This window comes from Onthophagus taurus, chromosome 2 (genome assembly GCF_036711975.1).
Source record: "Onthophagus taurus isolate NC chromosome 2, IU_Otau_3.0, whole genome shotgun sequence".
NCBI classification, from domain to species: Eukaryota; Metazoa; Arthropoda; class Insecta; order Coleoptera; family Scarabaeidae; genus Onthophagus; species Onthophagus taurus.
In genome coordinates, this window is record NC_091967.1 from 29,566,228 (window position 1) to 29,620,777 (window position 54,550).

Sequence of the window (54,550 nt, forward strand, 5' to 3'; positions counted from 1 at the left end):
AAACGAGCTATGAGAGGCGCAGGGCATGGAGGCCAAGCAAAAACTTTGTCATTAATGAAAGACCGATTCTATTGGCCTAATATGAATCGAGATATCAAAAATTATTGTACTAATTGTGAATTATGTAATAGAAGAAAGAATACTCCCCATTTACAAAAAGGTCCTTTACAGAAATTTCATCAGTTATCTCGACCATTTGAACGAACATCTATGGACATTGTAGGGCCGTTAGTGACAACAGATAACGAGAATCGATACATACTAACTTTTCAGGATCATTTTACTAAATACTTAGAAGTAATACCGCTGAAGGATCAAAAAGCAGCAACGGTGGCAAAGGCATTTGTGACAAAGATTGTATGTCGACATGAGGCTCCTAAACAACTTCTAACAGATCAAGGGACAAATTTTCTGTCTAGAGTGATGCAAGAATCATGTAAGCTATTAGGTATTGAGAAAATTCAAACAACACCGTATCATCCTGAATGTAATGGATTAATTGAGAGAAGTCATCGAGTGATAAAAGATATTTTATCGCATTACATCGAGAAAAGTCAGAGAGATTGGGACGAATGGTTACCTTTTGTATCCTTGGCATATTGTTCATCGTATCATAGTAGTACTGGATACACCCCTTATTTTCTGTTGTACGGACGTGATATCGAATTGCCAATTGATGAATTTATAAAACCAATACCGATAAAATACGACTATGATGAGAATTATGTTTCTGAATTTTTAGCGAGAATGCACAACGTGTTCAACGACGTCAGAGAACGTCTAAAAACGGTATCTGATAAACAGGCGAGTTATTTTAATCGTAAGAGTAAGAAAAGATTATTTGAATTAGGAGATTTAGTACTTCTTAAAGATGTTAGTATCAAGCCTGGATTGTCACGAAAATTATCTAGAACATGGACAGGACCGTATCGAATCGTAGAGATACTAAATGAAGTAAATTACAAAATTAAAGTTCAAAACGGGTCGCAAACAACTGTTGTTCACGTAAATCGATTAAAACCGTTCAAAACCAATTGGAATAAAACTCCTTCAAATCATAACTACTCGGATTATTTACGGAAAAATTATGTGAATAAAGGTGATAACGAAATTTTGCCAATTAAGGAAACTGATCCAATATATAAGCCTATGACCCTACCGATGCCAATCTTTAGAACAATTCCTGGGCCATGGAAAATGAGATCTCCAAGAGTACAAGAAAACAGACCATCCTTAACTCCTACTCGAAACGTGAAGGTCGTTCCAACGAGATTGTTTAAATCTCCAGAGTTTGCCGAAGCACTAGAAGAAGATCTGAATAACGAAGATAACATTGAAACGACCGAGAGCAATGAGCTGGTGGCCGATACAAAATCTGATAGTAATGTTCCGATTGATAATGATACTAGTTTACCGTTAGCTTTGCGAAGGGGTCGTAGAGATATCAAACCCCCGGAAAAACTAACTTATGGCGTCGATCCTTGAATTACACATCCCTCCTAGGGTATCGAGAGGCTAAAGAAAAGGAGGCCGTGCCATTGGGGCATAGTTCATAAAAGTTTCTTTTCATTGCAGACACTCGCGAGGCATCACTCAACTACGGGGTGGAATTATTTGATAATCCCCCGTAGCAAAATTTTTTTTACGTATTGAGCCTATGGGTGATGCCGTACTACCAGCTCTAGTCAGGCTGTCGACTCTTGAGTAGAGCTACGGCCACCGCTGGTATTTTAAGTGGTTTAACACCAGTGCAGTTTAAGTACCAGTGTGGGAGGGTTAGCGAAGGAACAGATGTTTAGTCCTTCGCTAATCGGGGAAAAGAAAAATCCTTTCCTATTTTCCTTTCTTACTTTATTGTTTTGTAACGTTCGTAATAGTTGTATTATTCAGTATAACCGTTTTGTTTCGTCTCATGAATTTAAATATTAATGTCATTTAGAGTAATTTTATTTATAAGATAACGACGTTACGTTTAGAAGAATAGATTGTCGAATGACAATGTTCATTGTAATTCAAAATATGTGCAGGAAAATGGATCGTGGTCTTCATGGTGGTGGGTGGTAACTGAGGTTGCAGAAATATAGCATACGATTGTAGTGCTCCGACGACCAATATTACAGGTTCCCTTAGATTTTCATGGCATGCTTGATAAAGAAGGTAAATGCAAGGGTGAAACCTTTATTGAAAACGGCGAAACCTGGACGGATGTGGTTGTACAGGGTTCCGTTACCATTAAAGTAAGCGATTACAACGCTGTATTGAGTTTGGAACAAAATATGGTCAAATTAAGTGGTGGAACAAGTTGCCCCTACCTGGATGGATATTGTATAGATACATTATTTGGGGAAGTGGCGTGGAATATACTCCCGACCGTTGAGTGTACGTCAAAGTATACTACTTTATACCATGGACCTGCAACACAGGTGACCATAAAAGATACCAACGATAAATACGTGGTCGTAGAACATCAAGATCGTATTTTTGCTCTCAGCATTTTAAAAAGAAGTTACGCTTGTTACTCAGAAATATATTTAACTGAACACCCGAGATTGGTTCTGTACTTCGTCGAGAACCAGCAATTGATACCAACATCTCATGTTATCAATCCGAGGGATGTCGATTTAACGGCTTATATCAATAGTAAATTTTTGTATGTCGAACATTCATACAAGAAGTCCTTAAACAATTTGTACCGAGACACCGTTCAAAGGCGCTGTTTGATGAAGAGAGAGATATTGCAGAACAGATTGCTAATGGCTCCTCTTGCGCCTGATGCCGTAAGAACCCTATTGAATAATCATCCCGGATATGTTGGTCGAGTAATAGGGGAAGTATTATACGTGTTGCAATGTATTCCTAAAGTGGTACAAATTCGCCGGGTTATTAAATGTTATAACGAATTATCAGTGACGGATAGCTCAAACGAAACCTATTTTATGGCTCCGTTGACGCACATTCTATTTAAGATGGGCGAAGAAGTAGATTGTAACGTGGCGACTCTACCAATGTTTCAATTAGAAGACAAATGGGTATCTATGGGTCTACATCCAATCTTACAAAGTCCACCGGAGAAGCTAGAAGTAAAAGAAGAAGTGATGTTTAAATTCACGCCCTTATATACCTTTGGGGCCGCTGGGTTGTACACACAAGAAGATTTGGTTCAAGCGCTAGATGCGATCCGATTTGGAATCGAGCGAAATGCGATTCAAAGCATTTTAATTAGACGGTTACAAGGAAAAGATACTCATGGGAGTAATATAGACGTGGTAAATCTATTCAACCTCAGTGAGCTACGAAAATTTGCGAAAAGTACCCTATCATATCTATGGGGTTGGTTTACGGAAGTGGGTATGGCTATCAGTGATTTCATTGGAATTATAGTTCTATTCCGTTTCTTAAAAGGGTTGGCTAGCGTAATACTAAATGGTTACGCTCTATATCGAACAATGGGTTGTGGACTGATTATTCTGGCCAGTCTTTGGAATAACTTAACCATGTGGTTATTAAACAAACATAGACCACAGGCGAACAACCCTGATCCAGAAGTACCTTTAATACCTATTCCTGAGGACGCGACTCCCACTATACCGAAACAACGACCACAAACGATAGCTCCAAAGAAAACCTTTTATCCATCTGTAACCGAAATACCAACATGGATGAGACCATCAACATCTACCGAGTAGAGGGTTCTAGCCCAGCTGATCTACAAAACAAGGAGAGTGTTGTGATGAGTCTCGCGAAGTGTTCGAGTGTGCGATAGAGTCATTTTCCGAAGTGATAATATTCACCTTTAGTGATGCTAGTTAAGAACTATAAGTAAATATAGAATTGATTATTGTATCCATTAATTTTGTTGTCAGACAAGATCAAGCAACCACCTATGTTGCCCTTGCTAAATATACGAATAGGTGATTGCATGATAAGAATTGAAAAAGAAACGCGACTATAGTAGCGTTCTTTTTTCAAGGGGGAAGTGATGTAGCGATCCGCAGATCTGTTCAAATTTTGTTAATTAATTATTGATATTTTTATTCATTCTAGAATAGAGGGGATCGTTGCTCGACTCATCCTTCCCTTCCTTTTCTTTTGTCTAATTGTTATAGTTGTAATTGTTTGATTGGTTAAACCACGAGTTGACCAATAAGATTATTCTTCTGAGTTAAGAGCGTTCAGGGGGAAAACGTTTTCCTTTGGTTTTCCTTCCCTCTCTTTTGTTTAATTGCTGATGTTGCAATTTCTAATTGGTTGAGCCATGTGTTGACCAATAAGAACTTTCCTAGAGGAAAGAGCTTCCAGAGGGTAAAGGTTTAAGTATTGAGGAGGAGCGCCTTTTGAAGAAGTTCAGTTGAGTGAAGTTCAGTTCGGTTTGGAATTTAACATTAATTCCTTCGGCGAAGCACCCTATTCGGTTTCGGTTAAGAGTCTTAGTGTAAAGTCCGAGTAAGACTCCGGTAATTCTTAAGTTTGATGTAAGTTATTTAATTAATAATTATTAATTAACTTTTATTCGATCGGATTAAAATTAAAGTGTTACACTTTTTGACGAGTCACTCCTCTCAATATGATCGCTTTAATCCTTGGTAAGTCGTCAATGTTTTATTTCACATATTAACTTGTAAAGGTAGTAACTAATTGCTTTAGCTTTTTCTGATTTGGTGTGAACATACATAATATTCGATATTCTTTTGAATTATTTTTTTTATTAAATTGATCATTGTAAGTTTTGTTGAACTTAGATTTTGGCTTAATGTTTTATTTGGTTATAAAGATTTTCAAGTAAAGTCAGGAAAATTACTAGATTAAAATTTCTTTTGTTGTTAATCAATATAAAGTTTTCGAGTTATTTTTGTAGCTAAACTTTGTTTGATTCAATTTATTTTAACTTTCATTCTGTTTATTAATTTTAGTTTGTATTTTATTTTTTTTTTGCTGTTGTTTTTGTTTGATTTTAATTCATTAAATTTAGTATTTAAATTTGACTTGATTTCTTTTATTAAATTTCATTTAACTTTGCTCCCTAAATCCAAGCCGGCGTGACAAGGTTCTGCTTGTCGCATACGCCTTTAGCACGCCCACACAACAAAGTAAGAGCCGCTCCTTACAGTATTGATTGACTATTATTCGAAATGGATCGAGTTAGTTAAATTAAAGCAAAAGAATTCAGAAGAATTAATCACTGTATTGAAAACTATATATGCAATACACGGAGTTCCACAAATAATGATAGCCGACAATATGCCTTTCAATTCTAAAACATTTAAAGATTTTAGTATTAAATGGAATTTTATAATTAAAACTTCCAGACCATATTATCCTAAAAGTAATGGACTAGCAGAAAAGGCAGTTGGTATATGTAAAACAATGGAAGGAGATTTACACACCCGTTTTAGGTACAGAATTGTCACCTGCTGAACTTTTATTTAGTAGAAGAATAAAAACTAAATTACCTATAAGAAATGAACTATTAAAACCAAAAATTATAATGAATTTTACAAAAACTTTAAACGAAAAAGCACAAATAAATAAAAGCTACTATGACTGAAATACTCAACCTAACAAAACAAACTTCAAAAAGGGAGATAATATAGTATACAGATATAAAAATAAGTGGGAACCAGCAAAGATTATCAAATCGAATAATACTCCTAGATCAATATTTATAAAAAATGAAAACAATAAAATAAAAAGAAGAAACACGATAGATATAAGTCCTTCGGAAAATATTCCAACATTTAGAACACGTGACAATGACATAGAAATTAAAAAAGAACAGGTACGTTTAGAATTAAACGATAAAGAGATTAATGTTGAAAATCAATATAGAACAAGGTATGGTAGAATAGTAAAACCACCTCAACGTTTACAGGTTTAAGTTACTTTTAAGTTTAAAATAAAAATTTAAGAACGTATTTTATTTTTAATTTTTAGGGGAAATGTAATATGAAAATATGTCAAGTTTTAGTTTTATAAATGTACTTATAAACCAGTTTATATTCCAAATAAAGTCAGTATCAAAGTATAAGTTGTTTGAGTAAGACGTAGAGTTAGTTAACACACCTGGGTTGAAAAAATGGGCATAGATGAGATTATTAATTTTAGCTTGATGAATGCGGAAAAAAAACATCATTAAAGACAACAACACTCACACGAGCTGTGACCGCAGGAAGATCACTAATTTAAAAAAGAAGATCAATGATAATGATCTTGTGGTGACACTTGGAGACAAAAACGCCGGTATAGTTATCCTTAATAAAAATTCATATCTTCAAAAAACATTCTCTTTCTTTCAACAGAATTATATTACATTAATTAACAAAAACCCAACTCAATCTTACAATAACCTTCTCAAAAAACTTATTAATTCCAACAAAGATATTCTTGCTAAATATAACTTTAATACTTACTCACTCATTCAAATGAATCCCCTCCCACCTGTTCTTAAATGTCTCACCTATTATCAGCAATGTTAATACTCCTTCAGAGAAGATCGCCAAACAGATTCAAAAATTTCTATACAACAATTTGAATAGTGATATAAAATATAGTGTTAAAACTCAAAACAATTAATTAATTCTCTTCAAGATATTCAAATCAATAATAACTCCATTCTCATCTGTTTCGATATTAAAAACTTATATTCTAATATTCCTATAAAAGATTCATTAAAAATAATCGAAGCCCACCTTTGTAATAACATGTACAGTCGTGATCGTGATTGGGAAATGCACACTCAAGGTCAAGCGCTGTTGTGAAATTCGACATGCCGCTGGCTAAACGGGCTGAGCCGAGCGCACACGAATCTCGAGGAGAAGGGACTTGTGGCGGTCCCGGCGATTTATGACCTTATTTTTAAAAGTTCCGTAAATATAAAGAAACGAGAAGTAATAATAATAGTAATGATTATTTTGTATTGATCGAATCTTTAGAAAACAAATTCAAGGGTTAATATAGTTACATGCAAAATACAAAAAAATTATAATATTAACAAAGACAACAAATGGAAATAAACGATAATATTAACAAAAATGGTTATTCATTTAATAAAAGATAAATTATTATTATTATTTATATTTATTTATTATTTTTACTGAAATTTTTTAGATAAATAAATTTTTATCAATGAATAAGTATGTAAATTTAATGAAAATACCTATAAAATAGGTAACTAATGCAAAAATTTGCGTTAAATAAAACAAAAATAAACTATGTAAATACAATATAATATATTTTTAGTGTAATTTTCCACACAGCACTAATATTTAATTTTATTTATTTATTATTTATTTTATTTATTTGTTTATCAATGGAAATTTAAACGGCGAAGTGTACTTGGATATGTTAGAAAATACTATCAATCCACTAATTACGGAAGCTCTCAGTTGGATAGAGAAGAAAATGCCTTACTTGAATGAATTACATTTTCAACAAGACGGAGCTCCTCCTCACTATGTTCTCCCAGTACGACAGTGGTTAGATAATACGTTTCCAAACAGATGGATAGGACAAAGAGGTCCTATAGAATGGCCAGCCAGATCACCAGATTTGACGCCATTAAACTTTTTTTTATGGGGTCATTTAAAGTCTGTTGTATTTACCCCGCAACCTCAAAATTTAGAAGAACTTCGTCAGAGAATTACTGCCGCTTGCCGTGGAATTCAAAGGGAAGTTTTTGAAAATGTGCGCCATAGTTTTGAACAACGGTTGTACCATTGTTTAGCTAATAACGGACAACACTTTGAACAATTATTAAGTTGATTTTCTCTGCAAAAAGTTTTTGTACATAATTAAATAACTGAAAATAAAATAGAACGTTTCAAGCAGTTAAAAGTTGTTTAAGTAATAACCAAATAAACCTAAAAGAAAAGAAAAATGAAACAGAAATCGTTTTTTCTAAATATCTCTGACAGACGCCAGGCAATCTAGCCAACGTAGGTATATCATTGTCAAAATAACCTAAATATCAAAGATTTCGGATTGCTCCGAAATAATAAAGGTTAATAATAAGGACTTTCCTAGAGGAAAGAGCGTCCAGGGGGTAAAGGTTTAAATATTGAGGAGGAGCGCATTTTGAGTCAGTTTTCGGTTTGGATTAAAATTAATTTCTCTCTTCTTCGGTGAGTCAACCTAGTTCAGTTTCAGTTAAGAGTCTCAGTGTAAAGTTCGAGTGAGACTCGGGTATTTATTTAGTTTAAATTAATTTAATTTAAACTAAATAATAATAATTTAATAGTGTTTAATTAATTAGTTTAATTAATAATTATTAACTAATTAGTCGATCGATAAATTCACATTCAGTTCTACATTTGATAAATTTAAAGTGTTACACTTTATAACGGATTACTCCTCTCAATATGAACGTTTTAACCCTTGGTAAGTCATCACCATTGGTAATGTTTTATTCTTCAAATTAATACGTAAAGATTGCTTTAGCATTTTCTGATTTGGTATGAATCTACGTATTATTCGATATTGTTTTTGTATTGTTCTTGTTATAAAATTGATCATTTTGTAATTGTTGAACTTGGTTTTTTTTTTTGATGTTTTTAATTAAATTTGGCTGTAAAGATTTTCAACTAAAGTCAGGAAAATCACTAGATTAAAATTTCTTTTGTTGTTAATCAATATAAAATTTTATAGCTATTTTTGTAGCTAAACTTTGTTTGTTCCAAATTATTTCAACTGTAATTCTGTTTATTAATTTTAGTTTGTATATTAATTTTTTTGCTATAGTTTTCGTTTGATTTTAGTTCATTAAATTTGTTATTTAAATTTAACTTGATTTCTTTTATTTTTCTTAATTGCATTTAACTTTGCTCCCTAATTCCAAGCCAGCGTGACAAGGTTCTGCTTGCTGCACACGCCTTTAGCACGCCCACACAACAAACTAAGAGCCGCTCGTTACAAATTGGTGTCAGGTGTGGGGTAAGCTAAAATTTTTGGTTTAGGTAAGATAGAGTTTTGTTGAAGGAAAATTAAAAAAAGGTAAAAAAAGGTAAGTTAAATTTTTTGGATATTGAAGTGGGATATTGTAGTTTTTGTTTAATTCGCGAATCTTTAATTTCATACCAATCAGAATATTTACTAACCCTTATTAACATGGCACAGGAAACAAAGTCGTCTTTAAACTTGATAGTCCCCGCGGATACGGCTTTCGCCGCGGGAAGGTCAACAAATCGGTGGAGTTAACGAAAGTAAATGATAGCGATTGTTCTAGAATTTCAGTACCAATGATCAATGATGCAATGGGGGAAAAACCTTTGTATATTATTTTAAAAATTAATAATATTGAACGAACATTGCTAATCGATACCGGCTCAACAATTTCATTAATAAAATTTAATTGCGTATACAATGTGTCCGTGAAGTTACGCATATAGGCGATAAAATCATTATAAACGGTTTATGGAAAAATCCCTGAAACGGATCTAAAGATTTAAATATTTTGCAATTGTTTGGTGTAGATTTTAAATTTCTTCCGCCATTTTTAAGCGAGTTATGACGACATCGGTATTTTTTTCAAATGGCAATCCCCCATTTTTATTACGGAATATGAAAGAAGATTTTTTTCTGAATCTAATACAGTCAATATTAATATTGCTTACTGTGGCTATGGGGTATTAGCCAACATAATAATACAATAATTATAAAATTAACTTTTGGCAGACTTTTATTTTGCGTCTGTTGTGTTTTGCATCAAAAACAATTGTGTGGCAAATATAAAAATAATAACAAATGAAAATACAATTTTATGTTTTTAAATGGAGCTGCTGCCACAGCACGCTACACTTACATAAGAAAATTTTCGAGAAAAATTACTTTAAAGTGTAACTACTTCAGATTTGTTGACATGATGAAAATAGCAGTAGCCATGAGTAACTATGGTAACCAATTATTTTAAACAATTTCCTAAGTGTCCAAAATTGATTTAGTAAGTAGTTGACGTCTTTAATACAACATATCCTAGGCAACTTCATTAGCCAAAGTTTAATGAATATTGTGATTATCCATGTTGCAAGGTAATTAAATTTAATGAAAAACAAAATAAGTAACCTCTTACTTGCAAATTTATTAGATTTACTTCGATACTAGTTTCGAGGTGTTACCTCATCTTCAGTCGAAAACTACAAAATTTTTTAAGATTAGAAAAATGAAATTTGTTAAAAAATAGAACTTACAGTCAAAAATTTAAAGATGTACACAAGCGAAAAGAAAAAATTCTTCATATAAAATTTTTATAATCTTGAACATGTTGAAAAAATTTTTTAAATGAAATATACGTTAAAATAATTTGAAGATCAGTGTGTCCCAGGATAGATGTTACAAGAGGTATAATGACTTAAAAAATTTTGAATTTTATTTTAAGGCTGAGGAATTAAGCCCTGCTTAGTGTGGAGAGAATTTTAAGTATATTATCATATTTTGAAAATCAACTCGGCCTTGATAATGAAGCGAAAAGTATTTTTAGTTCAGGTAAAGTAAGCTTTTTGTTCCTGATACGGCAAAATATCATTGAGAAAAGTTGTTCAGAATGAGAAATTATGGCAATGCTCTGCAATTTCTACAGCACGTGTAGCTGAATGGTTAAATTTAATATTTCGAGAAAAGATTATATCTAGAAATGGTCCAATTGCGTGACCTCGAAGGTCTCCCGACCTTACAATATTAGATTTCTTTCATGGGGTCGCCTTAAACAACTAGTTTTCGCTCTACCAATACTGAACAATCGAAAAATATTGAAAGAACGGATTTAGAGAACGTAGGCATCGTATAGAAAAGTGTGCAACAAAAGGTGGATGTTATGTTGAATAAACGACAGTTAAGTTTACGTTCGATTTTCTATAAATAAAATAAAATTATACAATATTTATGTTATTTAAACTAAAATGTGATGGTTCAACCAAAGTAGATAGATCCTCCTGAAATTTTGCATAGGACCGTATCATATTTCACATTTTGAACAACTTTTCTTAATAACATTTTTCAGTATCATGAACAAAAAGGTTACTTTACCTGAACTAAAAATAGTTTTCGCTTCACTATTGTTTAGATTAATTAGAATTATTGTTACCTGCAACTTGGGTTGCCTATTTCATATTTTTGATAAATTTTTTAATGTTAGTATGCTTTGAAAATTTAGTGTTCGTCGATACAAACAAATAAAAAAAAATGAGTTAGTAGCAAAAAATTCGTTTCGCTGGCATCACGCCGTATTCATCGTCTAAGATAAATAATTAATAAACATCGAATAAATCAAAAACTAAAAGAATTCGTGTTAACTAGCGCGAACCAGATAAAATCAAAAACAACTATCAATGCCGAGTTGATATTCAATACATGAAAATATACTTAAAATTCTCTCCACACCAAGCAGGGCTTAATTCCTCAGCCTTAAAATAAAATTCAAAAATTTTTAAGTCATTATACGTCTTGTAACATCTATCCTGGGACACACTGTATAATAAGAGGTTAATCTAAAAATAAATAATTACTAACAGAAAAACAATATATAAGAATAACTTACGAAATAACGAAGACGAAAAGACGTAGCATAGGCTGCGAGACTCCCAACGCAGAAAAGGCCGAAAAAACGTTAAGGAAAATTTAGATAATGCGTTAGAAGTCACGCAGCGATGCGGTGGAGGAATCAGAAGAGAAGAGACTAAACATCTAACGGAAAAAGGAGCGTGGGTCGGAAAACGTGTTCGCAAGAGTGGGGGAACAAAAACAAATCAGCATTTAAGTTCAAAATCTTTTAAAAATCAAAAAATAGGTTTTTGAGTTAATTGAAGTTGATCGTTAAGAAGGACAAATTCATCATTATTTTTATGTTTAATAATTTCTAGAATTTCAAGAAAATCAAGTTTTTGACTTTTATTACATTTGTGTAAAAGTTTTATATGTTTGTAATTGATGTTATGTCCTGTTTCAATATGATGTTTGTATATGTTGGAATTCGATTTATTTTTATGCTCGCGAACACGTGGCCCAAGCGCACGTCCTGTCTGGCCAACATATATGGCATTACAATTAGAGCATCCAATCGAGTACACACCGCTCTCTTTTAATATATCAACATTTTTAGGTTTATGATTAGAAAGAAGTTTCATGATAGTATTATTATTAGAGTATGCAAGGGAAATATTGTATTTTGAAAAAATATGTCGGGCCCGGGAAGTGATGTGATTGTATGTTATAGGTTTATAAATTGTGTTAACTTTAGTAGTAGTGTGTAGGGGGTCTCTTTGTTGCGCGACCCAAGCACACGAGGATCGCACTTTTGTGCTCAGCGCTTTAGCGTCGTGTGCGTCCTCCTCAAGGCAACTTGGAGCTGTTTGGCCACCGGCAGGGGAAGGCGCACTCACTACGCGAATTGTATGGCGGCGTTTTGGTAGATAGTGGACTGCGCGCGCGTCGTGAGATACAGCGGATTCCAGTAACACCCGAGCACCGCAGCATACGTCACGAGTGGGTCGACGCTAGGCATTAGTAGGTTGCCGAGTAGAGGAACATTTTGTTTTCCGACGAATCAAGATTCGAATTGAGCACCGGTAATGCGCGAATTTGAGTTCGTCGGAGACGTGGTGATCGTCTACTCGAGCAGTGCGTGCAAGAATGCCCTATCCACCGACAACCGAGCATTATGGTATGGGGTACTATTACATATGGTGGACGTACACGTCTGCTGCATGTATAGCAGACCATGACGGGTCAACGATACGTAGATGAGGTGCTACGGTCCGTTGTGCTTCGCTACGTTCGGCGGCGCCCAGGTCTGCTATACATGCACGACAACGTTCGAACGCACATCGGGCGTATTGTACAGACCTTTGTGGAAGAGCACCGTATACGAATGCTTCCTAGGCCAGCTCGTTTTCCGGATCTGAATCCACTCGAACATGTTTGGGACATGACTGGTCGGAGACTTCTACGTTATCCGGCTTCCTCGGCTAACGTTGAGGAGCTATGGAGGCGAGTTGAGGTGGCATGGTTGGCCATCCCTCTTGCTACAATACAGCGACTTATAGACTCCATGCCACGTCGTGTAGCGATGGTACGCGAAGCTCACGGGGGATACTCTCGCTATTGATGTTTCTCCTCCCAGCAGAGTTGTGCCGCTCTCCTTGTGAGAGTAAGTTACACTACTTTAGTACTACTTCCATACCAAATTTTATTGCGCTAGACACACGCGTTCAGATTATATAGGTGTGCTCGTGAATTATTTCCAACAGTTTCGGAAATGGGATAATTAAAAACTCTATTAAAAAGAAAACGGAAGTTAGCAAGCTTATGGGATAAGGGGTGTTCAGAGTCATAGGGTATAGTGGTAGGTATTGCTGAAGGCTTTCTGTAAATATTAAAATCTATGGAGTTGCTATTATTTCTATTTAAATTTAAATCCAAAAAGTTTAATTGTTTATTTTTCTCGATCTCCAGGGTAAAATTTAAGTTGTTATGTAAATTATTAAGATATTCATGAAAACATATTAAATCTTCATCACTTCCCGTCCACACACAGAAGATATCGTCGACGTAACGTAACCACTTGGTAACATATTTAAAATAAGGGTTAATGTTATTTATGATAAAAGTCTTTTCAATGTGCTCCTGACAATGGCATACCCACAGGCAGTCCTTCAGAAACAAAGTAAAGTAAAAATCTTCATTAAAAGAACAATAGTTTTGAGTGACAATGTGTCTTAAGATTTTATTTAGATGATCAATAGTTATATTTTTATTTTTGAAAAAGTTTTTAAAAAGTTTTGATGTTATATCCAAGGTAAGGTCTATAGGGACATTAGAATAAAGATTAGTTACGTCGAACGAAATCATAATACCATCCTGTATTTTGACATCTTTGATAGAATTAATAAATTGATTGGAATTACGTACGGTAAATTCAGGGGTGAAATTAATATTCTGAAAAATTCTTAGCATAAAACTAGCAAGTTTCTGAGTAGGGGAATTACTGAAAGCTGTTATGGGCCTGATGGGCATGTCATCCTTATGCATTTTAGAGAGTGAGTAAAGCAATGGAATATTAAGCAATGGAAATTATTTTAACGTATATTTCATTTAAAAAATTTGTTCAACATGTTCAAGATTATAAAAATTTTATATGAAGAATTTTTTCTTCTCGCTTGTGTACATCTTTAAATTTTTGACTGTAAGTTCTATTTTTTAACAAATTTCATTTTTCTAATCTTAAAAAATTTTGTAGTTTTCGACTGAAGATAAGGTAACACCTCGAAACTAGTATCGAAGTAAATCTAATAAATTTGCAAGTAAGAGGTTACTTATTTTGTTTTTCATTAAAAGTATAATGAGCCTAGTTGTGACTAAATTTGTTCAACAAATCGTGGTTTTGGCTGGGCAAGAAAACCTTCATGTTACTGTAAGGAGTATTGGGTCTAATTTCGACATTAGTAAGTCAACGGTTCATAAAATTTTAAAACCCGCAAAATATCATTCCCATAAAATAAACCTGATTCACGAGCAATTAATCGTAGTTTTTGCAACAACAATTTTGCAACGATGACGAAGACTTTGTCAAAAACATAATTTTTTCGACGAAGGGACATTTACATTGAGTGGACAAGTAAATAGACAAAGTTGTCGGTATTGCGCTACCCAAAATCCAAATTAGCTAAGAAAGTCGCACACCCTATATCTGCAAAAGATTTGAGGAAACCTTAAGTGGAAAGAGATGTTTAAATTTTTTCAAAGCGATGCTATTCCTTCCATCACCATAATGTTGACACAACTCAATTTCAACGGCAGTTATTCCAACAAGATGGCGCGCCACCACACTTCAAGAAGCTTTACTAAATCAGTTTTTGACACTCAGGGAATTGTTTAGAATAATTGGTTACCATAGTTACTCATGGCTACTGCTATTTTTATCATTATACAAATTTGAAGTAATTAAATTTTAAAGTAATTTTTCTCGAAAATTTTCTTATGTAACCAATTTTAATATTAACTGTACTAAATTCAGAAAAAAATCCTCTTTCATATTCCGCAATAAAAATGGGGGATTGCCATTTAAAAACAATATCGATGACGCCATAACTCGTTTAAAAATAGCGGAAAAAGTTTGAAATCTACACCAAAAATTGCAAAAAATTTAAATCTTTAGACCCCTTTCATTTTAATCAAACTAAAGACCAGATTAAACTAAAATTAGAACTAAAACCAGAACTAACACTAGAAACTTTCGGGTTTTGCCGTGTGTCTGAGCGAGACTATGTGAAGGAGAGAACTTGAAGAAGGAGCAACACTTTCTACGAGGCGTGCTGCAGAAGAATGGATACACTTCGAGGGACATCAACCAGGCCATCAAGCAGCGAAAGCAGAAAGAGGACACGGTAAGTACAAAACCACTTGGATTTATCTGTCTTCCCTATGTTTCAGGTGTAATGGAACGAATTGCTAGGCACCTCAAGAAGAACGACATCGTAGTGCGGTACGGCACGGTCAGCAAAATTCGGAACACACTCCCGATAGCCAAGGACAAACTAACTCCATTAAAAGGAGTGGGAGTCTATCGACTAGCGTGTAGTTGTGGGAAGGTTTATGTTGGCCAAACTGGACGCAACGTCGAGTGCCGCATCAAGGAGCATGAGAGGGATGTAAGGCTAAAGAAGATCCAGCAGTCGGCGGTTGCGGAACATTGCCATGCAGAGGGGCACCGAATAGACTTCGAACAAACAAAGGTGCTGGCTAGGGACAACAGATACTACCAAATACTGACAAGAGAAGCCATAGAGATCCACCGACATAAAAATAACGTCAACAGAGAGGATGGCTGGGAGCTTAGCAGAACATGGAAGATGGTGGTGAACACGAAGACCTCTTCCCGCCTCACACCGGACGCGACGCAATTAGATATTAATTAGTTTGTAATTAGCGTTAACTGATTATTAATTAGTTTTTCCGACTTATATATAGTTACCGATTTTTGATCTCGTCACTTCGAATCAGTTTCTGAAGAAGGTTGCAACATGGCATCCGAAACGTCAAACCTTTTATTAAAAGACGCACGGCAAAACCCTAAAGTTTCTAGTGTTAGTTCTAATTTTAGTTTAATTCACACCGGCCGTGAAAGCCATCGTACTTATAGAGACCAGATAAGAGTAACAGGGATAACGGGACATCCAATGAGTATAGTAGAGAGTATAATAGGTGTAATTGATGTTCCATTTCGTTACGAAAAACAAAAATTTTTAGGAAGTATAGAATGCTACATGTAGTGTACCATGAAAAGTTGTTTTTAATAAAATGATTTGTTATATAATTTACAAAAAAACAGATTAAAAAAATAAATTATCCATTAACAACCTAAAATGTGGTAGAATGAAGATAATTTTTGGAATTCAATAAAAATATTGTACATCATCGTACACTACATTTGCGAACAAAATTTACCTTTAAGGGCTGACGGATTACTAGGTCGAGAATTTTTAGAAAAATTTGATGAGTAGTATAGCTATGTGCGTTCTGGACCAAAATCCCATAAAATTTAACATTGGGGTCGAAAAGTCTTTTTATCCCCACCACTACCACCTTTCGAGGGTGTGGCCACGCCCACATGTTAAATTCAACGTAGGATCGGTCGACGGTGGCGTCACCTAGCGGTGGGTGGCGGAACCGGGTGGGGGGTTGTTACCTGATGAGCGATAGATGGCATCCATCAGGCAAAAAAAAAACACATTTCATTAACATTTTCCAAAGTCGATAAGACCATTTACATTTATTTACTTTCTAACGTTTTTACGCAGTCGATGAGATGCGCCGGATTCCCTTTTCCAACATCTTTTGTGCTGAAGATGCGTCTATGCGTTCTCAAAGTCAAGTAGGTTACCAGAGACGTATTCAAATCAAATTTGAGATAATAATTTTTATTATTTTTTTTCTAAGTACGCGTCCTTTAAAAAGTTATATAAAATGGTTACATTATATGGAGTACAGGCTGTCCCAATTTCGATGTCCGCATAGGCTATCTCCGAAACTAAAAGAGATAGAAAAAAAGTAGCTTACATGTCATGATCTCGTTTTTCGAGATAATGCTAATGCCGAAAACTCCGAACAGCTATCGTCTTTTGTTTTCGCCCTATCGGCAAAAACTAAAAATTTTGCGAAAACGACAATCGCGAATATCTCACTTATTATCAAAGATGGAGTATTATAAATAAAACATTATATGGGCAACTTTTTACGAAGAATTCATTAGCGTAGATAGAATTTTTTTCCCATCTTTTATTTTCGAGATTATAGACGTAACTTTATTTTTTTAAATGGAAACCATAGTTGGCTATAACCTAAAATAATTTGTTATTTTCTTCTGATAACAAATATATACAGGGTGTCCAATTAGTGCGATATCGGACGATATCTCCTTACAGGGTGTCGCTAGAAGAAAATGTTTATATATAAAGTTGTTTGGTGCTCGAAGGTACATAACCTAAAAATATTTTTGTTTATACAGGGTATTGCAAAAACAAAGTACAAGGTACAACTTCGTAAATTTAAATGGAACACCCCATATTTTATTACATTTTTGAATTACCTTTAAAATTCGACATACTTTTTGTTAAGCAGTACCTATACCAAAATTTTACCGTTTTTGAAATATTCAACATTTTGTGGAAAAATCTCCGTCTGCACGTGTCTATAAAAGAAAGCATACCCAATTTATTTAAGACCCTAGAAAGCAAATCTTTTGTAGATTATTAATGCATAGTTACAGTAACTTCATGCCCCTATAAAAATCTGGTAACCTTCTACAGGGTGTTCGTAATATTGTACTCAATACCAGAAACTTGAAATAGCTATATCTCATTTTTTTTTTAAATGGAATGCCTCATATTTTTTTATCTTACATTATTCGCCAAGTAATAAGGTTTCTTTTTTATAAAGCATGTCCTATACCTATTTACAATAGTTATCAAGTTATTTACGCTTTTTACAAATTTCTACTTTAATATCCATTTGATTTCAAAAAATGTTTGTTGGTTGGCTATGAAAATAATAATTGATGACACCAAAGCAAAAGAATGCTTTGAATTTGATAGTCTGCTAAATTTGTACAAACTAATAATATTCAATATGAATTTTTCAAGAGATGAATTAATAAAAATGGTTTACTGTTTGGGTGCAAGTGATGAAAATTGTTTATTAGCAAGTAGAATTTATGCACAAAGGTTTCCAGAAGCTGAACGCCATCCAAATTGTTTAGCATTCGAAAGACTGCCGGTTCTTTCGAATCTTTCCTTAATTCGAAAGAACCGGCAATGTAAATTATGAGTCAAAATTACAAAGTGAGAAAACAGCAGCAAGTACAGAAAACGAAATGTTAGTCATACAAGCCGTAGTAGAGAATCCGCTTATTTCCTGCAGACAAATTGAGCAACAGTTAGGCATTAAGAGATCCACTACCAACAAAATTATTAAACAATATAAATTCCATCCTTACCATATACTACTTGTTCAAGAGTTATCTAATGAAGATTGTGTAAATCGGAGGAATTTTTGCCTTTGGGCGTTAGAAAAAAATCAACAATAACCTGACTTTTTTGATTATGTATTGATGACAGACAAAGCTACCTTCCATAAAAATGGATTTGTAAACCGTCACAATTTTCATTACTACTCTGATGAAAATCCAAGATATCTGAGAGCATTAGACCATCAACACAGGTGGTTACTTAATGTATGGGGCGGCATCATGGGAACAAAGGTATTCGGGCCATATTTTTTTAATGAAGCTGTAAATGGTCAGAACTTTCTAAATTTCTTGCGGACTAATTTGGAGAATGCTTTCGAGGATTTACCACTTCAAATGGTGAGGCGAATGTGGCTACAGTTAGATGGAGCGCCTCCCCATTTCAGTCGTCGTGTGAGGGCGTTTCTGACCGGTTTCTTGGCCGCCCAGATCTCCAGATCTATCAAAACTTGATTTTTTCTTATGGGGTTTTGTGAAAAATCGAGTTTATCAAGTGCCTGTTACTACCATAGAAGATATGAAGGAAAGAATTAAAAACGCTTTTAACGAAGTAAGCTGCGAAATGCTGCAGTGAGTAAGCAATTCCTTTGTTAGAAGAATTCGTTTGTGTGAAGAACGTTAAGGCAGACACATTGAAAATTATGTATAGTGTTACTTTCTTTTGTTTTTTTATGGTATTTGTTCAGAAACTTTGCCGTTTGTTGACTTTAATAAAATATTTCCTTGTTATTTTATGTTGCCAATTCCATATTTTTCGTTGTCTTTTGAAAATTTTTATATTAGTTTTTATGTACATAAGCATTAGTCGATTGGACTAGTCCACAAATTCTGAAATTCATCTCTTGAAAAGTTTATATTGAATATTATTAGTTTTAATTTCTTTTTGCATTTTTTTGCTTTGTTGTTATCAATTATTATTTTCATAGCTAACCAACAAAAAATTTTTGAAATCAAATAGGTATTAAAGTAGAAATTTGTAAAAAGCGTAAATAACTTGATAACTATTGCAAATAGGTATAGGACATGCTTTATAAAAAAGAAACCTTATTACTTGGCTAATAATTTAAGATAAAAAAATATGAGGCATGCCATTAAAAAAAATGAGATATAGCTATTTCAAGTTTCTGGTATTGAGTATTGGTATTGAGAAACTCCCTGTAGAAGGTTACCAGATTTTTATAGGGGCATAAAGTTACTGTAACTATGCATTAATAATCTACAAAAGATTTGCTTTCTAGGGTCTTAAATAAATTGTGTATGCTTTATTTTATAGACACGTGCAGACGGAGATTTTACACAAAATGTTGAATATTTCAAAAACGGTAAAATTTTGGTATAGGTAATGCTTAACAAAAAGTATGTCGAATTTTAACGGTAATTCAAAAATGTAATAAAATATGGGGTGTTCCATTTAAATTTACAACACCCTGTATAAACAAAAATATTTTTAGGTTATGCACCTTCGAGCACCAAACAACTTTATATATAAACATTTTCTTCTAGCGACACCCTGTAAGGAGATATCGTCCGATATCGCACTAATTGGACACCCTGTATAGTTTGTGGGGTATATTTCTTATAGTTATTGAATAATTAATAAAAATTCATTTTGTTCCATCTCAAACTAATGTATGTATTTAAAAGTTAATGTTGCTATATGATGGGGAAAGAAATGAATTTTTAAGAAAAACAAAATACTATATATATAACTATATATAACTATATATATATACTTACTATATAAAGAATGTTTTTAGGATCTTAATAATGAAAAAAAACTTTGGCATTCCATTTAAAAAAAAAAGTTGACAGTCGCCATTCTGAAATAATTCGTCCAATTGAAAATGTGATATCACCATCATGTAGAGAATGTCCTAAAACATATTACTGCCAAATATTTTGAAAGTAGTACCCATAGTATGGCTAAAAAAAAATAAGGCGCTTACTCTGAATCAGGCTGTATATGGAATTATTAGGACGCTAATAACACAGGCCGACAAAATTTAAATGTTTTCTAAACCAACAACTGGACTAAGGTTTTACTCCCGAAGGTTTTTTACGTTCTAAATCCAAATTTAATCTCAAAAATGCTTCATCACGTAAGGTTTTTAAAATATCTTAGCCAAAATATGTTAAAAATACGGTTTCTGGTCGTATTTGTGGTTATAGTTCACATGAGGGAATTAAAAAAAAATTTTTTTTATAAATTTTGAAATTATTACCCTTCCCCTTTAAAACTCTTTTTCAGTTATTTATTATTTAGAATGTTTTTTCTTCTTCGAGATATCATCTGTTGAAATTAATAAGTACATCGGTTTGCTCTGTCCTTAATAAACTGATGTTGAGTTACATCAAGTTAGCAATGCTGACGCACAGTAAAACAAATATGCGAAAATGTGATCAAATATCTAAAAATGAAGCTTTAAAGTTGAAATTTTTAACCATGCATTTATCTATTAACCAGGAGGTATTCAATTGAGAAACTGAACATTCAAAATACAGTATATTATGTATATTATGTAGTATATTATGGTTATTAGTTCTATTATTTTTTATGGTTTGTTAACAAAGTTGTAGTTTTAATGGGAAAACTCTAGCAGTATTTACAAAAATAAAATGATTTTTTACGAGATTTATTCATTCAAAAAGAGACAATTGTTTAAAAGTTAATAGTTTCTGTTATTTTTGTTAATTATAATTTAATTAGTCGGCCTTATAAAGTATATAGGCTTTATAAAGTTCTTATAAAGGACGAACGTTTTCCTCCGTCCAAGTGGGCACTTGGTCGAATTACGTATCTCCACCCCGGACCGGACGGATTTGCGCGAGTGGCAACGGTGAAGACACCAACAACGACTTTAACGCGACCCGTCACTAAACTTTGTGTCTTACCGAGTGCCGATAATTGAGTGTTAATTTCGTTTTCATTATTTGTTTCGGATTTTCTTAACGTTGTCCGTCGTTCTTTTATTTTGTTGTGTTTGATTATGTTTCAATATTAGATTATGCTTTCTTTTCACATGTTTTATTGTTATTTCGGTTGCCTTCCGTTCGGCAAGGCGGGCGGTAATGTTTAAAAGTTAATAGTTTCTGTTATTTTTGTTAATTATAATTTAATTAGTCGGCCGTTTCGTATTTTTTAAGTTTTGTTATTCAGTTGTTTTTTCTATAAGAGTGACGTTCACGTGCAAGAGACCACGCGTCAATTTTCTGTGCTTAAAGTATTTCCGTGTTATTTCAAATAGATGTTCGTTAAAAGTGTTTCGACTTTTATTTTCTGTTTGAACAACCACTAAAAGATTCTACAAGAACTATAAGACGTTTATATTTCATTTTCTTTATTTGACAGTTTTTCACCCGAACTTTAATTGACATTTATAAGTGTTTCAAATTTTCCCGTTTGCGTTTCTAATATTTTCTTAACATTTTTTTTGTGTATTTTCTTAACATTTTTTGGTCCTTCGAGCCGGATCTATAACCGGAAGTGCGGAGAGAAAGAACGTTTTGTGTGTTTTTCGATTTTTCGTTTTCGTGTTTATTTGTGTTACGTTACCATGGCAACCGCTAGTGAAATTGACTTAAACCCGATTTTTGAACGGCAAAATGACATTCACGGGTTAATTTCTCGCACAATAGACAATATTAAAAAACTCGCTATCGCGAAACGTACTCGCGGAAACATTCAAAGTCGTCTTGAGCGACTTGAAGCGAATTGGAGTGAATTCAACGAGTCGCATAAATACTTGTCAAAATATCGGCATTTATTCACAGAAACAATATATTTCACAGATGATTTATTTTCGGTTTGTGAGGAGGCGTATATGGAGGCCAAGGGCGAAATTCTCGATCTGATGGAATCATTTCTAATTCCTCAGCCTTCTCAAGCCCCCGCTGGAAGCGTAACGGAGATGGTTCGTCCATCGGCGCCTTCGCGACATTTGCCGCAAATCAAACTTCCCAATTTCGACGGAAAGTACGCTAATTGGGCTCAGTTTCGGGATTTGTTCGTCGCAATGGTTACTGATAATCGGGAATTATCAGACGTTGAACGATTGCAGTACCTGAAAATGACATTAATCGGTGAGCCAGCTCAATTGCTCAAAAACATCGCGATAACGAATGAAAATTTCGAAAAGGCGTGGCAGACGTTAGTTGAACGATACGAAAATCGCCGGTTACTAATCGAATCTCAATTAGCAATACTATTTTCCGCGCGCGCTATGAAGAACGAATCTTCGAGTGAATTAAAACGACTCGTCGGGGAAGTGAAAGAAGGAATCGGTGCGCTTGAAGTTTTGAAATGTCCCGTCCAACATTGGGATTATTTTCTAGTTTTTCTGATTATCAGAAAATTAGATATGGACGTGATGAAAGAATGGGAAAAGTCCATCGGTGACCATCGAGATCCCTCAACGTATGAAGAACTCGAGAACTTCTTAATCGGGCGTATTCATACATTGGAGGCAATCGAGAACTTGCAAGCAAACCGAAAGCCTAACCAAACTTCACATTCCACGAAGATCCCAGTTGTAAAAGTTCACAACGCATCTTCCGGAACGTCCAACTGTTTCATATGCACTTCGAATCATTATATCTCTTCATGTCCAACGTACCTTGCGAAGAGTCCGTCTGCAAGAATCGAATTCGTGAAAAGTAATAAACGATGCTTTAACTGCCTTGGACCTCACCTTGTTAAGGATTGTCGCGTTTCGAAGCGCTGCCGCGTATGCAACAAGAATCACCATAGCACGTTGCATGATGCCCCTTCAGATTCCCGTTCACGCTCTACCAGCACACAGCATGCGAACCCCGAAAGAAACGTTCAGCAACTTTCATCTCGAACAAATAATAATCAAGCGCCACTTTCCTCAAATTCTCACGTTATAAATTCACACCACGTTCATACCCCCGTGATTCTGGCGACAGCGCTAGTGTTAACAGTTTCTAGTCGCGGTGAAACCATTCTAGTTCGAGCTCTCATCGACCAAGGATCAGAAGTATCCTTTATCTCCGAGTCCCTGGTGCAACAGTTGCAGATTTCGCGTCATTCAGCCAGTATCCCAATTTTTGGCATTGGGTCGCAGCACACCAGTGTCTCACGCGGTACTGTGAACATTAAACTAGCATCAAAAGTGAACCCTTTCATTTCATACGAAGAAGAAGCTCTAATTCTCCCGAAACTTACCGCATATCTTCCTCAAAAAAGAACAGCGCATATTCCCTTCGAGTTAGCAGACCTTCCGCCAGATGATCCTGATTTTACATCATCTAGAAATATTGATTTGATTCTTGGGGTTACTTTCTACTCAAAAATAATTCAAGATGGAATTCGAAGAAGCGAGGATGGATCGCTCGTGGCTCAACAAACCTCCCTCGGGTGGATTCTTTCCGGTATCATGGCCGATCAACCGTCTTCAAACTCAAACCCGTTCGCGTTTCAATGTTCGATTGATCGGGAACTCCTTAAAATTATTCAACGTTTTTGGCAACAGGAAGACGATACGGTTTCGGTTCCCTGTATTTCGCCGGACGAAAAAGAGTGCGAAGATCACTTTGTGAGTAACTATTCGCGTGATTTAAACGGTCGTTTCGTGGTTCGTCTTCCTTTCCGTCGGTCTCCCACTGAATTGGGCGCTTCTTATCCGATTGCCATACAGACTTTCACAAGACTTGAACTGAGATTCGCCAAAAATTTGAATTTTAAACAGAAGTACAATCAATTTATGTGTGAATACCTTGAATTGGATCACATGCGTCAAGTATCGGCCCCGCTTCGTGAACTTCCTCAATTCTATTTGCCTCATCATGGAGTTATTCGGGAGAGCAGTTCGACCACAAAATTGCGCGTCGTGTTTAATGGGTCCCAGAAAACATCTTCGGGCATGTCGTTAAATGAATGTCTCCATACCGGGCCTAAACTTCAAACCGAGTTGGTCGACGTTCTTCTCCGGTGGAGACGCCATCCGGTGGTATTCGCGTGTGATTTAGAAAAAATGTACAGACAGATTAATGTACATCCAGACGATTGGCGGTATCAACAAATCGTTTGGCGTGAAAACTGTACGGATCCTATTCAAACCTATCAGCTAAGTACCGTTACTTACGGGTTATCGTGCGCGCCATACTTAGCGATTCGGTGCCTTCGGCAGCTAGCGGACGAACACTTAAGCTCACAGCCTCTGGGAGCTTCTGTTATTCGACTGGACACCTATGTGGACGACATCCTCTCGGGCGCGAACGATCTAGACAAGGTTCAGGAGGTTATCTTTCAAGTGAACCTTATCCTGACGGCGGGCGGTTTTACTGCGCGAAAATGGACGTCGAATCATCCTGAAGTGCTTCGTTCTTTAGCTCCTGAATTTCTTTCAGGTTCAAGTACTGTTAATTTAGACGAATCAAACTCGCCGCGTGCGTTGGGATTGCTCTGGAACAATTCAGAGGATAATTTTTTGTTCAGTTTCAAGTCATATACTGATAAACCATTCGAACTTACCAAACGCGTCATCTTATCCTTTATCGCGCGGTTGTTTGACCCGCTCGGCTGGCTAGCTCCTATCGTTGTTACAGCCAAAATCTTTATGCAAGAGCTGTGGACTCGAAATCTTGAGTGGGACGATTCTTTACCAAGCGATTTGGTGACGCGGTGGAGTTTTTTCCTTGATAATTTTAAAGAGGTTCCAACTATTCGGGTACCGAGGTGGCTTGGGTTGTCGGACTGTGCACAATCGGTCGAGGTTCATGGATTCGCTGACGCCTCGAACAGCGCTTATGGTGCGGTGGTTTACCTTCGGGTTGTTTCGGGCGATGAAGTGCGTGTTTCAATCCTTATCGCTAAAACAAAAGTGTCACCAATTAAGCGCGTTACGATACCGCGACTCGAGTTGTGCGCCGCGGTTATTCTTACGCGTTTGATCCGATGAGTTCGCGTGACTTTGGATCTTATTAATCATCCAGTGCACCTGTGGAGCGATTCGACCGTTGCTCTATTCTGGATCTGCAGCCATCCATCACGTTGGAAGGACTATGTTCGCAACAGGGTGACCGAGATCCAGGAATTGACCGAGGCGAAGTGGCATCATCTCCCAAGCGAGGATAATCCAGCAGATCTACTATCTCGTGGCGTTCCATTGAGGAGACTGCAGCAAGAGGATTTTTGGTGGTCCGGACCTTCCTGGCTCCGTTCATCATCGTCACAGTGGCCTTTGTTCCGGGCAACGTTGAGTACCGAAGCTGACGTGGAGCAACGAGCTATTTCAACTTCAAACACAGCATCCATGGTGAAAAAAGGCTGGGACCTTAAAGAAAAATATTCGTCCTTGAGCAAACTTCTTCGTGTTACGGCTTGGTGTATCAGAGTTTTCGACAGAAATAAGTTTTATTCTGTTTCAGATATTCTGTCGCAGGAAGAAATTAATCGCTCTTTAATGTTTTGGGTTCGCGAATGTCAGCAATTATACTTCGATCAAGAGATCCGACTTCTGCAGAGCGGAAAAGCAGTTCAGCGTTCAAGCCCACTGTTCCGTTTAGTCCCATTCGTTGATGGATTTCTCCGTATCACTGGTCGCCTTCGATTTTCGACGTTGGATTGGAACGAGAAACACCCAATTATACTGCCAAGGGACTCCAGACTCACTACATTGATAATTGACAGCCATCATCGTAGAACATTGCATGGAGGAACACAACTTACCTCCACTTCCATTCGTCGACAGTTTTGGATCATTGGAGGCCGTGTTCCCGTTCGGGCTTTTATCCATCGATGCATGATATGCGCAAAACAGCGAGCTGTTACAAGCCAGCAGCTCATGGGTCAACTTCCTTCGGCCAGAGTTCGTCCTTCAAAACCATTCCAACATTCAGGCATAGATTATGCTGGGCCGTTTCAGCTTCGCAGTATGCGAGGGAGAGGAGCTAAAATGTACAAAGGATATTTAATCGTCTTTGTTTGTATGACTACCTCAGCTGTTCACCTGGAGATCACTTCTGACTACACGACAGCGGGATTCCTAGCAGCATTCAAACGTTTCTCCGGTCGTCGTGGAATCCCAAGCTGCATCTATAGCGATTGTGGAACAAATCTGGTGGGAGCTGATAAGGAACTTCGAGCAATGTTCTCGACAGCCTCGTCGCAGTGGAGACATCTTGCACATCTGCTCAGTTGTGACGGGACCGAATGGAAATTTAATCCTCCAGCAGCGCCCCACTTCGGAGGAAAATGGGAGGCGAGCGTAAAATCAGTTAAAACTCACTTTAAGAAGGTCGTCGGAGCAACAACACTTACTTATGAAGAATTTTCGACGGTCCTCGTTCAAATTGAGGCCGTATTGAACTCACAACCTCTTTGTTCAATCTCCGATGACCCTAATTCTTACGAAATTTTAACGCCCGCCCATTTCCTCATCGGCAGTTCCCTCACTGTAGTTCCTGAGCCTTCCTTGCTCGACGTTAACATTTCACGTCTTTCACGATGGCAACATTTGCGACGAATGATAGACGACTTCTGGCTAAAATGGGAGAGATTTTATCTCCAGTTCATTCAAAATTCCAATAAATGGTATCAGCAACGTAACTTACCTCAAGTAGGAAGGTTGGTTCTTATAAAGGACGAACGTTTTCCTCCGTCCAAGTGGGCACTTGGTCGAATTACGTATCTCCACCCCGGACCGGACGGATTTGCGCGAGTGGCAACGGTGAAGACACCAACAACGACTTTAACGCGACCCGTCACTAAACTTTGTGTCTTACCGAGTGCCGATAATTGAGTGTTAATTTCGCTTTCATTATTTGTTTCGGATTTTCTTAACGTTGTCCGTCGTTCTTTTATTTTGTTGTGTTTGATTATGTTTCAATATTAGATTATGCTTTCTTTTCACATGTTTTATTGTTATTTCGGTTGCCTTCCGTTCGGCAAGGCGGGCGGTAATGTTTAAAAGTTAATAGTTTCTGTTATTTTTGTTAATTATAATTTAATTAGTCGGCCGTTTCGTATTTTTTAAGTTTTGTTATTCAGTTGTTTTTTCTATAAGAGTTGACGTTCACGTGCAAGAGACCACGCGTCAATTTTCTGTGCTTAAAGTATTTCCGTGTTATTTCAAATAGATGTTCGTTAAAAGTGTTTCGACTTTTATTTTCTGTTTGAACAACCACTAAAAGATTCTACAAGAACTGTAAGACGTTTATATTTCATTTTCTTTATTTGACAGTTTTTCACCCGAACTTTAATTGACATTTATAAGTGTTTCAAATTTTCCCGTTTGCGTTTCTAATATTTTCTTAACATTTTTTTTGTGTATTTTCTTAACAACAATTTACATATTACTTTTTATTTAAGCTCTGTAGAGTTTTATAAGATGAAAGTCATAACCATGTTGGATTTTCTACAAAAAAAATTGAAATGATGGAATATTAATATAAAAAAATATGAATCGGAAAGCTTATTCTTTAGTGACATTTTTGCGGAAACTTCGAAACACGTCCTTATCGCAGAACCATTAATGAATGGATTTAAAAAAATGTTTAGAATGTTACAACATACCTATGAGAAATTTAGGTAAACCGTGGGTACCTACATCTATTTGTACTACTTGTAGATTAACCCATTAATGCCTAGCGTGCTTCTCGCACTGCTTCTCCTTACCTACAGGTCACCATGTGCGACATTTCGATCCGAATCAAAGCGGATATTTTAGTTGAAGGAAGCATCTTATCGACCTATTTTTGCATTTTGTGCGATTCGGTTATTTCCGCTAATTTTTTCGCTATTGAAAATCGTGAATTTCACGGTTTTCCGTCTTCAATTTTCAATAAACTGGGAAAAATGAAAAAAATACTGAAAAAAGAATTTCTATCGTATGCTCCCACTCTTAGTTCCATATATTCGACGGAAAATATTATTTCGTGGCGATTCGCGAGTCTTTACTACTTGCCAGATAGCCGCGAAGGTCAGTGTTGCGAAAACGCAACGCTGGGTCGAACCGGTGGTCGAACAAACAATATGCACAGCAACTTCAGTCCACTCGCTAAGTCAACGAATACGCTAGTTGACAGCAGTACCGCATCAATCTCGCTCTGCTCTATTCTATATCATCTTACATTATTTACATACAATGTTGCGAAAAAAGTATACGACCGTTCGTGAAATCGAAGACTTGGTGAATGCCAGCTCTGATGAAGAAGAAACAGCGACTCAAATTCGACATGCCGACCACGTGATTTCATAGTTCTGCCGCCAGAAAATACCGATGCGATTAGTGATAATGAAGATTAGATGAAGGTACACAATTGATGAGTGGGGATATACCTAACGATATTACGGGCCATATCAAAATTATGTGCGAATTCGATGACGATAACGAACATTGTCCACAAGAACCGATGTGTGAAAATAACGAAGATTCGGACATACATTAGCGATCGGCCCTTTGTTTTGCTCAAGCCTAAGTGGATGAAGACTAAGAACTATAAATTCTTGAAGCAGTCGGTAGATTTGTCCATAGAAAAATACGCAGACATTTATACAAAATTAGGTAATTGATTTCCGTTCTCTCATTCATTCCAATGAGTGTAAATTATTGTTTCGAATTGCAGGAGCACTGAATCCATTACAGTTATTCGAATTATTTATCGATGCTGATGTCATCAATTTCATTGTTCAAAGTACAAACCGATATGCGGCTATCGATCGCAATGATCCCTCTTTCAAAACCGATGTCGAAGAAGTGCGCAAAGTAATAGGAATATTGTTTGTGACTGGGTATCACACATTGCCGACAATCAGGAGTTATTGGTCGGATAGCCCATCTTTAGGCTGTGCGATAATAAAAGCAAGCATGACTCGTGATCGTTTTCTTCGTGTCAAAGCGCATCTCCATGTATGCGATAACCGAAGCCTCGATCCGAAAGACAAATTCGCCAAGGTGACACCCTTGAATGATATGATGAACGAACGGTTCATGCAATTCGGCGTCTTCGCTCACAATTTATTGATCGACGAACAAATGATTGCATATTTCGGTCGACATTCTTGTAAAATGTTCATCAAGGGGAAACCGATCCAATTTGGATTCAAGTATTGGTGTCTTTGCTCGTCCGAAGGACCTTTTTTCATTCATACCGTACGCCAACGCATCCAGTAATAATAATAAAGAGCTCGGACTCGGTGAGAACGTTGTTCTTCGTCTGCTCTCGAAATTAGAGTCCGAGCCAACACTGCGTGACATTCGACAATTTTTTTAAGTCGCATAAACTCGCTTACTGATGTGCGCACAATGAAAAAAAAAGATCGAGGTGCCAGCGACTACTCATTTGATAAGGTAAACGAAGTTCTGGCTGTGCGTTGGAACGATAATGCAATTGACAATAAAACTAACGAAAACTAAATTATACAAACAAATAAACTACTAAACAAAAAAAAAAGACCAGATCCAGGACATCGCGTTGATGAGGAAGGACCTGCGGGTGTATCTTTCGGACCCCCCGCCGACTCCACTGGCGCTAATGAAAAAAATCGTCACCCTAGACGAACTCCTAGCCCAAAACCGAGCGCCAAAAACAGAAGCACCAGCGGCCTCCAGCCCAAAGGCCTCCGCTAGAACGCCGCACAGTGGGGCAACGCCGGAAAAAATCCCGGCCGTAAAAATCAGCTTTATCTAAAGAATACACCGATTTGCAGTTATAGAATAGTTAATATACGTTTGATATAAACATGTATTTATCAGCGAAAACAGGACAACCGAATAAACCGGTTCACAGAATAACAACTTTTGGCATAACGTGATTTAAAAAAAAACTTTATCGTGCTTTAATTCGGAATCGATAAAATTTCAATCAGTATGCTTTAGTGCAAACGACCCTAAAGTATTATTTGCATATACCTGCGAGTTCAGTAATTACGTTAGTAATATTCACGAGTTAGTAATATTCGCAACCTGTGCAAATATTTTCATTTTCTAAAGGTTTTTTTGATCAATTCAAATGTGACTTTTGTTTTGAGACTGTTTAATCTGTTTTAGACGATATTTTATACGTAGTAAAGATAACATGGAGCCTCTAGTTATCAGTTACAATGATTTGTGTGAATACTTGTTTAATAATGGTCCTTCCAGCATTCAGTCGTTTAATTCTCTCATTCGAAAGAAGTTTACTAATATTACTGAGGATCAGATACCCGTAATTTCCAAAGCAATTGCAACAAGATTTCTTCCTAATTTCAAGGTAAAGTGGAGATCAGTTAATCGAAACAAAACCGTATTTAAACAGAAGAATAGTGATTGGATGACACGTAACTTTGTGTTCACGTTTCCCGTTGATACTGATAAACATGACGAAGGTGGTGGTACGAATATTTCATTGTGCTCGGTGTCGAAAGTTGGCAAAGGAAGGCCTAGTAAAGATTTTGAAAATTGTGGAAAGAGAAGTCAAAGGAGCAAAATTCGTCAACTAAAAACATCACAGTCCCAAGCCTTAATCAATGCTGCTGAAGTAATAAGAGTAATAAAGTAATAATTATTTGTTTCAAGGTATTCGGGGATGGTTTCCGTTTTCGCGGATATCGAGCAGCAAATGTATCGCATGTTCTTGTTAAAACTTTGTTACATTCTCCATAAATAATAAATAGATTTAGATAATCTTCATTAGTATAATTTAAACGTGCGGGCATAGTGAATTTTATAAATGATATAATGACATTTGTGTTACCTTCATTTGTTTCTCGGTAGTCATGGCCGTCTTTGACACAAAATTGTTTTGAATAATCTTAAACTATTTAAAACGAAAATTACAAAGAAACGGCGATAGTTAGATATAGGGAACCTTACATAAAGTTACCTTTATTTTTAATGTAGATTCAGATACAATTAAAAAAATATATGGTTTCCATTTAATTTTTTTGAGTTTTTCGCTTTTTCTTATATAAATATTTGGCAGCTTTTTTTGAACACCCTGTATGTAGTAGGACAACATATGAGCTACCAAAAGTTAAGCTATAGTCTCTTCTTCAAATTCCTTTCATCAGATATAACAAATACTTAACAGTGTTAGCAGAAATACACATAACATACAAGCCTGCATAGGTAATTTTTTTACATAAATTTGTAAATATTTCAGAAACGGGTAAGAATTTTATATAAGATGTTTAAGTAAAAGTTAATTAAAATCGGATGTAGAATCTAAATATGTAATAATATATAGGTGGTTCTATTTAAAATAACGAAGTTGTTGTCTACTTCCGGTATAACCGGAAGTGCGACAGTCTTGAAAACATTTTAGGTGAGTTGGGCATATCGACTTAAGTGCGCCTACAAATTTTCAGAAAGATACTACTCATAGTTTCTCCTATATCGATCGACGCAGTTCATCGTGGGACACCCTGTACAGCAAAGCACATATTCCATCACAGTGAAGCATATTCTACATTTCACAATGCTAGACGGAAAAGTAGCCCAACATATCACCAATACAACTGCAGCAAGCAACTGTTTCATTTGTGGAGCTCGTCCATCTGAGATGAACGACTTATCAAAGCTCGAAAATAAGCCTCGTAATGAAGAAGCAATTCAGCTAGGTATTTCCCCACTTCATGCACGAATAAAGTTTATGGAATTTATACTTCATCTTGGTTACAACTTAGAATTTAAGGAATGGAGGACTACGAAAACTACACTTCCAATCAAAATGGCTGCGAAAGAACGTATACAAAAACGTTTTATGGCTGAATTAGGGATAAAGGTTGATTTCGTAAAACAAGGATTTGGTTCCACTAATACTGGAAATACCTCTAGAGTGTTTTTCCGAGACCCTTCTTTGACTGCTGACATAACACAAATTAATGAAAACTTGATTCGCCGACTTGGTGTAATACTAGAGATAATTAATAGCGACATTTCAATTGATTCGCACAAATTCCACTTATACACAACAGAAACGGCTAAGTTAGCAATACAATTGTACCCATGGTATTATATGCCTTCAACGGTCCATAAAATCTTAATTCATGGAGCTGAAATTATAACATCTGCAGCACTGTCGATTGGGTTACTTTCAGAGGAAGCGCAGGAAAGCAGACATAAAGATTATAAATGTTACAGGCTTCACTACACAAGGAAATGTTCCCGTACTGCCACAAATGAGGATGTATTCAATAAGTTATTAGAGTCGTCAGATCCCTTTATAACACACTTGAGGCCTGAGCCTAAAAAAAAGAACCTTCCCATCAGCCAAGAAGCCCTTGAATTATGTTGCACATAATTATTATTTTAATTTTTCGTTATACTGAGTGGCCCAAAATTCGCGCAACCAATTGAAAAAAAATGACATTGCGTAGCAAAAATACAAAATTTATTCGGAAAAAAACAAAATACACAAAATTAGTTTGAAGCAAGGCAAAAACCGACTCTCTGGCATCATAACAAATGTTCGAAATGACCTCCTTCTTGTTCGATGCACTTCAGACATCGCTTTTTAACAGCTTTACAGATGCGCTCAAGTAAAGGTTTATCTGCATTCAGCGTATCGACTTCGTTGGTTATGATGTTTTTCATGGTCTCCACATCTGGTAAATCATTTTTGTACACCCTATCCTTTAAAATTCCCCACACGGCAAAATCCAAGGGAGTCAGGTCAGGAGATCTTGCAGGCCACTCTACTCGACCTCGTCTACCGATCCAATCCGGGAAATTTTGATTTAGGAATTCGCGAACAATGATAGCGTAATGGGGCGGCGCACCATCTTGTTGAAGAGTTAAAACACGACCAGAAAAATCCGGGTTATTATTCATTCCATCGCGCAGTTCCATCAACAAATCAAGGTATGCAATACCTGTTACTGTTGCGTCGAAAAAGTAGGGGCCGACAATGCCGAAGGAGCAAACACCAAGCCATACTGTTACACCAGGAACGTTTAATTCTTCTTGCACCGTGATATGCGGATTTTCTGTAGACCAGTACACGCAATTGTGTCTGTTGATTCGGCCATTTAATTTAAACTGTGCTTCATCTGACCACAAAATGGTTTTAAAGAACTCTTCGAACGCTTCACATCGAATTACGTACCACTCAGCGAACTGAAGTCTGCGGTCCGGATCGTCTTCTGTTAATGCTTGTAAAAGACGTGGTCTGTAAACATGCATACCTAATTCCTTCATTATTCGCTGCAAGCTGGAACGAGAAATTTCCAATTCATGGCAAGCCTTACGGACTGATCGCGCCGGTGTTTCAACGAAACTCTCAGCGACCATCTGTACGTTTTGTGCAGTTCGCACGCTGCGTGGCCGCCCCGAACGCTTCGTGTCATTAACAGTACCATTTTGTTCGAACCTTTTTATCAAGCGATACACAGTTTCACGCCTCGGAACTTGACTGTTAGGAAACTTTTCGGCAAAATCGGAGAAAATGTTTCGATAATCGGCATGATAACGGTAGTACGAGCTCACTAAAAACACGCGTTCCGCAATTGTGAACCGATAACGCGCTCCGGCTGCCATAGCTACACACGGACAACTGGTTGACACGGTTAACCTTGTACTAGTGGGGTGAAACCGGCGCATGCGTATTTTGTGTTAGCGTTGCGCGAATTTTGGGCCACTCTGTACATTATACATTTCATTTTCAGTGTGGGGGTAAAACAAAAGCCGATTGGAAAAAGTGCTATTCTTTACTTTCGATTTAAAATTAATTTTTCTACCAGAACTATTAGCCACTTTTTGCGTTTATAAAACTTTTAGTTGTTACCTACAACACTGAAAATCAAACTTTGAAGTCGATTATCTCGAAAACAAAAGCCGATCGGAAAAAATGTTATTCTTTCATTTCGACTTGAAATCAGAAGTTCTACATGGGGTTTCAGTTTGGTGCTCTACTTTTGAATCAACCTGTATACACATATTGTCAGTGTATTATTATCAGTAAAATTTATATTAAAGTAATTAATCTTTTCAATTTAGTACCATTTGTAATGTACTTTTTTATGTTGAATCGAATGAGAGCAGCCGCAATTTGATAGAACTAGCGGTTATCTAGATATTGTATTTTTTCCGCTTTTCGGTCATTTGGCCCCACTGTGCGCCGCCAGCCTGCTGGTAATGCCCAGAGCGACATTTCCACCGCAACTGCCAGATCTACCCCGATGTCGGGAAACGACCAAGGGACCGCCGCCAAGCCAACCAGCAACCCCAAGCGAGCGGTCGTAAAAATCTCCAGCGTTCAGCTATCACGCGCTTTCAACACCGTTTCGGCTCCCACCCTACAGATACTCCACCACCAAAAAAAAGGCCATAGCCCGGGAAGTCGAGAAGATGTTGAGTGAAGTTGTAATCGAGGCCAGCCGGTCCCTATATGCCTCGCCGATCGTACTGGTGTCCAAGAAGAATGGTGAGCCTCGCCTGTGCATCGACTATAGACGCCTCAACAACCAGACCGAGGACGAGTCATCGGCGCTACCGATGATTAAGGAAACCCTCCGTGACCTCAGCGGGGCCTGCGTGTTCTCGACACTGGACCTTCGTTCCGGGTACTGGCAGATTCCCATGGCGGATTCATCCAAACCAATGACTGCCTTCACGACACAAGACTTATCAGTTTCGGGTCATGCCTTTCGGCCTAAAAAATACCCCGGCCACCTTCCAAAAACTCATGACTGCCGGGGTACCCAAGGAAGTTTGCGTTGGTGTACCTTGATGACGTCATTGTGTTCAGTGCCAATTGGGAGGAACACTTACTACACCTCGGCCTGATCTTCGAGCGCCTACAGATGCACAACTTACGTCTCTCGCCCGAGAAATGTGTATTTGGAGCCACCACCATCAATTACCTGGGACACAGGATCACCCCGAAGGGTATCGCACCACTCCCGTCCCACATCGAGGGCATGCTCCGTGCACCCAGACCAGGGACGAAGAAGCAGCTGCAGTCTTTTCTGGGCCTTGCCAATTGGTTGGGCCCGTTCATTCCTCGGTGCGCTGAAATCCTGACCCCTCTCACGGACCTTTTTCTAGGTCGTCGATCGTTCCGTTGGACCGAGGCAGCCGAGCAGGCCTTCTCAAGCAAGCCTTGAGCAGGGACCTCCAGCTTCACCGCCCGGAACTGGACAAGCCGTTCGTGTTGCAAACCGACGCAAGTGGAAAGGGGATTGCGGCCGTCCTTTATCAGGAGCCCGGTCGACGCATCATCGGGTTCGCCAGCGCCAAACTGTCCCCAGCCGAGCAGAAGTACCACATTAACGAGCAAGAATGCTTGGCAGTTGTCTGGGGTGTGCGCATTTCCGCCCTTATCTGGACGACAGGCCGTTCACCCTGCGGACAGAGAGCAGAGTTCTTCTGTGGCTTAAAACCCTAAAGGAGAAGAACGCTAAGTTGACCCGCTGGTCGCTCCTCCTACAAGAATTCAAATTCGAGGTGGAGCACGTTCCAGGCGAAAAGAACGAGTTGCCGGATTTCCTGTCGCGCGAACCCGCTGTCCACCTGATGGCCAACAACGATGCACCCAACACGGAAAGGCTGCTCTACCAGCAGCTGAACGGCGAGGCAGTGACGAAGACCGAAGAACAACCGCACGTGGCTCTCGTAGGCTGACCCGAACTATTGGAGCAGATCAAGGCGGGTCAACAGGCACACCCCCGGGCCCAACAGTTTGTCCGCTCCTGGACCGACATCCAAGCCAGAGGTCCGGAAGGGCCGACGGAACGGCGCATCATGGAGCAATACGCCGTACATGACGACCGACCTCCTCTGGAAACGTTCTGCGGATGGGGACAGGATAGTGGTACCGCAGGAGTTCCACGAATGCGTGATACACGCGTATAACGACTCACCCACCGCCGGACACCCCGGAGCCGAGGACACGGTGCGGGCAATCTCCCGACACTATTTCTGGTTGGGTATGACGGAGGACGTACGGAAGCACGTATAAGAGTGTTGGGCTTGCACTGCTTTTAAGAGGGGACCCTTCCAAGACAAGGCCCCACTAAGGCCGCGAGATCCCGTCGCTCCATGGGAGGTGGTAGCCGTAGACATTATGGGACCCTACGCGAAATCACGCAGCAACAACAGATTCGTCCTGGTTGTTACTGACCTGTTTTCCCGGTGGGTAGAAGCTTTCGCTATGCCAGACAGCGAGGCAGAACGAATCATCCAAATTATGGACCGAGAGGTGTTCCCCCGTTATGGGTATCCGCGGGCGTTCCTAAGCGATAACGGCCTTCAATTTATATCGGTCGACTGGGACGGAGCGTTGCGACGATGGGGCTGTCTCCAATGGACAACACCGATCTACCACCCCCAGGCAAACCCCACGGAAAGGCGTATACAAGAATTGAAAAAATGTATACGGTTGCAACTGCAATAACGTAACCCGAGTGCCTGGGACCAACATCTTCCCACCGCCCTTTTCAACGTCCGCGGTCGACGGAACGCAGCGACAAGAGAGACGCCCGCCGCGCTCTTGTGTGGATACGAGTTACAACGCCCAGGGTAATGGGAAATTCACCCACCAAACCCAAGACAACAGGAGCAGCGGCCAGTCGGGAACCGACGGGCACACCTTAACGAACATCGATATCGTTACGCCAGCCAGGAACCCATACGCTTTAAACCGGGAAAACGTGTCTTGGAGCGGGTCTATGGACATAGGCCATCTTTCGGGCGACGATGGAGTGGGCCATATAACGTCATCGAGGAAGTAGGGCCCACCACGTATTGGATCCGAAGAGGAAATACAGGCGAGCCGACCAATGTCCATGTGAATGACCTACGCCCCACACAGCCACGTCGTCCGCGCCCTCAGGCTCGTCGACTAGCCGAACCAGCGCCTTGAGGGAGGGGGTGTTACACGATCCACCGGGTACTGTTCGGTCACGCCCCCGGTCGGACGTTTCTCCCCCGCACGGTCGGCCGGCCGATCGGACGTCAGCGATAGGCGTTCTTTGTTCAGCTTCCGGTCGGCCCGGTACTTAAGGGAGGCCGAAAACAACAAGGGGCATTCGAGTCCACCACGACGCCAGAGCTATACTACGACGCTGAAGCTCCACCACTACGTCATTGTATATACCGCTCCCCGTGTACATAACTCAACCCCCTCATTATTGTAAATAGTAATTTTATAAATAAATTCGTCGAGCCATCCACGACTTTAATTTCCACCGACCTATCACAGCCCTTGTCGATAACAGAATTGGTCATAAAAGCGGATGAAATACGAACAATGATCCAGCAAAATACAGCCGTACCGATGAAGGCGGCAATTAAAGAAATTAATGTAATGGTGAAAAGGTTACAAAAAATTCAGGGAGAGGAAATGAAGGAAACAGATAAAAAAATTCTGATGATGGAAGGAAAACGATTACTATGGAGGATAAAATAGAGGAACTTAGTAAGGGAGGAAGGAGTGACGCTATAAATAAAATGGAGATGGCGACACAAACTACAGAAAGGATCAGGGAAGAAAATCCGCAAGTAATGAAATACTTTAAGGAAGAGAGAAACGCAGATAAATTCCTGAAAATTATGGGGGAAATGTGGAATGAGGATAGATATGTTAAAACAGAATGGTCCAATAAATATGATAGTAGTACTGAAACTACACAAAACATAATTATCAGCATAAAAGCTGGAAATGAAATGATCCGTGAAAATGAAAATGTTAAACGGCTACTAGATTATGAATTAAGGGAAAAATAATAGGAGAAGAAAAACTAAATGACGGACAATGGATAAAAATCAAGCAAGGGACCACCATAACAAGATGTACTAGTGAATAAAGCAAAGAGGATAATAAGAACATCTATGTAATTGGAGTAAGGGGTGAGCAACACTAGAAAGATGGAAAGACAATCATAACAAAAGAAAATTATGTAGGAACTGAAAACATAATAAGAGATATCTGTAAAAATGAAGCAAAAAAAAGTCTTTATGCATGAAGGACTAAGGGACGAATACCTCAGAAATCTGATGGAATACATAAATAAAGACAATGCACTACAAGTAGTAATGATCGCAAAACATTCAGCAGAAGATAAAGACAACACCTATGCTAAAGTCTTGGGTAGAGGTACGACCCAAAAGGGACCACAAAAAAATATGAAGCGATACAATGAACAAAGGCATATCGAAATAAAACTACTCGGAACAGAAACATACGAAAATTCCCTAAAAGAGCTTAAGAAGGGAATAAAAATAGATGACAAAGAAATTAAAATCGCTGCTGTATACAAAACAAAGACAGGTAACCTGAAAATATACAAGGGGCAGGAGAAAAGTTCAAGCAACAAGCAGCAAAAATCCTGCATAATAAAGCTGAAACAACAGATGCCATGGGAAGAACTACAACAATATTTGTAAGAGACCTGAATGCAGCTACCACCACGAAAGAGGTGAGAGAGGCTATCGAAAAAGAATTGGGTAGAAGGATGGAAGAGAGCACATTCAAAATAAACATTTTCAAAGACAAAAATAGAAAAGATAAAATGGTGGCGGCCGCCACATTAAACAAAAGACTTGCAGCGGAAATCTTGAATAAAGCAGCAATTCAACTAGATTGGGCTAGATGTAGGGTGCACGAAATGCTTACGCCGGATAGGTGCTATAAGTGCGAAGAATTAGGACACAAGGCTAAGGAGTGCCAAAATAATAAAATAGAAAAAACAGAAGTCAGTAATAAGTGTCAGAAGCTGGGCCACAAAATGAAAGAATGCCAAGGAAAGAGTTTTTGTAGAGACTGTAAAGAGGAGGGGCATATGACAAACAGCATGGCATGCCAAAAATACAGAGGGGAAGTACAAAAAATGATAGAAAAAAAAAGAAGAATATAACAGAAAAAGACAGTAAACAGGGAAATCCCAGAGACGGCCAAAAATCAAAATAAAAATAATTATAAAAATCGGAGGGGTTGGGAAAGAGAAGGGGAAAGTAACAATGAATGCCAATAGAAGTTTGGAAGCTATAAACCTGATAGAAAAGCAGGCAATGGATAGAAGAATCGACATGATAATAATAACGGAGCCAAACAAAAGAAAAATAGAATCAGGAGGATGGTTCAAGAACAAAGATGGGGATGTGGCTGTAAAAGTTCTAAATAACGACAACATAAGAATAATAGTATACAGGTATGAAGAGGAAAGCGGATACTTAGCGTTAAAAACCAACATAGGTACCATCATAGGGTGTTACCTAACCCCCAACGAAGACATTACTAATTACAAAAACAAATTAGACAGCGTAGCGATGGAAAACAGAGAGATGAAAAATATTATATTAGCCGGCGATTTTAATGCAAAATCAGCATACTGGAACGCAAATAAAGAAGACGAGAGGGGGAAAATATTATGCGAATGGATGAGCGAGAGAGACCTAGTGGTAGCAAACGGGGGCGACGGAGCAATGGAGATGGATCAGAAGGGAAGGAGAGGTTGACAGATTTAAAAATGAAATACAGAAAAGGCTAAAAGATTGTGAAATACTTACCCCGGAAATAATAACAAAGATGACAACAGAGACATGCGACAAAATCTACGGAAGAAGAAATATTGGAATTAAGAAGGGCCAATTATACTGGTGGAACAGCACAGTAAAAGAAGCGAAAGATGAAGCTAATAGATGCAGGCGAGCCATGACGAGAGAAAATGGAAAAAATGACAACGAAGACTATAAAAGAAAAACCAAATTAGAATACATAGAAGCAAAAAAGAAACTTAAAAGAGAAATCAAGAACTCAAAAAGTTAGGCGTGGAGAAAGTTATGCAACGAACTTGATGAGGACTACAGAATAGCACTAAAAAAGACAAAAAACCTTCCAAAAATAGTAATGGAAGAACAAGTACATAAACTGATAAAAGAACTTTTTCCAGGGGGAAAAGCAGAGGGGAGAACAGAACGCTGGGGAAAAGAACGCATGGACGAAGAGCAGAACTGCGAGGAAACCACGATAGAAGATCTTCATGCGCTGTCAAAGAGGTTGAAGAGTGGAAAAGTGCCTGGCCCAGATGGAATAACGCCTGAAATAGTCAAAGACGTCACCGCCATGGGATCACAAATTGTAGTAAACATGTATAACAAATTATTGAAGGAATGCCGCTTCCGAGATCGGGAAGGAAGGAAGATTAATACTGATAGAGAAGCCGGGCAATGAAAGGGAGAAGAAATGCAGACCTCTATGCATGCTAAACTGTTACGGAAAGCTATATGACGCGATAATTAAAAGCAGATTAATGGAGGAAATAGACCTCGGCGGGGGATTATCGAACAACCAGTACGGCTTTGTACGTGGGAGATCTACGGTACAAGCCATTGAGAGGGTGATAACGGAAATAAAGAAGCTTCAGAAGTTTAGAAGGGGTAAGAAACGCATTTGCCTGCTGGTTACTCTAGATGTCCGTAATGCTTTTGGCTCGGCACCGTGGGAAGAAATCATAAGGGCAATGCAGAGGAAACGAGTAACAACGCAGCTAGGATAATAACAAATACGACAAGGACATATACTATTTCGACAGTTACGGTGATTTAAGACCATCAGAAATTGAACAATATTTGCTGTCAGACGGTAGGGGTGGTAGAATAAAGTATAATTACTGTCGATATCAAAGAGAAATAGATCAAAATTGCGGACAGTTGTGCCTGAAGTTTCTAAGTAATAAAAGGACCTATTAGAGTGTAGACACGTTTAGTTTCAGAAGTAATGGAGAAAGAAGCAATACACGCGACATATACATTTACGTTGACTGGAAAGTCATCCGAATTGACTTGTAATTTTAATCCTCCCATCTATTTGAACGAATTTGGTAGTTACGAGTTGGCTCTTTTGAATTTCGAAACGTTTAATAGTTTAGCAAACGTTGATAAAAGCAACAACGTAATCCAATACGAAGATAAGACAGGACATTTTAAAAACAATATAATAGTACCTGTTGGAACGTACGATATTGATGATATTGCCGAGTTCGTGAATGAACAGCTAGAGATAAGACACGCTAAAGGAGTCGTAATAAGGATTAAGGGGAATAATAACACACAACATTCTTTAATAAAAAGTACGCGTCGAATTAATTTTGCATGCGATAATTCTATAGGGCCGTTACTTGGTTTCAAGCCTCAAATATTACCTAGAGATATGGAAGTGGAATCCGATTTCGTAGTAAACATAAATAAAACGAACGCCTTACAAATTTATTGTAATTTAGTTGATCGTTTGTTGTTGAGGTACGTGAACATCAAACAGAGAGGATTTAAGTTGCGGCATTTTGTGCCACAGAGCGACCGATCATGTAAGTAAAAGTTTTTACTGTTCAATGTATTATATATATTCATTGGTTTTATTTATTCAAATTTTTTTTTGTAATTTTAGGAATAAAAAATATGGAAGAAAGTATTTAACTCAAAAAGAACTGGTAGAAGCAATGGAAAATTTATCCGATATAGAGGAAGTTGCTATTGACTCAGATAATGAGAGTGAAGGAGAGGATGAAATAATACAGATAGATAATTACAAAAGCGACTCAGAACAATCTGCAGATGACAATTACGAGGATCTTGGACCATTACATGATGAAGATGATTTTCAGTTTTACATTGGCAAAGATCAAGACACCTTGTGGAAAAGCACTCCAGTAAATAACTGTAAAGAAAGCAGGAGAAAAAATATTATCAAAACGTGTCCTGGGCCCAGAAAGGCAGCAATAAATGTATCAAATGAGTTAGAGGCATTTTTTTTAATTATGACAAAAGATATGACACACAAGATCGTCACTTATACTAATACATACATTGAAAATCGTCCAAATTACGAAAGAGATAGAGACTGTAAAAAAACTTCTGTCACTGAAATGTTTGCTTTGTTTGGAGTTCTTTTTCTGATTGGAGTGAAAAAAGGACATCATACGAATGTTGAAGAGCTTTGGAGTACAGACGGAACTGGAATGATCAGGCTGAGAGCTGCTTTCAGTTACAAAAGATTTTTGTTTCTTCTTCGTTCACTACGTTGTGACACCTTAATTACAACAACAAAAAATACATATAATAACCAACACATTTACAACACCAAACACAACACGGGTCCTTGCCTAGCTCAATTGGAGATTGGGTCGGGTAGAATTTCTTTAAGGCGCCACACAGTTGCTCCCGTATTGTCCACGAACTGTGACGTGAAGTTGGTAAAGTGAGTGTTGTAAACAAATGACAAAAACAACAAACACAACAACAACAAAAAATAAGTCGAAGATTTGAGTTGCAAAAATATTTATTTGGGATAATACCCAAAGAACGAAAAGCAAAAAGACAACAAAAAAAAAATAGAAATTTAAAAATTTCGCAAAAATCAAAACAAAATAAACTATACAAGGTTCCGAAAACAAAATTAAAAAAAAATAATGTCAGCGATTGAACAATGGGAAAAAAAATACAAAAAAAAACTAAAAAGAAAATCCCTAAATTGAACCCGCACGACTCCGTATATTTGAGCTCAAAATAAAGCCGTAATAATAAAAGAAAAATAAAAACCGAAATCAAAAACAAATTCGCTAATGAAAATTATCTAACAACAAAACAAAAAAATTTAATATCAGGACTAAAAAAAAATGATCAAACAATTACTTTTCGTAAAACAAAAAAAAACTAATTCATTCAATAGATCAAAAAAAAAAACGGTAAGTACAAAAAAAATAACTGAATTATACACAATAATTTTAAGTTCTAATTCTTTATTTTATTTTAGGTTTTTATCTGACCTTGACTGTGATAGGTTCATCATCCAGTAAATCTTCTTCCTCAGCAACGCCTTCCAGAACTTAGAAAAGGATGGATATTGATGAAAGAGATGGAGAGTATTGGATTGCAATAATTGACTCCCAATATAAAATTTAATAATTTGTTTTTTCCCAACAGGAAATACAAATAAAGCAAAGAAAATGTTCTCCAATACAAAAGGCCTAAAGCGAAAATAAAGATAATTAGGAAAAGAAATAGAAATGAAAAAGAAGTGGGAAGAAAAAGGAAAAAAAAAGGAATTTTGTTAGGTAACGCCAAGATTGTTAAAGTGTTGTAAATTAAGGATTAAAAGAAAAGTCTTACCTCAAATCTTCGAGGCCTTAACCAGGATAAAAATTTTGTTTTTAAAATATGATACGAAGAAAATCCGGGTAAACCGTAAACAGGAATGAAATAATCACTTCCCAAACTATTTCGCACACAAGTGATAAATCCTCCAAATAAGGAAAATGGAAATTTCCAACCAAATAATTTTAAAATTACCAGAATGGCTATCACCAAAAATTTCCGAAACTCACAGGTGTGGCACGTATCAAAACTGGTTTTAAAGAGAGCGACAATTGTCTCTGAAGACTTGTAAAAATACTCTCGTTGTACAAAAAAAAAAATGAACGTGCGCATAAATGAAATTTGAATAAGAGAAATAAAAAGAAATTAGGAAACAGAATTGAAATTAGAAATAAGAGGAATATAAAAATGGAAAATTAAGGAAGTTCTAGAAGTACGCTGGTAAAAAATACAAACAAATGTATTAATAAACAATAAAAATAAATAAATATATTACGTTACGCGTATTATGCAACCCAAAATCTTCCTTCTTTGACAACACAATACAAATTTACACCAAAACAATACATTAAAGACGTACCAAAAAATCAGACCGTTACAACGTCTTGACGACATTACAACTAGAAAAGGTTGGGATACAACTGACAAGTTAGCTGCCGTTAGAGAGTTATACACTGATTTTGTGAATAACTGTAGGAATAATTACTGTTTAGGAGAGTGTGTGACAATAGATGAAATGCTTCATCCATTCCGAGGTAGATGTGGATTCGTGCAGTATATGCCACAAAAACCGGCTAAATACGGTATAAAACTATATGCCCTTTGTGACAGCAAAACATTTTATACATGGAACTTTGAAATCTATTGTGGGAAACAACGAGATGGACCTTACAACGTATCGAACAAACCATTCGACTTGGTGGTCAGCGAGTTTCGAGTTGTTCCGTCGCGGCATTGTTGCCTGAGCCGCCCTTCCAAGTGGAACATTCCGTCGCTATGGAGACCGAAGTGGATGGAAAATACCGGTCGTTTTTAGTGTGGTGTGAGGGAACACATGGTTATCGTACTCTGTGCGCAATGGATGGGCGATCGCGTTACTTAAGAGTGTTTGAGCGAGGAATGTTTGTGGATATGCACATACAGGGTGTATCGTTCTGTGAAATTGCGCGTCGTCTCGAGCGGTCGTTATCGGCAGTGCAACGGGCATGGCGAGAATGGTCTGAGGTAGGACATAGGTACCTTCAGCCGCGGCCGGGACGGCCCTACGCTACCCCAGCACACGAGGATCGCGCTCTTGTGCTCAGCGCTTTAGCGTCGTGTGCGTCCTCCTCAAGGCAACTTGGGGAGGACGCACTTATTCTTGTTTTGTTTCATTATAACAGCTCTTTCTACTTTGTTTTTGTGAGTACAACTTGTTTATTTGTTTGTTATGTTAAATTGTTATTTTTATTTTTTCAATTCCTACAGGACCTTACTGCTGATCACTTCGATTTTTTTGTTTGATCAGTTCGATCAGTTTTTGGTAACTTCGTAATCTCGGCGACTTTTTTCTGGTAAGTATAGCCTTCTTTTTCTTTGCATATATTGTTGCTATTCTGGTTTTTTCATTCCTATAGCTCCTTCTATTTTAAATTTCACTTTTTGTTGGTAAGCATAACTTTATTATTCGAACGTTTGTATCATAATATCTACAATAACTTTTTATCATTCACATCCTATCATTTAGCACCCACTGCAATTAGATTTTAACGTTCTTTTCATCAAGCGATGTAAGTATACATGATTTTTTATTAAAATAAAAAAAATAATGTATGAATCTTTTTTTATCAAGATGACTCAAGACGGTTTTAGTCAAATTGATTTAACTGCTCCCGGTTTCGCCAGCAGCCAGGAGTCATTCCTGTTAAACAGTTTTGACATAAACCTGTTGAACATATCGACTGTTGAGAAGGAGCTGGATCCAACCGTGCAGCCTAATGAGCAGCCGATGGATCCTAACGTGGAATCTAATGCGCAGCAAGATGCATCGCTTCTGAACATCGCAGGTTCCGCGAATGTGAACGATAAGAATGTGAAACGCCTTTCACTTCGTCGGAATTCGGGGAACCGTGAACATTGGAAGAAGGCTACAGGTTTGTGGGTACCGTCAGAACAGTATAGAGAGGAAAGACAAGAAAGAAGGGAGGCACGTGCTCGTTCGCGACGTAGCCAACGCAAGTATGTGTCAGTTGAACCAGCGACCCCGTCGAAGATTGAAATGACACAGTCGAAAGTGGTTACCGAGAACGAGTCCGATAAATCCGACGACTCTCTTGCTTTAATGGCGGTATCAGAACAGTGGTATCACCGTAAACCGGAAATATCGTAAAGCTACTAAGGCTTCTTCTTCTGAAGCTTCGTGGGCTCCTGCTCCCGTTACTAACTCAAATATCCCTAACACCGAAATTCCTCCGTTAAGCCCGCAAGTACACATCTTAAGGGTGGACAATATTCCTGCTACTTCAGATATTTCCGATGTGTCTGCCAGCCTTTATTCAAACGCAATGTGTACAGCAGTAGAAACAACCAAAGGGGAGATTTTGGCCGAGTAATAGTTTATATCAAAATTTTTATAAAGACCTTAATGAAAAGGTTCGTCAATTGCAAACCTCTTTGAGAGAGCTTTCACAGTTTAGAGAAGGGCTGGCTTCGAGCTGTAACAATTCTTTAACAATATCGCTCGACAGCACCATAGCATCATTAACCTGTGAAATTAAAAAGGCTGAATCTATTTTATCTAGTTTCACTACTAATAGCGTAAACTTCCCTTCCTAGCTTAAAGATGACTTCTAACATGCGAGTGAATCACATCATTAGATTGTGCAAATTGGAGCGGAAAGTTGCCGCGTTGGAGGTAAAATTAGAAGCTCTATTTAAGTCGGTACGTTATACTTATAATACTTTTTTCCATGTCATTAATTTTATCTTCTCAGCTGCAGAGCGTGTCAGAATCGGCAGTGGTGAGGGGCGAAGTGCATGTGCAAAACATGCACATTAACCACGGCACCACAGCCGTTAGTTCACCGACTCCGGCAACGACTCCGGCATCAGCAGCACCACCACCGCCTTACGAAGAAGCGAAAAGAGGAGGAGGAGTGGTAACTACTCCTTCTCCTCTTTTTATTAAGTTAATTATTAAGTTAATTATTAGGTTAAATTGATATTATTTTATAGTTATTGATAAATATAGTATGTATATAAAGTTACTTTTGCTATATTTTTATTCAGACTTATCCTGTTAATGTCATAATTCATTTAGTGCGAGAATCATGATCGATAAGAAAGTAAAGTGTTTACCGCAACCGCTAACACCGCCAATACTAAATTTTAGTAAAGGTACGACCGAAGAACACTTTACAAGACACAGTAATTTATTTGGTGGAAAATGTAAGCGAGGTTTAATTGTAGGACCCTCTGGTGTCGGAAAAACAAATGCTATGTTATCGCTTTTACTTGCACGCAATGGCCTGCGCTTCCTAAACTTATACTTATGCTCCAATTCGTTATACCAAAATAAGTACGATTTTTTAAGACGTTTAATTGAACCTATAAAAGATTGCGGTTACTATGAATTTTCTAATATAGATGAGTTCATTCGACCGGAAGATGAGAAAGAATATTCGATAGTCGTATTTGACGATGTTTCCTGTACAGGTCAAAATGTCATTAAGGAAATTTTTCGTATGGTCGACATAAAAACATTGATTGCTTTCTAATTTGTCAAAGTTATATGCAATTCCAAAACAATTAGTTCGCGATAATTGTAACTTTTTAGTGCTATTTAAACAAGACTTAACAAATTTAAAACACGTGTTTGAAGATCACATAATGAGCGATATGGAGTTTCATCGGCTAAAGAAAATTAGCGACGCTTGTTGGGAGAATAGACACGGCATCCTAATTATTGATCTAGATTGTAGTGTATCTAAGGGACGTTACCGTAAGGGTTTTGATAAATTCATTGAAGTTTAAAACTAACGACATTAGCTGTACAGTTCTTAGTAACTTCACATACATCATACAATGAACAAGACGATAGCTGCAGAACTTATCGCAGTACGAGAAGTTGTGAGAGACAAAATTTGTTCTTTAAAAGAGGACTTAGAGGAGTCAAGGATTCGGTCGGAAACCGCATATGCACCCATCGCGAGACCGTTACAGGATATTGTCGCAAAACTTGACACTGCGCCTTTACTATCCATTCCAAAACGAAGTTTATATCCAAAAGAAGAAAAATTGATATCTAAGATACAACGTTACTCGCCTGATATTTCTGACGTACCAGCTAAAACCGAGACCGAATATTTTATTCGAAAACCGAAAGTTCCATTAAAAGATCAGCGACGAAAATTTGCTACATCGACTCCTGAAAAAAGGTTGGTATCTTCTCCCACGTCTTCTCCTCTTGGTTCATTAGCTCATGCAGAAGAAGAAGTATATAAAGTTCCGCCGGGCAAAGAAGAAGAACTCCTCGATTCTAGCGAGGATACCGGAGTGCTTATTTCGGACGCACATAATCGAATAGAACGACTTAAAGATGAAATAGAAGAAAGATTGGAGTCTCCAGAGGTACAAGCCGCTTTGAGTCAGTTTCATCCTTTGCCCAGAACATATATTGTTGGTTTAACAACTGATTTAAAAGATGATTATGATCGTTTATACGGTGTTCGCGAAACTCCCGAAGGTTTCTACATTGGAGTCAGTCCTGTTCACTTTGAGGATCAGGATATTCACGTTGGAAACTTCAAATATACGGGAACCGTTGGTTCATATGATTTACTATTTAAAAACGAACCGGGCAAATTTACAATTCAGGACATGCGCAACTACAAAGATATCTTACTACGTTCAAATGTAGAAATACATTAATGTAAAATACATTAATTACATTCCAGAGGCAGGTATGACTACTGAGGACGACAGTAAGAAATTTCAGAATATTATCAAGCCTATCGTTGAAGGTCACAAACCCAAGGTGCATTGGGCTAAATACTGGCCGAATCCGAAGAAAAAAGTCGGTGGTGTATTACAAAAACAAGTCGTCCCTGGTGCTCTTATCGAATACGAGCACTGGGACGATCCCAACGAACTTGTCGATAGACTGTGTTTGTTGAAGGCCTCGCAAACGGCAGGTCATTCTGCACATGTCAATGAAATATCATCGATAATATCGGAGCTAACAGAGGCCGAGATTATACGTTAAAATAATATCATAAATATACGACTCTCACATCTTTTGTTTTAAACCACCGACGTTTATGAACTAGAGAAGATGAGTTTAAGCAAGTTCGGAAAACATTCGTCTAGTATGACGATCGATAAGTTTGGTAAACACGTACACGGACACAACATTGCTGCTCATTTTAAGAAACGTGAAAACGTACAACGATATTTCAAACAACCAACAATACTTACGTTTAGCGGAGATGGAACTACGGATACAACGGATAATTATTACATTATTCAAAATTTAGGTTACGTAAGTAAATATATAAACTTTTTCTATATTGGTGAAATAGTGCATCACCGATTTGAAGGAGACGTTGCAATGATTATTAACGGGAATATCTTCGATCCAAATAAAAAGTTAAATGTTCTCTCCTTTGGAAATAAAATAGATTGCAAACCCAGAACGAAGACCACTTTACTCAAGAAACCATTTATGGTAGAACTGCTCATTGAAATATCCAGAAAATGAGCGACATTAAAAGGTCCGTAGTAAACGAGTTGCACGCGTCCGTGAGGAAAAATTATAAACGCAGACGTGTTATTATTAAAGGTTTAACGGACTTATTTCAAGCTGATTTAGTGGAGATGATACCTTATTCAAAAGCAAATGGTAATTTTAAGTATATTCTAACAGTTATTAATGCTTTCTCAAAGTATGGATGGGCTGTACCACTAAAAAACAAAACTGGCAGTTACGCGAGCTATGGAAACAATTCTATAGGAAAAGCGGAAAAACATACCGAAGAATCTGCAAACGGACAACGGAAATGAATTTTACAATGAGGATTTTAAGAAGCTGATGTCACGATATCACATCAATCACTACAGTTCATTTTCCAATTTAAAGAGTTCTATTGTTGAACGGTTTAATAGAACAATAAAAGAAAAAATGTGGAAAGAATTTAGTATGCAAGGTAGCTATCGTTGGTTGAAATTGCTTCCCAAATTAATTCTGGATTATAACAACCAAGTACACAGGACGATAGGAATGAAACCTAGCGAGGTAAATAACAGAAACGCACCGACACTGTTAAAAACTGTTTATAATTACATAAAAATCGCTGATCTTTATACCAAAAAAATTAATGTCGGTGATCACGTCAGAGTGAGCAAGCATCGACACGCCTTCACCTAAAACTATATTCCCAATTGGTCTAACGAAGTGTTTACAATACATTCTGTTCGTAATACTTTCCCAACAACATATCTGCTCAAAGATGCATCCAATGAAAAAATTATGGGTGGTTTTTATCGAGAAGAATTACAAAAAGTTAAATATCCTGACGTCTACTTGGTGGAAAAAGTGCTACGGCGAAAAGGAAATCAAGTGTTTGTGAAATGGTTAGGATTAGGTCCGTCTCATAATTCTTGGATCTCAAAAACTAACGTTCTTTAGAACGTATATATATATATATATAAACCTATATAAAAGTTCACAAGACTTTGTTAACAATCGAATTTTTTCTAAAATTAAATTCATTTATTCGCATTCAATCTTTTTATCAACCAATGACCCCACGCCAAAGTACTACATCCGTTCGGTAATATGTATCGTTTATCATCGCACGATGATAGAGTAATTTTATTCTTTAATTCGGTATACATAGTATGAAATTCTGACTTAAAAATGCATATTTTTTTATGAATCGATCCGCCATATTCAACCACACGTTTATAATCGGTCACGCTTAAATGTTTATCTATAACATATTTCTTTACTCCTTTAGCCTTTTTTACATTATCATTCAACAAGGTGATGCAGTACGCTTTAGCTCCTGTTCCAACAAATGACGTTATGCACCTGTTTGGATATTCATCTTTCATTCTTCCCAACACAGATCAACCGCGAGGAATATTGTGTATATTCTCTAACGGATAATTTGACGTGTCAAAAAATTCAATATTTTCTTTTATATCCTTATACAGGGTGTATCTGAATGACTGCAACAAACTTCAAGGGGTGATTCTTTAGTGAATTTTAAGGGTACTTTGATATATGAACCATGGGCGACTTCGGCTCCCCTAAGGATTTTTTTTTCTCAAAAACCATAAACGCTAGGAAAATGAAATTTGGGGAATATGTTTAACTCATAATAGGGCACTTTTTGACCCTATTTGTACTTTCAATCTACCCTTCTAAACTACTAAACGTAACCACCCCCTTTGTATTTTTGCGAAAATTTTTGTTATGCAGATGATAAATACATTAGAAAAATTTTACATAGATAGATGAAAGTATTCTAAAACTTTTTTGTCTCTCTGAAATTTTTCCAAAAACGACTAATTTTTGAGAAAAAAAATAGTAAAGCAAACACTGCCCGTTAAACAACGGGGTTGTCGATCAAAAGTTGGAATGAATTTTGAATGAAAAAATCTTAGTAGGCTTTGCAATCTTTGCCAGAAATATTTTTGACGTTTAAATGTCAGTTTTTCTTACTATTATTATTGTTTTTCAAATTAATTTTTGAATAAAGTTCTATCGCATTTACGCTCGTTCACTCGACTTTTTAAAATTTTAAATAAAACAATAATAAAGTAAGAAAACCACTGATATTTAAACGTCAAAAATATTTCTGACAAAGATTGCAAAACCTACTAAGATTTTTTCATTAAAAATTCATTCCAACTTTCGATTAACAACCCTACAGCTTAACAGTTAGTGTTTGCTTAATAATTTTTTTTCTCAGAAATTATTAATTTTTAGAAGAACATTAGAGAGACAAAAAAGTTTTATCTATCTAACTGAAATTTTTCCAATGTATTTATCATCTTCATAAAAAAAATCTAGGCATAAATTGAACGGGGATGGTTACGTTTAGTAGTTTAAAAGGGTAGATTGAAAGTACAAATAGGGTCAAAACGTGCCCTATTATGAGTTAAACATATTCCCCAAATTTCATTTTCCTAGCGTTTATGGTTTTTGAGAAAAAGAAATTAAACCAAAATTTTCCGCTATTTTTGGAGGGGTGTAGCTCCTTAGGGGAGCTGAAGTCACCCATTGTTCATATATCAAAGTACCCTTAAAATTCACTAAAGAATCACCCCTTGAAGTTTATTGCAGTCATTCAGATACACCCTGTATACATTAAGAGTAGTAATTTCAAGGTAAATTTCAATTAGCGAGTCAGTATCGGTGTATATATAAAGTGTTATGTTATTTCCATATTTAACTTTTAAGTAATCATAGAAGAAACTGTACATTACGGATTTCGAAAACTCCAATATACTGAAACCCACATACAGCGGTTTGCAATAACTAACTTCCGCGACGTTCCATTGAACGGCTATCAAATTATCGCAAAATATTTTTGAAGATTTAAAATTTGGTTTAGCTATTAGGGGTTCCACACCCGGTTTCTTATGACGACATTCCCAGTGGGTAACTAGTCTTATATCCACTCGTTTTTCCACATTTTCCATTGTCTTACCGTATACGATGTTATTCATTGCTTTGTAATGATTTTTTCAAATTCATTCTTAGCTTTCGCACGTTTGGAATCGGAATTGAAATCGATGTAGCTCAGCATCCAGTTGGATTGTTTAAATTCTAATACTCTGTAAATCTTCGTTAGTTTCAATCCGAACTTGAGACACTGCTTTAGATTCACGTAATGAATGATGTATTTTGTTTTATTTTCCAAATTTGCTATTAACTTTGCATTTTTTGAACCTGGGGGTACAATCCGTTCTGGACAAAATGGTAAATCGTTGTGTTCATCATGTATTGCTTCCGGATACTCTAAATCTACCTCGAACACGTAACCCTTTTCGGAATCGTCTTCCGTATTGTAAATATCTAACTTTTGAATCTCCTCATCTGATAGCCATCGAAATCCTCCCGTCGGTAATTTTTGCGTGTCCATACAAATTCGTAGCGTCGAGATACAAAATATAAGATGGGTCTTTGGTTTCATCAAATTCCATCATTAATTTATTGTTAGCCTTCGCACTGCGTTTAATGCACATACTTAATCCACCGCGAATACCATTTTTAAAGAAGTGTAACATGTCTATGTCCGTTAATAATTCTAATTTTACCCCTGTCATTCGTAATAACGCATCCCAACCGAAGCCCGGCGCTGTGAAGTAATGACATGAATCCAAAGAGTAGTACTTCATCGAGATGGTTCGGAAATTCTCAAACACGTCCGCCAAAAGTAAAACGTCAGACGTTAAATAAATGTCGCTATATTCGCCTAAAGTGCGACAGTTAAATAAGTTCAACACCGTTTATGCACGACAATAATTTTTTTCGGTTATACTATCGTCGCATAATTGATTGTAAAAACTATTTCGATCTGGCAGAGCGGTAAGATTCAGCTTTTCGAATGAATTTACAAAGGAATACGGAAAAACTCCTTTCTGTCGTATAAGTCGAAACAGGTCTTCGTTCCTAAAATATTTTCTGATTTGAACGCATTGGTTGTCTTCCAAAAATGAACCCAACTTTTCTAGCGATAAAACCATAAACCTAAATGAATCCACAAATCTCAATTTCATATGAACCCGCATTAGCTTTCCCTTGCTGTCAATGTTTTCTCTTACGGTAATTTTTTTCGAAAATGATATGTACTTTTCTTTATTCTGTGCTATAACATAATGCCATATCTTTCACAAACATATGACAATCGTAGTTCGAAAGATTGTGAAAAAATATCGGTATGAATTTTGGTAATTGATAATTAATTGATGTTACATACAGCATGTGCGGGTCCTCTATACAACCCAGTTAGGTGATCATGATCGCATACTTTATTGCCTTCTTTTATTTTGTGCGAACAAATGTGACAGATATACTGCATCTCATGTATTAATCTATCTATAGGTGGTAATGGGAGCATTTCTTTTGATTGGCTTAAATAATTTTTGTATATATTCAGAACGTCATGTTCCAACTTGCTCATGAAAATTTGAGCAGCATTACGTCCGCGATATATGTCAAACTTCGACAATGATTCGTCATAAGAACATTTTACATAATATGCAAATACATAAGGTTCGTGTTTGAAACATTTGACGGAGTATGAATTATCATCGTTAAGTTCTGTTGCTTCCGCATCGGCGATCGGTTTCTGTAATGCTTCGAAATCTGCATACAGCACAAACGGTATTTTTAATTGTCGTTCAAAATTTTCGAACTGTAATATATTTTCCTTTTCTTCATTTCCATATTTATTTATTTTCAAAGTTGTTGTTGGTAAAATTGCCCTTACCTTGCTGCAATCGTCACTTTGATGACGGATAAGTTTATTTTCTGACATAAAGAACACCAAGCATCCATCGCAAATATACTTTTCATGACCATTCTGCGATGCTTGCGATGATAGTAATCGAGACAGATTTTTTATCCAACAATAGTGACTATTTCCGGAATCATTTGTAACCAATAATAAATTTATATGTCTTTCTTCTTTTTGCCGACATATATACATTGTAATTATGTCATAATTCATAACACCGTCTTTAAAATACTCATTTATTCCATATACATTAGTAGATAGTTTGTTCTGCTTTTCAAATACAGGTATATCACGCAATTTAACTGGAAACACAATATTTGAATAGTCTAAGCCGCAGTCCAGGTAATCCGGATACGAAGATGTCCTCTGTACACCGTTCGGTTCATGTAGTGCGGATGTTACAGCCCATGCAAAACATGCATCATCCGCGTTTTGTATATTTATCACAGCATGCTCTGCATTTATTTGCGACGGTAAATCGATTTAGATGCTCTTATAGGATTATA

General features: G+C 37.2%; 3 protein-coding genes and 1 long non-coding RNA gene across 4 annotated transcripts; all 4 read left to right on the top strand.

The window, feature by feature from the left end:
• Window positions 1–22,059: 22,059 nt before the first annotated feature.
• On the top strand, window positions 22,060–25,425 carry LOC111421100 (uncharacterized). Its single transcript, XM_071201486.1, has one exon. It carries the CDS (start codon window positions 22,060–22,062, stop codon window positions 25,423–25,425), a length of 3,366 nt encoding a protein of 1,121 aa, XP_071057587.1.
• Window positions 25,426–25,779: 354 nt separating this feature from the next.
• On the top strand, window positions 25,780–27,267 carry LOC111421117 (uncharacterized). The gene has a single exon (XM_023054260.2). The coding sequence runs from the start codon at window positions 25,780–25,782 to the stop codon at window positions 27,265–27,267; it is 1,488 nt and encodes a 495-aa protein (XP_022910028.2).
• Window positions 27,268–39,405: 12,138 nt separating this feature from the next.
• Window positions 39,406–39,903, top strand: LOC139432723 (uncharacterized). The gene has a single exon (XM_071201487.1). The coding sequence runs from the start codon at window positions 39,406–39,408 to the stop codon at window positions 39,901–39,903; it is 498 nt and encodes a 165-aa protein (XP_071057588.1).
• Window positions 39,904–44,500: 4,597 nt separating this feature from the next.
• On the top strand, window positions 44,501–46,531 carry LOC139432761 (uncharacterized). The gene is made up of 4 exons (XR_011642431.1): window positions 44,501–45,089; window positions 45,153–45,183; window positions 45,263–45,305; window positions 45,368–46,531. It is a non-coding gene; the product is annotated as an uncharacterized lncRNA (long non-coding RNA).
• Window positions 46,532–54,550: the final 8,019 nt, after the last annotated feature.

Bases quoted from the DNA above. Each gene is read 5' to 3' on its own strand.
- LOC111421100 (XM_071201486.1), top strand. From the start codon at position 22,060: ATGGCAACCGCTAGTGAAATTGACTTAAACCCGATTTTTGAACGGCAA.
- LOC111421117 (XM_023054260.2), top strand. From the start codon at position 25,780: ATGGTGAAAAAAGGCTGGGACCTTAAAGAAAAATATTCGTCCTTGAGC.
- LOC139432723 (XM_071201487.1), top strand. From the start codon at position 39,406: ATGAATGCCAATAGAAGTTTGGAAGCTATAAACCTGATAGAAAAGCAG.